Raw genomic sequence first — 72,089 nt, forward strand, 5'->3', positions numbered from 1 at the left:
GATGCAGGTGGAAGGTGATTGTAATAGGTTAGTGGGAAGGGTGGAACAGAGAGGTGGGAAAGAAGATGGAGAGGTAGGTCAGGTCAGGAGGGCAGTGCCAAGACATTCTGGGCCTCCTCCACTGCCTAAACTGGAGAAAGAGCACCTCGTCTCAAGACCAAATCAAATGTATGTCTCACACACTAGGCCATCAGAAGCCAAGAAACCAGAGAACTGCACAAAATCATGGGACATTTTATTCAATAAAAACAAACCTTGGTTTTTGGTTCTGTAATTACATTTACCTTTATTTCCTTCACGCAATGGTACTGAGAGCATCAGCTATGAAAGTGATTTCCACAAGTCCCTGAATCTTTGTTAGTTATAGCTAAAAATTTATATTTCACAGAGTTTCATTAAACTACAGATAAATACTAAAATTGGATTAACTATGTTTCATACTTGTACAGAATTCTTTCCAGTCCAGAACATGAACATTGAAGCTTTAATTATTTATTTTAAATAGCTCCTAATGATAGGTTTCTCTCAATGTTTTTCACTGTTGACAATCATCCATTAAACATAAAGGATGGAAAGTTAAAATTCCTCTTCGGCCCTAATTTTACGCATTTGCTGCAGACACTTCATTTTCTCTATAGTTGCAGCCAAAGAGTGTTCACCATGTACCTTGCTGTCTCTTGTTTGGACAGTCACCGAACGATTTACTTTTTCCTTTTCCCCGACCACTACAGGCAGAGAGATTTTACAAAAAATTACTCAATTTCCAGTCTAGGTCACTGATGATGCAACAAAATTTCTGCAGCAAACATTTAAACAAATCAAGACAGAGTGTAGGTTCCAGTGTTCAAGGGTGATTGCATTGCCATTTCTTGCAGTAAGTAAAAGCTTTAACATAATTACTCTAGTTGATTTCATCTTCACACACACACTTGTGTAGGTCACAACTTCAAAAACCTCTACTGAATTCTACCCAATTTTATCTCCATTGTACAGGTATCCCTGATTTAACACTGCCCCATTCCATGAAAAGACTTTTGAACGTTTTTTTTATAAGCAGCCTATTTCACTGTTAGATTGGTATTTCTGGTTTTACATAGTGTATTCCTCATATCAGCAGCCCTGATCATAGCTCGCTGGTAATCTAGTATGACGTGATCATTGGATTCAGACAAGTGGGTGAATGGAAAAGGTGGATTTCAGCTTGTGTCATTCCTGCTGGCGCCACATAGGAAGTACAACTATCAATTCAATGATTATCCGAGAAAACAATTGCTCAGATATCATACAAAGGAATCAACAGAAATATCCCAACAACCTCATATGTACACTGGTCATTTTTAATATGAAGTGCAATTAAACAACCAGTTATATGACAGAGGGAACATCATGCACTTAATTATGGAAATGAAGTTATACCAACATGGATATAATTTATATTAGCGTAGATTGACTAGCATTGATTCAGTGCGAACATATGAGTGCTGTGGTATTGTTTACAAATTATGGGATCGTAGTTGGAAACACTTACATGGTATATCCAATACCATTTTCAAACAAGTTTACTTATGCAGTATTTTTCTTACATTCAGTGGTTTACTTTACTTTGCAAGATGAACTATTATTTAAGTAATTGCTTTTTATCCTTATTGTACCTAATATGGTTGGCTAACTTGGTGCCACTGTTTAAGAAAGGTAGTAAGGAAATGCCAGACAACTAGAGACCGGTGAGCCTGACATCGGGAGTAGACAAGTTTTGGAGGACATTGTGAAGGACGGGATTTACATGTATTTGGAAAGGCAAGGACTGATTGGGGATAGTCAACTTGGCTTTGTGCATGGCAAATCATAACTCACTAATTTGAGTTTTTTGAAGAGGTAATAAAGAGGACTGATGAGGGCAGAACTGTGGATGTGAGCTATATGGCCTTCAGTAAGGTATTTGATAAGGTTCCTCATGGTAAACTGCTTAGCAAGGTTAGTTCTCATGGAGTATAGAGCAGAACAACCATTTAGATATAGTACTGGCTTGAAGGCAGAAGACAGAGGGTGGTGGTGGAGGGTTACTTTTCAGACTGGAGGCCAATGACCAGTGATATGCCACAAGGATTGGTGCTGGGTCCATTGCTTTTCGTCATTTATTTGGATGTGAATACAGGAGGTATAGTTAGTAAGTTTGCAGATGACACCAAAATTGGAGGTGTAGTGGACAGCGAAAAAGGTTACTTCAGTACAATGGGATCTTGATCAGATGGTCCAACGGGCTGAGGAGGGTCAAATGGAGTTTAATTTAGATAAATGTGAGATGCTGCATTTTGGAAAGGCAAATCAGAGAATGATTCAAACACTTAATGGTAAGGTTCTGAGGAATGTTGCTGAACAAAGAGATCTTGGAGTGCAGGTTCATAGTTCCTTGAAAGTGGAGTCGCAGGTCGATAGGATAAAGGCGGCAGCATTTGGTATGCTCTCCTTTAATGGTCAGAGCATTGAGTGTCGGAATTAGGAGATCATGTCATGGTTGTACAGGACATTGGTTAGACTACTTTTGGAATGTTGTGTGCAATTCTGGTCTCCCTCTGATTGGAAGGATATCATGAAACTTGAAAGGGTTCAGAAAAGGTTTACAAGGATGTTGCAAGGGTTGGAGGACATGAGCTATAGGGAGAGCCTGAATAGACTGGGGCTGTTTTCCCTGGAGCGTTGGAGGCTGAGGGGTGACCTTATAGAGGAACCTTGATTATCCAAATGAGATGGGCAGGCAGTATTTTGTTTGGAGAATTGATTATTTGGTTAATTGATTCAATGCCTCTCCTCAGGAGTTTTCTGAAGTTTCCTGCTCGTTTCTGAGCAGACGCACACTTGTGTGTGTAAGGGACCTGCAGCATTGCAGAAACCTCCCACACCTCACCTACACCCCCCCCCCCCTCCCCCCCGAATCAGTTCAATGTGATTGACACAGCGAGCACTTGGTAAGTCTGTTCCCCGTTCAGACTAGGCAGTAGCACACTGTGCACGAGCCCCCATCCAACAACCACCCCCCACCCCCGACACGAACAGCAAAATCGCTGCTGCCTTTGGGAGGGGCGAGTCTCAAAATAGCATGCACACACACAACATTTTACTGCAGCTTTTTGATAAGTTCCATCTTTGTGTAGAACTCCAGGGAAAGTGTGGGGAAAGAGAGAGGGGGCGATAGGTCATTTGGAGACGCTGCCTGGGCTCCCATCCATGTCCAGGACAGTTCTCGGCAGCATTTCAATAAGCCGAATTCACTTTTAATCATTGTAAACAGAAGACATGATCAGTGTTGGTAACACCTCTTTGATGTAATGTTTCTATTGGAATTTTGAGATCTTATTTGGATAATCCGAAATTCAGATAACTGATATTTGGATAATTGAAGTTCCTCTGTGAAGGTTTATAAAATCATAAGGGGCATCAATAGGATAAATAGACAATGTCTTTTCCCTGGGGTGGAGCGAGTCCAGAACTAGAGGGCATAGGTTTAGGGGGTGAGAGGGGAAAGATTTAAAAGGGACCGAAGGGGCAACTTTTTCATGCAGAGGGTGGTGCGTGTACAGAATCAGCTGCCAGAGAAAGTGGTTGAAGCTGGTACAATTACAACATTAAAAAGGCATATGGACGGGCATATGAATAGGAAGGGCTTAAAGGGATATGGGCCAAATGCGGGCAAATGGGACTAGATTGGATTAGGATATCTGGTCAGCATGGACGAGTTGAACCGAAGGGTCTGTTTCTGTGCTGTACATCTCTGTGACTCTATATAAAAAAAAATTTCACAGTATCTTAAAGATATATGCGATAATATATAAATCATTCATACATCAAGTCATCTCATTTCGGAATGCACTGTGCTGCACCTCTCTAGTAAAGTAACTCAACTTGTACATTAGCTTTTTTGGACAAGATAATATCCAAAGGAATACAACATTAGCATTAACAGATTCCGATGAGAACCCATGATTCTCTGAAGACCATTCCAGTTAAAGTAACAATTCTGAAGAAACAAAACACTAAATAAGGGGGTACCTTTTGTTACTTTTGATTCAGTTGTGTTGTTGCAGATGGGGCAATGCTATCCTCTAGTAGCAGAAGCTTTAGAGCTGAGACACCTCCCTCCTTCCATCCCAAAATTTGCATATTGGGTACACCCTCAGCTGTTAGCCCCAACACTTAATTTTGGGAGATACACCTGTCCATCTGTCATAGAGTCATATTCTTCAGTCCATGCCAACCAAGTTTCCCAAATTAAAATTAGTCCCACTTGCCTGGTTTTAGCCAAAAATCCTCTAGACCTTTCCTATTCATGTACAGGTCCAAACATCTTTTAAATGATATAACTGTACCTGCACTGTCATTCACCTGACAGTTCATTCCACATACGAACTATCCTCTGTGTGAAAATGTCAACCCCTCAGGTCACTTTTGAATCTTTCTCCACTCACCTTAAAAATATGCCACCTAGTTTCGAGCTCCCCCACCCCCAGGAAAGGACCATTGCTATTCGCCTTATCTATGCCCCTGATGATTTAAAAATTCTCAATAAAATGTGACAGTGCTATCACTTTAATAGTTTATTTTGTCCGTTTTTTTTGAAGAGAGCTTATAAGGCAAAGATGCCAAGCTGGCTAGTTAAGACCACTTGGGTATACAGCTTGGAGTTCTTTTCTCTTTGAAAACACCCTAATGGGTGTGGCCAGCTCTCTCAGATTAGAATTTCTGGGTTTTGGTGTTTCAGTAACATCAGAACCTATTGGGGTCTCAACAGAGTTGAAAGTTTCAAGGAATGTCTCCTGACTGCTGTTCTCTCTGAATCTGCTCTTGATCACTTTTCCTCCTGGATGGGAAGACTGCATGCACGAATTTATGTCTGAAACTTGCCTGTTTGCCAAGGGACATGTTTATAGGATGTTACTATATTCTAACAGTTAATGAATAATTATTTCTGTATCTATTATTCTGTTAAGTTTCCAAAAGAGTTAAGTTATTTTAAGTTCCTTTTTGTTTAGTTGCATTTTAACCAGAGAAGTCTGACCAATTGCACTGCATCTAGAACACACACATTACATTACAGTCATACAGCTGTACAGCATGGAAACAGACCCCTAAGTCCAACTTGTTCAGGCTGATCAGGTATCCTAAATTAATCTTGACCCATTTGCTAGCATTTGGCTCATACCCTCCCCCCCAAACCTTTCCTAACCATTTACCCATCCAGAAAACTTTTAACTGTTGTAATTGTACCAGCCTCCACCACTTCCTCTGGCAGCTCTTTCTATGCATGCACCACCCTCTTGTGAAGAAGTTGCCCTGAGGTCCCTTTTAAATATTTCCCCCTTACCTTAAATCAATGGCCTCTAGTCTGGCACTCCCCATCCCCAGAGAAAAGATCTTGGTTATTCACTCTATCCACGATCCTCATTATTTTATCAACCTTTATAAGGTTATCCAAGAAATGAGATAGCTGCACCTCTGGCAATGATCTTTGCATCCTCACTCTCCACGGGAGTAGTAGCAGATGATTGGAAGGTGGCGAACTTTGTTCCTGTGTTCAAGAAAGGGAATGGGGAAATCACTGGTAAGTACAGACCAGTCAGTCTTATGTCTGTGGTTAGCAAGGTACTGGAAAGGATTCTGAAAGATAGGATTTATGACCATTTGCAAAAGCATAGTTGGATTAAAGATAGTCAACATGGCTTTGAGAGGGGCAGGTCATGTTTCACAAGCCTAATTGAGTTTCTTTGAGGATGTGACGAGACAAGTTGACAAAGGGTCAAGCAGGGGATGTGGTGTATATAGATTTCAGTATAAGGCATTAGATATGGATCCCATGGTAGGCTCATTCAGAAAAGTAAGAGGTATGGGATACAGAGAAATCTGGCTCTCTGGACACAGAATTGGCTAGATAAAAAAAAGACAGTGAGTGGTAGTGGATGGAAAGTATTTCACCTGGAGGTTGGTGATCAGTGGGGTCCCACAAGGATCTGTTCTTGGGTCTCTGCTCTTTGTAGATTTTATAAATGACTTTGATGAAGAAGTGGAAGGGTAGGTTAGTAAGTTTGCCGATGACACAAAGGTCGGTCGTGTTGTCGATTGTGTCAAGGGCTATTGCAGACTACAAGAAGACATCAGGAGAAAATGAGGACTGCAGATCAGAGTCAAAGTGTGTGTTGCTGGAAAAGCACAGCAGGTCAGGCAGCATCCGAGGAGCAAGAGAATCGGTGTTTTGAACATAAGCTCTTCATCAGGAAATCCTGATGACCAGCTGTGCTTTTCCAGCACCACACTCTTCGACTACAAGACATTGACAGGATGCAGAGCTGGGCTGAGAAGTGGCAGACAGAGTTCAACCTGGCTAAATGCAAGTGATTCATTTTGGAAGGTCGAATTTGTGGAGGAATAGCGGTCCATGAACATAGATCCCTCAAAGTTGCCCCCCCCCCAAGTTGATAAGGTTGTTAAGAAGAATATGATGCTTTCATTAACAGGGCAATTTTAGTTTAAGAGGTTTTGCTGCAGCTCCATAAAACCCTGGTTAGACCACATTTGGAGTACTGTGTCCAGTTCTGGTTGCCTTATTATAGGAAGAATGTAGATGTTTTAGAGAAGCTGCAGAGGAGATTTATCAGGATGCTGCATGGATTGGACACAAAAAAACTGATGCTGTAATACAAAATAGGCAGGCAGGAGGCTGGAAGAACACAGCAAGCCATGTAACAAGAAGGGTTAAACCCAAAATGTTGACCTCCACCTCCTGATGCTTCCTGTCGAGCCTGGATTGGAGAATAAGCCTTATGAGAGGTAGAGTTAGCCAGGGCTTTTCACACTGGAGAGAGGGAGGAAGAGAGGTGACTTGATCGAGGTTACAAGGAAATGAGAGGCATAGATAGAGTCAATAGCTAGAGGCTTTTCTCAGGGCTAAAATGACTGTCATAATTTTAAGGTGATTGGAGGAAGGTAAGAAGGGAGATGTCAGAGGTCGGTTCTTTACACAGAGTGGTGGGTGCCAGCTGTGGTAGTAGAGACAGAGACATAAGGACATTTAAGCGACTGCTGGATAAGCACATGGATCGCAGTAAATTGAGGGGTGCGTAGGTTAGGCTGATCTTACATAAAGACAAATGCTTGGCACACCATCGTGGGCCGAAAGGCCTGTACTGTTTATGTTCTATAAGGTCACCCCTCGTCTCCTACGCTCCAGGGAAAATAGTCCCATCCTATTCAGCATCTTCCCATAGCTCAAACCCTCCAACCCTGGCAACATGCTCGTATATCTTTTCTGAACCTTTTCAGGTTTCTCAACATCCTTCCTCTAGCAGGGAGACCAGAATTGAATGCAATATTCCAAAAGTGGCCTAACCAAGGTCCTGTACAGCCTCAACATTACCTCCCAACTCCAAATTAAGAAAACGTTTGGGTAAAGGCTACCTTCTTAAAATATTTTGAGGGGGTCTCGTCCGGTCCATAACAAAAGTCACCCCTCAAGCTCCAGTGAAAAAAAGGCCCAGCCTTTCTTTCTAACTCAAACCCTCCAGGCCCGGCAACATCCTGGAAAACATTTTTCTGAACCCTCTCCAAAACTGTATTCAAAAACTGAATTTGATAACATCCTTGCAAAACAGGATGACCAGAACTGTACACAGTACTCCAAAACTGATCCACCAACGTCCTGTACAACCTCAACATGACGTTCCAACTCCTATACTCAATAGTTTGAGCAACGAAGACAAACGTGCAAAATACCTTAACCACCCTGTCTACCTGTGATGCAAATTTCAAAGAACTATGTATTTGAACCTTGATACTACCCAGGGCCTTAACAATAACTGCGCACGTCCTGCCCTTGTTCACTTTACCAAAATGCAATACCTCACATTTATCCAAATTAAACTTCATCTGCTACTCCTCAGCCCATCGGCCCAATTAATCAAGATCCTTTTGTAATCTTAGATAACCTTCACTGTCCATTTCACCAATTTTGGTGTCATCCACAAACTTACTAACCATGCCTCCTAAATTCCCATATATATAAATAACAAATAACAATGGACCCAACAGCAATCCCTGTGGAACACTGCTGGTCACAAACCTTCTGTCCCAAAAACAACCCTCCATCACCACCACCCTCTGAACCTTACCATCCAATCAAATCCAATTAACAAGCTTTCTCTGAATCCCATGTGATCTAACTCCAAGCACAGTTAAAAAATGAAACTTACTGTAAAGGAGGCTCTCAACCTCAATCATTCCATTCCACATTCCCAACATTACAATGCATCATACCAACTTTGTGGTACAATGGTTGACACACTGGGACACCATATGATTTACACATTTTGAATAGGGAACCTGAAGAGAATATCTCCACATCCCACAGCGAGTATGAACCAAATAGATACATTCACTGATTGTGAAAGGGACCTTTTAGGATTTGGACCCAACATGTTCAAGACCATGCAGAGGGAGGGGGGGGGGGGGGGGGGGGGCGGAGAGAGATGTAGAAACTGGGAAAATTGGATCTTCAGAGTAAAGTGGGAGCATCAGATTTTATTTACCCAGAATGAAATTATACTGAGCAAGCTGAGAATTTTGAATCTTCTTATTCAACAATACATCAGGATCCAGATCCACATCGGCCATGAAACCTCTTTCAACAAACTCTTGACAAACCTAAAAGAAGAATGGTTAAGATTGCTTTACATAAAGATATGCGAAGACAAAGATATATCAAGTGCTACAATCAGCTCTGCTCACCCTCTGACCATACTCCTCACAGCCTGGTCCATCAGGTATTATCATAATCTGACGTGGAGACAGCCAGAATGGCCTACATTAAAACAAGAAAAAACAGTCAAAAGATTTCAACAATTAACAACTTTATCTTTCCAACTTTTGGAATTTGCCCTTTACAGGATATTATCTCAGTTTCCTATTGTTAAAATGAAATGCACAAGGCTATGCTATGGTGATTCTTGGATCATTTGTTTACTTATGGTCTTTCCCTTTCTTAGCCAGGGAACATTTAATCTTAGGACTGTCATTCTCTCCCTGACAGAGCCTAAAGCCTAAAGCTGCTTTCACCACCCCAGATTTAAATTGCTTTAATCAAACGTAACATGTAAGGGTATTCATGTAACCTATTCTGAAGTTTTCCTGACAGCAAGTCTGGTTGTTTGGATTACTGGTCTTTAAAGGAATTTTTGAAGAAGGTAAAAAGTGTTGACACATAAAAACAATGGCAGTAGCCTGTATGCTAACAATGGATAGACAGAGTGTCTCTGAAGTTGCAAAAATGTCATCTTGTAAACAGTTAGGCTTTAATCAGTCAACTTACTTCAGATAAAAGAGTTGTTGTTTCAAGGTTGGTTAATCTGTATTTCTAACTAGATACAATGTTTTTGTGGTTCACATTGTCATGCAGATTTTTTTTAAAAAACTTTCTTCAAGTCCAAGATATCCCTGAAACATTCAAAATTTTATCCAGGACATGGGAGAATGAAAGCAGATACAGATAGCAAGCCACTGGTTCACTGCACTAAAAGGTAGGTGGGAGCTTGTGCTTACGTCAAGAAGCTGGAAATGTGTTGCTGGAAAAGCGCAGCAGGTCAGGCAGCATCCAGGGAACAGGAGAATCGACGTTTCGGGCATAAGCCCTTCTTCAGGAAACGTCGATTCTCCTGTTCCCTGGATGCTGCCTGACCTGCTGCGCTTTTCCAGCAACACATTTCCAGCTCTGATCTCCAGCATCTGCAGACCTCACTTTCTCCTTACGTCAAGAAGACCAAATTCATGGGGAATTAAAATGAGGCTGGAGGATTCACCTTGCCTGTGCAAGAAGAACCTCTAGCAAAAATGCAGACTCTGATAAAACAAAATAAAACTTAGCACACTAAGAGCTAAGAATCATCTTGGTCAGGTCCCAGAGGATCAAACACCTACTAAAACAAATGGGCAAAAACTTAGCAGATGGGGTAAAATGCGGGAAAACGTGAAGTTGTCATGCAAGTACATCAAGTAATCAGGAAGGCAATTGGAATGTCAACCTTTATTGCAACAATTGGGAAAGTCTTGCTACAACTGTACAGAACCTTTTTGAAATCACATTTGACTGTACAACATCAGCCTCCTCCTTTAAGAAGAAATGTACAAGCATTGAAAGCAGTTCAGATTTTTTTTATTCATTCACAGGATGTGGACCTTCCTGGCTAAACCAGCATTTATTGCCCACCCCTAATTGCCCAGAGGGCAGTTAAGAGTCAACCACATTGTTTTGGGCTTGGAGTCATGTGTAGGCCAGGTAAGGTTAACAGATTTCCTTCCCTAAAGGACATAAGTGAAGCAAATGGGTTTTTCCTGACAATCAATAATGGCTTCATGGTCATCATTAGACTCTTAATACTAGATTCATTATTGAATTCAAATTCCACCATCTGCCATGGCAGGATTTGAACCAGGTCCCCAAAACATTCGCCAAGTTTCTGGATTAAAATTCTAATGATAATACTGCTAGGCCATTGCCTTCCCATAAGACTCAGCAGTTTTGGATATATATTCATTGGAATATAGAAGTTTGAGAAGCGATCTCATTGAAATATTTAACATTCTGAAAGAGTTTGGAAGGGCAGGATGCTTCCCATGATGTGTTACAGAGAAAAATAACAACTCTCCCACTTATGACGAGGATGAGAAGTCATTTCTAACTTCTCCTCTCATTAGGCCATTAGTCTTGGCAAATTTCTGCCAGAGAGAGCAGAAGAGGGTGGATCATACAGTCTATTTAAGGCAGATTCAGATTTTTGGTCAACAGGGAGGAAAATTGAGTTCTGGCCCCAATCAGATCAGTCCTGAACTTGTAAAATGGTGATCAGACTTAATTTGTGGATAGTTCAACTGAAGTAATCAGAATGTCAAAACCGCAGAACAATGGCATGTCTTATTGCCAGATTGGAAAGAACAGACAGTCCCATTGGAGTGAGGTGAGGGGAGAAAGGACATGGTGGCAGACAATGTAACAAGCAGACCTCAAAGGGAAGGAATAGGTTCACAATTTGAAAGCGTTGAACTCAATATTGAGCCCAGAAGGTTGTAAAGTGCCTAGTTTGAAGATAAGCTGTTGCTCCTCCAGTTTTCGCTATGATCTGCTGGAACATTGCAGCATGCCGAGGACAGACAAGTGGGCATGCGAGTAGAATGCTGTGTTAAAATAATTAGCTATGGGAAGGTCAGGGTCATGCTTGAGCACAGACTGGAGATGTTCTGCAAAGCGATCACCCAGTCTGCATTTGGTTTCCCCAATGTAGAGTCACCCACGTTGGGTGCAGTGAATACAATATACAAGATTGGAGGTGGTACAGGTGAAATGCCGCTTCACCTGCAAATCCCACATTCCAATTCTTAGCCTGTAGTCCTGAAAGTTCCTGCACTCTAAATATATATGAATAAATCTAGTTTAATGCAGTGAGGTTTCTATGTCTACCATCCTTTCAGGCATTTCTAACAGATACCATTTCATTTATAAGTGGCTTTATTAAAGGTTAATAATGTTTGAACATTCAGACAATAAAGCACTTTGATGCCTCTTCCAATTTCCTTCCAGGAAACAGATATGCACAATAAGTTTATGAAATATGTTTTAAATAGCTTTGGGAACAGGTATAAAGTATAACCATATGCAGCTGAAGTGCCAGATGGATGGTGATAATCTAATATCTTGCACCTTTCCTCCAGCATCTACATTCTGCAAACTGCAAAGAACAGCTTAGATGGAAAAGTCCTGCAGTTAATTTATAAATCTCAACAGTGAGTGCAGTCATGGAACTAAGCAGGTCCTTAGTGTGGTTGACAAGATGGGATAAGGAGAGAAAAAACGAGAGTGCCTTGGAGGAAAAACATTTTAGGAGGCAGTCAGAGTTCAGACGGGTAAATTAGAAAGGCCAACAATTAAACAAATGTCACTTTTTCCCAGTGGTGGTCTGCAACGAACACTGGTTGAGAAATAAATCATTAAAAGCTCTGGTCTAATCCTGACTGACCATTTGGTGACATTTTAAATGTTTGCAATGACATTAATAATTTCGTAATAGTATGTTTACTCATATGTTGCCTACTTTCACCCAGCAGCATTGTTGCACTCAGAATAAAACAGCTGATGATTTCAGCAGCTTAGCCACTTCTACAAGTGATAAAGTTGGATAGGATCCAAAGAGTATTTACAAGACCTCAGATATCTGACTCTCAGCTCTGGGATCCAGTCCAGCTCAGACAGATGGGACTGAAGTGTTCTTGTCTGGAAATGTTCTGTGAAATGAGAGGCAATCAAGTATAAGAATGTACAGACTAAGATTAGAAAAGCTTCATGTTCAATATGAACAGGGTGAGTGGATGGATCCTGAGAATGGGCAACATTTACAAGCGGGTCACAGGGCAGTATCAACCGGCCTTTGAAATCTGAATCAGGAATCCAATTCAATTCACGTTAAGTGACTCATTCCAGCTCTATCCAGTCCCATGCACATGACTGCCTCGAGTGGATACTTAGAATGGAGATATATACCATAAAGAGGCAGCCCTGCAGCTTCACAAGGGCTGCACTTGAGGAATTCACTCACAATGAATGGAGCTGATTCCGTAATAACACTCAAACTCTGAAACCAAAGAGGATGAGAACAGCACAATTTCCAAGTGAGACATTCACTCTGTAGCATCAGATATTTGAAACGTTACCATTTCCCAGCATAGTCTTCAGCAAGAATTGCAACCATGCGTTCCAGTGATCCCAGCACAGCACGATGAATGATAACTGGGCGGCTTTCATTTGTTCCATCTTTACTATAGAAAACAGGAAAGTGAACCAGCAACAGCATGACAAAATTAATGGCTTTTTCCACAATTTCAGGCAACCCCTCCTCAATCTCTTTATTGTCAAGCTTCTCTGAAGTCACTGATCTTACTGTGATACTGGTCAATAGGAGTCGCTATTAACTAAAAGCTCAATCAAGTCACTATTATTCATACAAACTCGAGCTACTTACATATCACTCCAAGCTGGCAACAACAGAGTAGCAGCATTCAGGCCTGGGTCATGAGCATGGATCTCATCCATTTCTTCTTTTCTTCCCCTCTTTGTTTCACCTTTGCTGTCTTATTCTATTCTGTTCTGGAAGCACTGGTCCTCTAAGAGTTTTAGGAGTATCAGTGGCAGTCCCCTTCACAGTGGACAGCAGCAGTTCCTTCCCAGAGTGTCAGAAGCCTGGGGGGGCGGAGGTGGTGGCTCCTCACCAGAGGAGTTGGCAGTCAGGGGAATAATTCCTTCTCGGAGCACAGCAGCCAGGGGGATGCGGTTCTTTCCCAAAGCGTCATCAGCCGGGCGGGAGTGCAGTTCCTCACTGGAGCGTCAGCAGGAGCATAGTTCAGTACCCAACTGCTTCGGTGGCAGCTGCGTTGCTGAGATTTGCCCAGCGCAGACATTTGGCAACAGTACAGTGGAGGTAAGGTAGCGTTAAAGAATGGAGACACCATTCCAGCAGCTGTGATGCAGATCCATACCATGGCTGGTCCTGGCTACCTGACAGCAGAGGTCGTGGTGTTCTCGCTGCACTGGCACGCAGGTTCTTGTGGCACCTGAGCCCTCCTAGACTGAAGGATGGACTTTGTGGCTTTGCTTTGCTGGTGGAGGACTCATGGTAGAGGCAGGGAAGTGATCTAGACATTGTTTCCTTTTGGCTGTTTCTTTAATTTCTGCTTCTGTTTTCAATTCTGTCTTCAATATTCTACAATGATGCCAGAGAATGGCGACTATGTATACTTTTCATTGTACTCCTGTATTCCTGTACTCAAGTACATATGACAATAAAATCTAAATCTCTAGGTACAGCATCTCATCAAATCTGATCCAACTCTAACATGTGACTTCTTATAAAAGTTGTTAAATTGATTTGTAGCAAGAGCTAACTGATCTCCTCCATGCCCAATAAAAGCCAAGGAGAGTTCCAACAGCCTAACTATTGTCCAACTTACAATCAGCATACCTAGCAAAGAGAAGAATTTGAATTGTCCAGTCTGTAAAGCTTGATCTTATATTATGTAATTACCTACAGAGTAACTGTTGCACCAGTTAACCCTACAGTGTGCAGACATTACAGATGGGAAATCAAAGACAAAATTCTGAGAAGTCACAATATCAAAGCTGTACTCACCTAACATACGCTAGGTTAAACTGAATGGGCAGCTGGAAATCCAGCTGAATTGTGGCACATTGATGGTATCGGCCTAGAGCATCCTTTATCTCAATGTCGATCTGCGGTGAATCAGAGAATTAGAAAATACATGGAAGGCTTGAGGGGATAAAAACATACTGCGTTAATACGCTATACTAACCTTTGGTCCATAAAATGCTCCATCTCCAGCACTCAGTCGCCACTGCTCATCAAATGCATTCAAACAGCACTCCAACTGCTAAACCACAAGAAATAAAAACATGAAACTCAGTATTAATTTACAGCTTATTTTACTGATACATTTGTTTAAAACTGGTCTTTCACAGAGTTCATCTCACTGGAGATCAGAAATTCATGTAGGACAATGTACATTGTCCTGATGTCAGCATCAATTTTGCTGGGACCATGAGTTAAAAACAGAATAAGTTGTCTCTACAATGTCACTCCCAAGGTGGATAGCAAGAGTGCAGAAAGGAGAGTTCATATTTATTGTGCTGCAAGAAACAGCTTCCTTTTCAATTGGGGACATGATAGCTTAGAAATGTGGAATTGGTTTTATCAAGACAGTTTTGGTTTGAAAGGCTCTCTATAAAAACTAAACACAGTCTCCTTGTTGCAAGACTGAGAAAAATAGTGATTTCATCCACATGCAGTTGATGTCAAGCCAACTCACCATCTGCACCAATTATTCTTTCCATGATTAGCCAATAGTCCAGCAACCACTTGCCTTTTCTGCCTGATTCCACAAATGCAGATCGCCCAGAAACTTTTCTGGTCGTGTGGAAAGAATGTACTGGAAACTGAAGCCAAACACTCCATACACTGAGCGGACAAAGTCCAGACATTCACTTATCTCCTCATCAATCTATAAAAGGAGAAGGAAGATAAGAATAGACACCAAATCCAAACCAATAAAGTAAAACAGAAACAGGGAGTATTGGATAAGTCAACTGCTTTTAATGGCCATTGTTTTTATTTTTCTGTATTTCCAACTGTGGACTGAAATGGGAAAAGAACTGCTTGAAAAACAAAGCAAGCAATCTGACACTCATTGTAAATACATAACCGCTGGCTCTAGCAAAGAAAGATGGTTTGCAGATGAACTGGAGCCAAAGGCGGCATACAATTGTTGATTCAGCCAGTAACAAACAGTTGTTTAATCTGCGGATCAGTGATCAGTTATCAATGAAAAAGGTCATCTTCCTAACATACCAACTGTGAGATTGGGGGAGATCTCATGTAGCTGAACTGTTTAGGGCTGTGAACAAGATAGCGAAAAGTCTTCCGATCTCCATTGGCTCAGGAGTTCTCTCTATTCTCTATAGTCAAAATGTCTTTAAGCTTGAAGAAAACCAGTTACATTATCTTCAGTTTCTGTAAGCTTTTACTTTTAACTAATACATCAAAACTTCAAAAAGTCAGCACATTCAAGTATTGTCCCCGACAATGATAGTCATCCCTTAAGGAGAATAATTTCAGATCAAAAAATAGATATTATAAAAGCATAAGATATTGGAGCAGAATTAGGCCATTCGACCCATTAAGTCTGTTCTGACACTTGAGCATGGTTGATGTGTTTCTCAACTGCATCTCATGCCTCCTTCCTGTAACTCTTGAGCTCCTTACCAATCAAAAACCTACCTATCTCTATCTTAAATACACTCAACAATTTGGCCTACACAGCCCTCTGCAGAAATGAGTTAACAGATTAACTACCCTCTGTCTGATGAAATTCCTAATCTATAGAAATTCACCAAAGACCCTTAGACAGCACCTTCTAAATCCATTATCACTTCCAACTAGAAGGACAAGAGCAGCAGATGTATGGGAACACTACCACTATCAAGTTCCTTCCAAGCCACTCACCATCCTGACTTGGAAACATATCACCGTTCCTTCTAGGTCGCTGGGTCAAAATCCTGGAATTCCCCCTCTAATGGCATTTTAGATCAACCCACAGCAAATGGACTGCAGCGGTTCAAGGCAGCAGCTCACCACCACCTTCTCAAGGACAACTACGGATGGACAATAAATGCTGGCCAGCTAACAACACCCATATCACACAAATGAATAAAGAAAAAAAAAATCTCAGTTCTAAAGTCACACCCTTCACTCGGAGGCTGTGCCCTCCAGTCCTGGTCAATCATACTAGTGAAAACGTCTTTTCCACATTGAAACTTAGAGAATACTGAGGGGCCTGGATAGAATCTAGTCCTTAATGATGGACTCTAAAATCTTACTAATGACCAAGGCCAGGCTAACTGGCTTACAGTTTCCTGTCTTCTACCTCCCTTCCTTCTGTTACCACACGGCAGTGAATCCTTCTGTTAAATTAAATCAAACACCCGAGAAAGCTCACCTCGCCTCGTAATCTGTTAAAGCATGAGTGACAGAGTACTCCCAAATTCCACTATTTAAAGAGAATACCAATTTATTCTCTAAAAGTGAGCATTAAACAACAACTGTTAACAACACTAAATTTGCTTTATCTTAACTGCTTATTATCTGCCTCCAATGCTATACTGTTCCAATAAAACTCTTATTAAAATTACATCAACTTAATTTCAAAACCATACAGCAGCTGTTCTCTTTGAAGTCTTTCTTCCTTCGGTTGAAGATCTCTCTGGATCTTCTGCTTTCGGTTACTGCGAATATGTTTCATTTGAAAAGATCCCTTTGATAGGGAGGGTTTTGATGACAGTTACTCTGTTGATGGCAGTTACTCTGTCTGACTTTAAAAATGCCTGCCTTTTTCTACCCCCAATATCGGATCACCTCATTGGTTCGAGATTAGCAAAACAATAATTTCAAGCTCAACTGGCTTTTGGTATCCTGAGGCATAATTAAAAACTGATTGGTTAAATTCAAATTGTTGTCAAAACAGCAACCAACTCAGGTATCCATTTCACAGCCAAATGTTACATATTTTCAATTTTCCAGTACACTCCGAGACTGCTAGCTAGTCATATAACAGGTGCTTGTACAATCTCAGTGAAAAACAGCATTTACTCTCTCATAAAGAACAAAGGAAATTTACAGCCCAGGAACAGGACCTTCGGCCCCGAAAGCTTGAGCCAACCCAAATCCACTGTCTAAACCTATCCTAAGCATCTGCATTCTTCTGCTCCCCACTCACTCATGCATCTGTCCAGATGCACCTGAAATGAATTATCATGCCTGTCTCTACTACTTCTGCTGGCAACGTGTTCCAGGCACCTACCACCCTCTGTGTAAATTACTGGCTGCATGTTTCCCCTTAAACTTTTCTCCTCTCACCTTGAATGCATGACCTCTCATTGAGTCTCTCACCTTGGGAAAAAGTTTATCTCTATCCAACCTGTCCACAAACAGTCCTAACCTACTCAACCTCTCTTCATAGCTAGCACCTTTCATACCAGGCAACATCCTCGAACATTCTCTGCATCCTCTCCAAAGCGTCCACATCCTTTTAGTAATGTGGCGACCAGAACTGCACACAGTATTCTAAATGTGGCCAAAACAAAGTCTTGAACAATTTTAACATGACCTGCCAGCTCTTGTACTCCATAACCCGTCTAATGAAGGCAAGCATACCATATGCCTTCTTGACCATTCTATCCACCTGTGCAGCAACCTTCAGGGTACAATGGACGTGAACTCCCAGATCTCTCTGCTCATCAACTTTTCCCAAGGCTTTTTCACTTACTGTATAGTTCGCTCTAGAATTTGACTTCCCAAAACGCATCACCTCACATTTGCCTGGATTGAACTTTATTTGCCACTTCTCTGCCCAACTCTCCAGTCTATCTATATCCTCCTGTATTTTTTGACAGTCCTCTATGCTTTCTGTTACTCCACCAATCTTAATGTCAAACGCAAGCTTACTGATCAGACCACCAATGCCCTCTTTCAGATCATTTATGTATATCACAAACAACAGTGGCTCCAGCACTAATCCCTGTGGAACACCACTGGTCACCTTTCTCCACTTCAAGAAACTCACTTCAACTACTACTGTGTCTCTTTATCCACCTAGTTAGAACACCTTGTACAGCATGTGACGTCACTTTTTCCATTAGTTTACCATGGGGAACCTTATCAATCGCCTTACTAAAGTCCATTTATATGACATCTACATCCTTTCCTTCAACATCAACTTGGTCACTTCCTCAAAGAACTCTAGTAAGTTGGTAAGGCACAATCTCCCCCACACAAAACAATGTTGCCTATCACTGATAAGCCTATTCTATTCCAATTATGAATAGATCCTATCCTATTTGTGGGCGGCACGGTGGCACAGTGGTTAGCACTGCTGCCTCACAGCGCCTGAGACCCGGGTTCAATTCCCGCCTCAGGCGACTGACTGTGTGGAGTTTGCACATTCTCCCCGTGTCTGCGTGGGTTTCCTCCGGGTGCTCCGGTTTCCTCCCACAGTCCAAAGATGTGCAGGTCAGGTGAATTGACCATGCTAAATTGCCCGTAGTGTTAGGTATGGGGTAAATGTAGGGGTATGGGTGGGTTGCGCTTCGGCGGGGCGGTGTGGACTTGTTGGGCCGAAGGGCCTGTTTCCACACTAAGTAATCTAATCTAGTCAGTACCTTCTCCAGCAACGTTCCCACAACAGATGTCAGACTCACTGGTCTATAGTTATCTGGAATATCCCTACTACCCCCGACAGGGGAACAATATTAGCAACTCTCCAGTCCTCTGGCACTTCACCTGTGTTTAAGGATGCTACCAAGATATCTGATCAGGGCCTCAACTATTTCCTCTCTTGCTTCCCCCAGCAACATGGGATCGATCCCATCCTCTCTCCTTATGTCAACATGGTCCAGAATAAACAAACTTCTATTTCTAATCTCAACATTTATCATGTCCCTCTCCTCAGTGATGCAAAGTAATCATTCAGAATCTCACTTATTTTCTCAAGTTCAACACACAACCTTCCTTCCCTATCCTTTAGTGGACCAACTTTTTCTCTAGTTACCCTCTTGCTTCTTATATATGAATAAAAGACCTTGGGATTCTCCTTAATTTTGCTCACTAAAGTTATTTCATGACCCCTTTTAACCCACTTGATTCCTAGTTTAAGATTGGCCCTACTCTCCTGATATTCCTCCAAAGCTTGTTCTGTTCTTAGCTGCCTGGACCTTATGTGCACTTCCCTTTTCCTCTTGGCTAGTCGCACAATTTCTCCTGTCATCCATGGTTCACAAAACTTGCCTTTCCTTTCTCTTGTTTTCAAAGGAACATGCCTATCCTGCACTATCTTTAACCTATCTTTGAAAGCCTCCCACATATCAAATGTGGACTTCCCTTCGAATAGCTACCCCCAATCCACATTTCCCAGCTGCTGCCGAATTTAGATATAATTGGCCTTGGCCCAGTTTAGTACTTTTCCCTTAGGACCACTCTTGTCTTTGTCTATGAGTATTCTAAAACTTACAGAATTGTGGTTACTATTCCCAAAGAAATCCCCCATTGCAACTTCTACCACCTGGCTGGCTTATTCCCCAACACCAGGTCCAATATGACCCCTTCCCTAGTTGGACTTTGACATACTGCTCTATAAAACTTTCTTGGATGCTCCTTACAAAGTCTGCCCCATCCAGACCTCTGACACTAAGTGCATCCCACTCATTGTTGTGAAAATTAAAATCTCCCATCTTCACCACCCTGTTGCCTCTACATCTTTCCATAATCTGTTTACCTATTTGTTCTTCTATCTCATGCTCACTGTTAGGAGGCCTGTCGTACAGCCCCAACAATGTAACTGCACCCTTCTTATTTCTCAACTCTACACATAATGCCTCACTGCTCAAGCCCTCCATAGTGTCCTCCTTTAGCACAGCTATGAAATCATCCCTGACCAGCAATGTAACTCCTCCACCCCTCCCCCCCACATCCTGCCTGAAGCATCTATATCCTGGAACATTTAGTTGCCAGTCATGCCCTTCCTTCAACCAAGTCTCTGTGATCGCGATAACGTCATATTCCCATGCACCAATCCAAACCCTAAGTTCGTCTGCCTTATCCACTATATTCCTTGCATTAAAGCATATGCACTTCAGACCACCAGTTCCTTGGCGTCCATCTACTCTCTGCCTACTTTCTCCTTGATAATGCTAACTTCATGATCCTGTTCCTTACAGTCTCTAGTTTCCACCTCACTGTCTACTAGCCTTCTTTTCTGATTCCCAGCCCTGTGCCACATTAGTTTAAACCGTCCCCAACAGCAGTAGCAAAAATTCCCCCAAGGACATTAGTCCCAGTCTGGTTCAGGCATAGACCATCTAATTTGTACTGGTCCCACCTTCCCCAGAACCGGTCCCAATGTTTCACAAATCTGAACCCCTCCCTCCTACAGCATCCCTCAAGCCACGTGTTCATCCTGCCTATTCTTTCATTTCTACCCTGGCTAGCACGTGACACTGATAGCAATCTGAGATCACTACCTTTGAGGTCCTCCTCTTTATTTCTCTCCTAGCTTCCTGAATTCTGCTTTCAGGACCTCATCTCTTTTTTTACTTATATCATTGGTGCCTTATATGCACCATGACAACTGGCTGTTCACCCTCCCCTTTCAGAATGCTCTGCAATCGATCGGTTACATCCCCGAACAGAGCACCTGGGAGGTACAGTACAAGCCTTCAGCTTCAAAACATTTCTTAAATCAAGAATGATAAATTATCCATTTTCCAGTCTTTTGTGATCCTCCCTGACTCCAGTGATTACTGAATGAACACCACCAATGCCTCTACAATCTCCTCAGCTACCTCCTTCAGAACACTGGGGTGTAGCCCATTCGGTCTGGGTGATATAGCCATCTTCAGATCTTTCAGCTTCCCCAACACCTTCTTCTTACTGACGGTCACTACACTCACCTCTATGCAGCCTGTCTTGAAGTTCCAGTATGCTGCTGATATTTTCCACTGTGAAAACTGATGCAAAGTACCTATTCTGTTCCCCACTACTATTTCTCCAGCCTCATTTTCCAGCAATCCATCAATGAGCATTCTTGCCTCTCTCTTACCTTTTAGATAAAGAAAACTCCTGCAATCTCCTTTTATACTACTAGCTACGTTGCCCTCCTATTTCATCTTCTCTCCTCCTTGATGCTCTTTTAATTGTCCTCTGTTGGTTTTCTGGCTTCCCATTAGTTTTCATCACACCCCGATCTCCCTTGTCAGTCATGATTGACTCATGCTCCCTTTAGTATGTTTCTTCTTCATTGGGATGAATTCTGCCATGCCCCAGAAACCCTTGCCATTACTACTCCACCATCTTCCCTACTGGGTTCCCTTTCCAATCAACTCAGGCCATGTCCTCGTTCATCTCTTTGTAGTTACCTTTACTCAATTGTAATACCATTACATCAAATGCAAACTTTTCCCTCTCAAACTGCAGGGTGAATTCCATCATATTATAGTCACTGCCCTCTGGGTTTCCTTCACCTTAAACACCTAATCAGGTCTGCCTCATTACGTCACCAAATCCAGAATTGTCTCTCTCTCTCACAAGCTGCTCCCAAAAACCATCTCATAGACATTCCACAAATTCCTTTTCTGGAGATCTGCTACTAATCTGATTTTCCCAGTCTACCTCCGTATCAAAGTCCCCATGGTGATTATAATAGTGCCTTTCTTACACACCTTTTCAACTCCTGATTTATTTCATCTCCTGGGGAGGTGATGGCCCAGTGGTATTATAGTGCTAGTGTTGATTCAGAGACCCAGAGAATGTTCAGGGGATCTGGGCTTGAATCCCACCATTAGATTCAATAGAAAACCTGGATTTAAGGGTCAAATGATGGCCAAGAAACAATTGTCAGTTGTCAACAAAACCGATATGGTTCGCTAAGATTCTTTAGGGAAGGAAACTGCTGTCCTTATCTGGTCTGGCTTACATGTGACTCCAGACCTCTAGTAATGTGGTTATTCTTAACTGTCCTGTGTTATTATAGATGGGCAATAAATGCTGGCCTACTCAGTAATACCCACTTAAAATGAATGATAAAAGAAAATTCTTCCCTACATACTGACTACTGCTAAGAGGCCTGTACACAATTCCGATCAGAGGTTTTTCCCTTTATGGCTCTATCTATGTTATATATATGTATATTATATATATGTATATTATATAGAGTCGGAAGGCATAAATCTCACTTCTTGCTATTGATTTAATTCCATTTCTTACTGGAAAGGTAACCCTGCCCATCTGCCCGTCCTTTCAGTAGGACGTGTCCTTGGATACCCAGCTGTGATCCTTGCAGCCATGTCTGTGATACCCACAACATTGTACCTGCCAATTTTTAAACTGCGATACAAGTTCATTTGTCTTGTTTCATATACTCCATGCATTCAACACCCTCAGTCCAGAGGCTCACTGCCCTCTCCTTCTCATACTTGTCCCTTTACCTGCTTTGGTTGAAGTTAGATTCCTGACACTTTCACTACCCTCTGTCCTATTACTTATTCAAATTCAACTAAAGTTCAACTGTTACTCAAGTTATAAGGGGCCATATCTTATTCAGATTAAAAAGGGGAATGAGATTAGAATGTAACATTTCACTCACCTGCTCTACCATACAGAAGATGTGAGCATCATCCTGTTCGAACCGGCGTACTCTGCTTAATCCTGTTAAGGTGCCTGAAAACTCATTCCGATGAAGAACCCCAAAGTCAGCTAATCGCAAAGGGAGCTCACGCCAAGATCGTGGACGATGGTCAAACATCAAACTGAAACAAACAGTATTTTAAGCATTCTGGCACTACCGGTCTGATACGTCACTTCTCATGGGAACCAAATCTCCCATTATGTCTGAAACGGATCTATCCAAATTCACAGAGAAGATTCAGTATTGGTGTTATTGGGCTCAGTCCCCAGTATCCCACTGGTATTATGGAGCTGTTGGTATAAATTGGATATATGATGCAGAAACAGGCCTAGCTCAATCACCAATCTTAGTGAATTTGCTTTAATCAAGCCTCCTTCATCTTTCCTCATCCAAATCTACAATATGCAACTATTTTCTTCGCCCCCATGTTTGTCCTGCTTCCCCTAAAATACATAAATTATACACTCAACCACTCCCTGTGATACCTGTAAATTCTTACCACTCTTTCTGAATTCTATATTAGATTTCTTAATGACAGTCTTAGATTGACGACCTTTATTATGTGTTTCCACATAAGAGAAAACTGTCTTTTTCAAACCTCTCATAACGTTAATTGCTTCCATTTGGTTTTTGTTCAGCCTTTTTTTTTAAAAACAGAAACCCATCTGATCTCATTTTCCTGATGTCGACCCACACGTTTATTATCAACCTTATGAATGGTCTCTGTTCCTTTTCTCGTGCCTTCTTTTGCATAATGTGCCAACCACTCCGCACTCAGGACTTTTACATGATCTAGCCAGGAATTGATGCAGGTTGGGGAGACAATGGCACAGTGGTATTATCACTGGACTATTAATCCAGAAACTCAGCTAATGTTCTCAGGATCTGGGTTCAAATCCCACCACAGCAGATGGTGGAATTGAAATTAAGAATCTATGATGACCATGAAATCATAGTCAGTTGCTGGAAAAACTCATCTGGTTCTTTAATGAAATCTGCAATCTGGCCTACATGCGAATCCAGAGTCACAGCAGTGTGGTTGATTCTCAAATGTCCTCCTTAATGATATAGCAAGTCACACAGCTGTATTAATCACAAAATCTCAAAGAAATGAAACTGGACATACCACCTGACATCAACATAGGCAGCAGAAAAGACAACAGCACAAACAGCGCTGCTGACTCTGCAAAATCCTCCTTACTAACATCGGGGGTGGGGGGGGGGGGGGGGGGGGGCGCGGGCGAGCGCCAAAATTGAGAGTTGTCTCACAGACTAGTCAAGCAACATTAATCAAATCTGAAGAAAGCATCTTCCAAACCCATGACCACTTCCATCTAGTAGTACAAGGGCAATAGATACATGGGAATACCACCAACTGCAAGTTTCCCTCCAAGCCACTCACCATCCTGACTTGGAAAATATTGCCATTTTTCAGTGTCTCTGGATAAAAATCCTGGAATTCCCTCCCTAATGGCAATGTGGGTCAACCCACAGTGTGTGGACTGAAGCAGTTCAAGCAGTAGCTCACCACCAGCTTCTCATGGGCAACTAGGGACAGGTAATAAATGCTAGCCGGTCAGCAATGCCCACATCCCACAAAAGAGTATGCAATTTCCAAATAATAAGGGTTTGTTAAATGGGCGTAACCTATAGTACAACCTTTAATATTTGTACGGAGGTCTCTTTTACCCTCTCTACTCCACCTACATTTACATCTTATCAGTGACCTCCACATTCTTTCTACTAAAATGCACTTGCTCACATTTAGTGTTGAACCTTTTTTGGCAATTATTAGCCTGTTCTGTTATAGAGGGTGTGTTCTTGTATTGCAGTATCTGACCATATGTCCACTCATCACAATTTAGAAATTGTACTTTTGATTCCAAACCTAAATTGGGAATGTATACTATGAACAGCTATCCTTGAGAAACACCATTGCTCACTGCTGGTCACTCAATATCAATCTTTTACTCCCAATTCTTGAGGTTTCTCTTGAAGCCAGTACTTCTTGTCCCCAGACTCCACTTCTCTAACCTGATTCATTAGGGTGCTATGGGTTACCCTATTGAAGGCCTTTTTAAAAATCTAGATAACTACTATGTCTACTCTGTTCAATCCTTAAATGTAAGAAAGTCTAACAAGATTTTCCCTTTCCAAATCCACACAGAGTATTCATTTTTATATATTATTTTTCTAACTAATCTCCCATTCTCTCCTTTTGTAAAGTTTCTGACCTGTTGGCCATTACTGATCTTAAGCTGTCCAGTCTAATAGTATTTCTTGAATGTGCTCTGCTTTTGGTATGCTTTCCTTTATTGGTCAGAGTACTGAGTACAGGAGTTGGGAGGTCATGTTGCGGCTGTACAGGACATTGGTTAGGCCACTGCTGGAATATTGCGTGCAATTCTGGTCTTCTTCCTATCGGAAAGATGTTGTGAAACTTGAAAGGGTTCAGAAAAGATTTACAAGGATGTTCCCAGGGTTGGAGGATTTGAGCTATAGGGAGAGACTGAACAGGCTGGGGCTGTTTTCCCTGGAGCATCGGAGGCTGAGGGGTGACCTTATAGAGGTTTACAGAATTATGAGGGGCATGGATAGGATAAATAGACAAAGTCTTTTCCCTGGGGTGGGGGAGTCCAGAACTAGAGGGCATAGGTTTACGGTGAGAGGGGAAAGATATAAAAGAGACCTAAGGGGCAACTTTTTCACACAGAGGATGGTATGTGTATGGAATGAGCTGCCAAAGGAAGTGGTGGAGGCTGGTACAATTGCAACATTTAAGAGGCATTTGGATGGGTATATGAATAGGAAGGGTTTGGAAGGATATGGGCCGGGTGCTGGCAGGTGGGACTAGATTGGGTTGGGAAATGTGGTCGGTATGGACAGGTTGGACCGAAGAGTCTGTTTCCATGCTGTACATCTCTATGACTCTATAATTACATTTGTATTCTGAAAACCCTGTGGCAGGCACTATACTTTTTTCTAAGAGAATATTAAAGAGACATTATTAATTTCAATAACTTTTATAGATTACTTTTAAAATAAAAAGATGAAATCTCTCTGGACCAGCCCCTTCGAATTTGTTTAGTTTATCGAAATTATCCTCATTTTCTCAGTTTAATTTTAAATGATGTGGAGGTGCCAGTGTTGGACTGGGGTGGACCAAGTCAGAGGTCACACCTGACGAAGGAACAGTGCTCTGAAAGCTTGTGATTTCAAATAAACCAATTGTACTATAATCCAACATTGTGTTACTTCTAATTTTAAATGCACATCTAATTGCTTAATCCATCACTTATTATGTCTACTTGTTAATTCTCCCTGATTAATTCCAAAGTGAAATCTTAATTTAAATTCCCAACATTTCTACAGTATTGCCTATGGTATTACTTGGCAAAAGTGAGGACTGCAGATGCTGAAAACCAGAGTTTAGATCAGAGTGGTGCTGAAAAAGCACAGCAGATCAGGCAGCATCAGAGGAGCAGTAAAATCAACGTTTCAGGCAAAAGCCCTGAAGATTTTCCTGCTCCTCGGATGCTGCCTGACCTGCTGTGCTTTTCCAGCACCACTCTGATCTAAACTATGGTATTATGTTGTCTGTCCCTTAGTATTGTTATGTCCATCACAGCTTTCTTCACTTTAATGATTTGGCTATAAAGTATTTGACTACTTAGCTGAATGTTCCCTGATAATTTAGATTAGATTAGATTACTTACAGTGTGGAAACAGGCCCTTCGGCCCAACAAGTCCACACCGCCCCGCCGAAGCGCAACCCCCCATACTCCTACATTTACCCCTTACCTAACAATGGCCAATTCACCTGACCTGCACATCTTTGGACTGTGGGAGGAAACCGGAGCACCCGGAGGAAACCCACGCAGACACGGGGAGAACGTGCAAACTCCACACAGTCAGTCGCCTGAGGCGGGAATTGAACCCGGGTCTCTGGCGCTGTGAGGCAGCAGTGCTAACCACTGTGCCACCGTGCCGCCCACAAAGTTTCAACTTCTTTATTTACTTTTCTTTTAACACGTTTCCTAACTTCTTTGAATTCCCCCTTATATATTCCTGTCTATGAACTTGACATGTTTCATTCATAAATTGTTCCATTATTCCTTTATTCCATCATGCAGTCTCGTTTGTGTTTAGCTTGTTCTTTACTTTCACAAGTATATATTGTTCCCTAAATTGTTGACCAAAGTTTTAGATGTTTTTCATTTGTTTGCCAATATTGCTTCTTTTTGCCAATATTGATCTTCAGCTCCATTGTTAGCCTCTTGAAATTACTTTTTATCCAATCTCTCAACCTATGTTTTCATCATAATCTTGTATATTGTCGTGATCATTAATATTTTATTATGGCCACAATTTTCTAGATATTCTCCTCCTTTTACACATCTATTCTGATGCAGGTGGTGTCAGCTGGACAGCTGGTTTGTAATGTACAGTGATGCTAACTGCACGGGTTTAAATGCTGTACAAGATAAGGTTATGAAGCGCTCACCTTGCCTGAAAGGTAGTGATCCTCAGACTAAACTATTACCAGTTATCTCTGCCAAATGAGCAGCCCTCTGGTCTGGTAAGACCATGGCAACTTTACATACTCTGGCTCATTTTGCAATTCTACATCACATTTTCCCTAATGGGGCCTTTACCTATTGATTACAAATGTACCCCATACACACAATAGGGATCTTATTCACTTCTCCTCTTTCCGTAACTTCTCTGCCGAATTAATATGAGAATTGAAATTTCCCTTAACCGTTTGCCATGATTATAAATAATTCATTGAATTATCTATATTTCTTCCTCCACTTCTGTTCCCCTATTAATGGTCTGTGGGGTATTCATGTGGTGTGTCCTTTTCACTCTATCCAAATAGATTCCATTTTGAGCTTACTGAGACATGTCTCTATTTTATTGCCATGTGTGACAATGCTGTCACTTTAAGAGATTATTTTGTTCTGGTTTTCTTTTGAAGAGAGGTTGTAAGGCAGAGATTCCAAACTAACTGAGGACAACTTGAGTAAATAGCTTGGGAGGCCCTTTTTTAAAAAAAACAGCCTGAATGGGTGTGGCCAGCTCTCAGATCCAGATTTCTGGGTTTTGGTTTGTTTCAGTAACATCAGAAGATATTGGGATCTCAAAAGAATTGGAAGCTTCAGTGACTGCCTCTTGGCTTCTACTCACTGAGTCATCTCTTGACAATTTTTCTCTCCTCGATTGGAGAGCTGTGTGCGAGAATCTGTGTCTGAACTTTCCTTTTTGCTAAGGTGTGTGTTTATGGAATGTTACTATATTGGAACAGTTAATTAATAATAATTATAGAGTCATAGAGGTCTTCAGCATACAAAGAGGCCCTTCAACCCAACTTGCCCATGCCACCCAGTTTTCACAATTGAAACTATTCCCACTTGCCTGGGTTTGGTCCATACCCTGCCATCCCTATCCCATCCATGTACTTGTCTAAATGTTTCTTAAATGACAAAATTGCACTTGCCTCCACTATCTCTGGCACTCCATTCCAGATACTCACCACCATCTGTGTGAAAAAAAATGCCTCTCTGGACCCTTCTGTATCTCTTCCCTCTCACCTTAAACCCACGTCCTCTAATTTTACACTCCTCTATCAATGGGAGAATCTGCCACCTATCTTTCTTACCTATACCTCTCATGATTTTATAAACCTATGTAAGGTCACCTCTCAGTCTCCAAGGTTCCAGTAAAAACATTCCCAGCCCATCCAAGCTCTTCTTATAATTCAAATCTTCCAGCCCAGGTAGTATCCTAGTAATACCTTTCCTAGTTTAACAATATCCTTTCTACAGTAAACCAACCAGAACTGCATGTAGTACTCCAAATGTTGCCTCACCAACATCTTCTACTTTCTTATAGCATCTGTACCCCAGAACATTGAGTTGCCAGTCCTGTCTCTCCCTCAGCCAGGTTTTTCTCCTAGTTATAATATCCCAATCCCATGTGCCCAGAGTTCATTTGCCTTACCTGTCAGGCCTCTTGCATTGGAAATAAGTATAGTTTAACCCAGACTTCCCACTGTGCTCTTGCCTGCCCTGAGATTACCAACACTGCCTTTACTGTTTAACTTGCTCTCATTAACCTCTATATTGTCCTCAATCTTCTCTTTTGTCTCCCCATTGCTTTGGATCCCAACCCCCCTCCCAGACTAGTTTAAAACCTCCCATGTGGCTCTTGCAAATCACTCTGCCAGGATATTGGTCCTCCTCCAGTTCAGGTGTAAACTGTTCCTCTTGCACAAGTCATGCCTGCCCCAGATAAAATCCCAATTATCCAAGAGTCTGAATCCATGCCCCCTGCAGCAGCTCTCAAGCCACGCATTCATCTGCCAAACCTTCCTCTCACTAACACATGGCACTGGAAGCAGTCCAGAAATTATGCCCTTGAGATCCTGCATTTTAAACTTCTATCTAGCTCCCTATAACTACTCTTCAGGTAGGAAAAGGGATGAGGTCCTATGTACAATGAACTCTGGCTGCTCACTGCACGCGCCGCCCTCCCCTCCACTTTAAGAAGTTCATGCAATCGCTCAGTTATTGTATCCATTGTTAAGTTTCCAATCTGTTAAGCTATTCTAAATTCCTCTTTCTCTGATTGTATTTTAAATACAGCATTTAAATAAAATGTGTTTTTAACTTCAAGTAGTTTGACCAGTTGTACTGCACCTGAGACTTTACATTTGCCTTTAAAATAAGAAAAAGTTAGGGTCTAGACTTCCTTAGAACATTCTTGAGGGGGTCTGATCTGATTCATAACAAACTGGGGGGGTTCTTGTTGGGCCGAAATCTATAATTCAAAATTGAGTTTAGGATTGTTGAACTCGAAGGCTGCGAGTGGCAATTGTTGGGGTCTTTTATTCCTGGTATTGAATTCAGTTGGTTTAAACAGGGTGCACCTTGTGCAGGAATAGCTCTTTTGGCCACTAAGTTTTCTCGGGTGGAAGAAGTGATTGCAAAAGTTTTACAAAAAGTGAGCAAGGCAAAGCTGTTGGAATTGGCAGACCAGGTGGAGTTGGGGTTGATTTTGTTATGCAAAAATGGGAGATAATTCTATTTTGCTCAAAAAGCACACAATCTGCAAGTCAATTTATGTAACATTTTCTAAATTCCTATTTTGGAAATAGAACCTGTCTGACTCAACAGACTCTGAATTCACATCTTTAATGCATTGTCTGAGCTGAGATGCCACTTTTTAAAAAATAAAACCCTAAGTTATCTCGAGAATGCGACCAGAAAGGAATTCTGGGATTTACATATAAATGAACTGAAACCCATTCTAAAAGATGAAGGACTTAACAGCAATCTATGTTTGTTCAACATAACGCTTCAGTTGCATGATATGTGATCGTTTGCTATACATTCTGTGCCCTATGATCCTGCTCCAAAGCTATATGATGAAGGAACAGTGCTCTGAAAGCTAGTACTAATAGACTAAGACTAAGGGTTTTAAAAATGAAGACACCTTTGGATTTTGAAGTTTTTTTTAAGGGGATGGGAAGTGTTACAATGCTGTCACTTTAAGAGATTATTTTGTCATTTTCTGGGAAAGAGGTTGGAAGGCAGAGATTCCAAACTGGCTACTGAGGACAACTTGAAAGCTTGGGAAGCCCTGGGTTTTTTTTTAAAATAGCCTGAAAGGGTGTGGCCAACTCTCTCCGATCTAGATTTCTAGATTTTGGTTTTTTTCAATAACATCAGAAGATATTGGGGCCTTAAAAGAGTTGGAAGCTTCAGTGAATGTCTCTTGGCTGCTAGTCTCTCTAAATCTTCTCAATGATTTGTTTCCTTCTGTATTGGAGAACTGTATGTGAGAATCTATGTCTGAATTTTCCTTTTTGCCAAGGAGTGTGTTGAAAGGATGTTACTATATTGGAGCATTTAGTGAGGAATAGTTACTGTATCTATTATTCTGTCAAGTTTCCAATCTGTGAAGTTATTCTGAATTGCTCTTTCTCTGGTTGTATTTTAATGAGTGTTTACATTAATGGTATTTTGCTTCCCGTCGAGTAGTTTGGCCAGTTGCACTGCATCGGAGACACTTTATACTTGCCTTTAAAATTAGAAAAAGTTAGGATCTAACCCTAACCTTCTTAAAATATTTTTGAGGGGTCAGATATGTCATCCTTTAGACTCCAATATTGCAGCAGGACTGAGCATGGGCGTTGTCCACTTACACCTGCTTTCTTTTTTATTTAGATTAGATTACATTACATTACAGTGTGGAAACAGGCCCTTCAGCCCAACAAGTCCACACCGACCTGCCGAAGCGTAACCCACCCATACCCCTACATTACTTTTTGCTTTCACTCTTTATCTTTCTTGTTTTCTTTAAAAAGTAGAGAGCGATGGGTGGAGGAGGCGGCATCCAGTGGCAGCAGTAGTGACAGCAATGTCAGGATGAGTTCCAACTCCACACCTGCCAAGGGTATCCTGGCAGCAAGCAACAGGTCCCAAGCTAACTCCCCCAGCACCGACTCACAGGCCGAGGCGAAGTCCCACGTCAGTAGCTAGACTAGCTTCCAGAACTGAAAGTGCTGGTGGTGGACTCCAACGACTGATGACTGGCAGCAGCATCTGGAGGAGCATCAGATGGGACACAGGAGATAGAGAACCCCCACAACCCCAGGCCGATGGTTCCAACTCAGAAGTTGCAACTGCGGCATAGGCGGAGGCCCACAACAGAGACCCCAGAGATCATTACATAGACTGCTCCAAAGACTGTCAAGCAGCGATGAGATGAGCAGTGGAGGAGGAACAAGATAAGGAGAGAAAGTAAAATTTTGCCACATGTTCAACATTTCAAGATGGCGCTAAAATGTGGCGACACTGTGTATAACACATGAAGTCACTTTTCACAATATTTTAAATTCATGTGACGATAAATCTAACCTAAATCTTGATGTATCGCTCCTCGTCCTTTGCAGTCAGCACCCAACTTCAACAGATAAACATAGATCCACAATGTCTGTTTGACTCCCAAGGGGATTAGAATACCAAACACTGCCTCACCATGACTCATGTTCATTATAACTGACCTCTGAACATCTCTTCCAAAAAAACATACAATTTTGAAATACTCTAATAGAAGCCCAAGTGTTTAACACATACCAATGACCTGGGCAATTCATGGGCTTCAGCGCAAATATCTCTTTCTCCACCTGAAAGCTAAACATTTTCTCATGGTAGTGCTGCCAGTGGCCAGATATTTCCCACAGGCAACTGCTGTAGATATTTGGAGATATCACTTCAGTGAATCCATGTCTATGATACTCCTCCTGTAACAGATACAGATAACAGTCAAGAACAAACTTGCATTTATTTGCACCATCTATGACATCAAGCATCCTTTATGCATGACAACTATGGAGAACTTTTGAAAGCATCATGGTTCCAAAGGTTGCAAACTACAATCCAGTAAAACCCCACAAAATAGCCATGCGATTGAAGACCACAATCTGTTACTGTCACACCATTAGAAAAATAAATATATTCAAGGGAAAAATGGAAAATATCTACGTATGACATGAGCATCACTCAAGATCAATATTCATTAACCATTCTTAATCACCCTCAGGAAGACAGCAGTGTGCCAATCTTGAACCACTTATGATCATCTCACTTAAGTATTCGTATTGTTAGGGAGGAAGTTCCAGGAATTTAACCCAGTGACAGTGAATGAAGATGATAATTCCTAGTCAGCATGGTGTGGAGTTTGGAAGATGTGAGATTTTCATGTGATGGTGTTCTCACGTATCTATTGCCCTTGTCTTTCCACATGGTAGAAGTCATTTATCGTCTTCTAAATGTACCATGCTCTCTCTCTCTCATCCTACTGGAGGGGGAAAGGCAAGGTTGCAATTTAATAAATCATCCAAAGATCAGCACCTATGACTGCATAACACTCCCTAAGAATTGAAATTGGCATTTTGTGCTCAACTCCTGAAGTGGAGTTGGAACCCATGACATTCTGATTCAGAAAGTACTATCCACAGAGACAAGCTGACATGAGACAGCCCATGCTCTTGTTCAAACGGTAGTTTTGCCACCATTTGCTTCATGTTCTCCCCATCCCCATCCCCACTTATACCACAAGGAAAGCATTGCTCCTCATGGAAGACCAGGTAGTACAAGTCCATATGTTATTTCATTGTGAAGTACCACAGCTGGAGCATATCCTGTTCACAAATAAACTAGGTCAGTGGAAATACCCAGGAATTGTATTCGCTGATCATTTTTCTTCCTTAAATCCATTAGCACAGAGGCTTTACGTTTCTGAGCAGATACCAGAGGATGATGATCTTTATACTTGGGCATGTGTTACGACAAAAGGTAAACAGCTCTGCTAATTTAAACCCAGCACACAGAGAAGCTCATTTTACACCGTAATTTGCTGTCAAATCTTCTCTTTGTATCTTCCTCTGCAGATTTTCCTCTGACGTCTTTTCTTCAGTATTCTGTTTCACAGGTCTTTCATTTGAACAGATACCTTTCGGAGAGTTATTCGGCTGCATTTATACTTGTTGGTTTTCTTGGCCGTTCTCTCTCCAGTTCAAAATGTCCGGTTTTATACATCAAAATATCGGATCATTTCATTGGTTTAATGTCATCCCAAACAGTAAAATTCAAATTCAATTGGATTGTGGTACCTGGGGCATAATTTAAACTGATTGGCCAAATTTGAATTTGTTTTTGTTCCATGGCAACACAACTCCAGCTATTTGTTTCGACCAAGCATTACATTTTTACCTTGTCCAGCACTCTGTGCTTTCAGTCATCCTTAAAATTCACACCACACCAGGTTATAGTCCAACAGATTTAACTGGAAGCACTAGCTTTCAGAGCGCTGCTCCTTCATCAGGTGGTTGTGGAGTACACAATTGTAAGACACAGAATTTACAGCAAAAGTTTACAGTGTGATGTAACTGAAATTATACATTGAAAAACACCTTGATTGTTTGTTAAGTCTCTCATCTGTCAGAAGGACCATGATAGTTTCACTTCTTTTATATGTAAATCACTAAACTTTTTTTAAAAAGTCACAACCGTCTCCAACACATTGTCTGTGACATATACATTAAAATGTTCCAAGGCCAGTACCAAACTTAATAGCTCCCTTTCGATCATGGAGTATTTCTTCTGGTGGATGTTGAGTTTCTTCAAAAAGTAACCAACTGGCAGTTCAATCCCATTATCATCTTCCTGTAACAGTACAGCTCCAACCATGTCACTGGCATCGATGGCAACTTTGAAAGGTTTCGAACGGTTTGGTGTAGCTAAAATAGGTGAGGTGGTTAACATGGGTATTATGCCTCCTGGCATTGTTCTGTCCCCTGAAACTTTGCATTCTTCTTCAGCAAGTCAGTTAACAGTGCCACTACACTGCTTAAGTTCGGAACAACTTCCAAAAGAATCCGCTTGGTCCCAAGAATCAAAGCACCTCTTTCTTCGAAGTTGGTCATGGAAATTCCTCAATGGCCTTCGTCTTTGCGTTCTGTGGGAGCAACCTTCCAAGGCTGATGTTACGTCCCAAGAACGTCACCTCTGTTTTCGTGAACTCAGTTTTGTTTAAGTTTATTACCAGTTTTGCTTCTCATACTCATTCAAAGAGTTCTGCCAACTGTACCATGTGATCTTTCCAGGACATACTAAAGATCACTACATCGTCCAAATAGACTGCACAATTTGGTAACCCAGCCACAACTCTGTTCATGAGTCTTTGGAATGTGGCAGGTGCATTCTTCGTTCCAAAGGACATCACTCAGATTTGATGTAGCCCATTTGGGGTTACAAACACAGAAATTTCTTTCTCCGTCTCTACTAAAGATACCTGCCAGTTACCAAGCATCAAGTCCAACTTGATAATGTAACTGGCTTGTCCAACTTTCGCGATACAGTCCTCCAATCTCAATACTGGATATGAGCCTGATTTTGTAACAATGTTGACCTTCCGATAATCCATGCAAAATTGTTGAGTCCAGTCTAGTTTGGAAACTAAGACAATCAACAAACTCTACTCGCTCTGGCTCAGTTCAATGATATCCACATACAGCATAGCATCACCTCCTTCTGGACCTGTCTGGCTTTGAAAGGATTAAGCCGATAGGGGTGTTGTTTTATCGGAGCAGTATTCCCTACGGCTACTTCATATACAATAGCATTAGTCCTCCCCATCTGATTCCTACATATGTCCTCACACTGCAGTAACAAACCTTTCAATTGTGTTCTGTACTCCTGAGACAGACAGTTTATAAACTATCCCATTCCTCAAGGACTTCATTTTTTAACATACTTTGGTGCGTATCAAAATTCACAACATCTGGATTTGATTCCTCACTCTGCTGGGCAGTAACTAACACCTCTGGATCAATGGTGCTGGAAGAGCACAGCAATTCAGGCAGCATCCGAGGACAGGCAAAATCGACGTTTCGGGCAAAAGCCCTTCATCAGGAATAAAGGCAGAGAGCCTGAAGCGTGGAGAGTGGGGGTGGGGAGAAAGTAGCATAGAGTACAATAGGTGAGTGGGGGAGGAGATGAAGGTGATAGGTCAGGGAGGAGAGGGTGGAGTGGATAGGTGGAAAAGGAGCTAGGCAGGTCGGACAAGTCCGGACAGGTCAAGGGGACAGTGCGGGCTGGAAGTTTGAAACTAGGATGAGGTGGGGGAAGGGGAAATGAGGAAGCTGTTGAAGTCCACATTGATGCCCTGGGATTGAAGTGTTCCGAGGCGGAAGATGAGGCGTTCTTCCTCCAGGCGTCTGGTGGTGAGTGAGCGGCGGTGAAGGAGGCCTAGGACCTCCATGTCCTCAGCAGAGTGGGAGGGGGAGTTGAAATGTTGGGCCACGGGGCGGTTTGGTTGATTGGTGCGGGTGTCTCGGAGGTGTTCCCTAAAGCGCTCTGCTAGGAGGCGCCCAGTCTCCCCAATGTAGAGGAGACCGCATCGGGAGCAACGGATACAATAAATGATATTAGTGGATGTGCAGGTAAAACTTTGATGGATGTGGAAGGCTCCTTTAGGGCCTTGGATAGAGGTGAGGGAGGAGGTGTGGGCACAGGTTTTACAGTTCCTGCGGTGGCAGGGGAAAGTGCCAGGATGGGAGGGTGGGTCGTAGGGGGGGCGTGGACCTGACCCGGTAGTCACGGAGGGAACGGTCTTTGTGGAAGGTGGAAAGGGGTGGGGAGGGAAATATATCCCTGGTGATGGGGTCTTTTTGGAGGTGGCGAAAATGTTGGTGGATGATTTGGTTTATGCAGAGGTTTGTAGGGTGGAAGGTGAGCACCAGGGGCATTCTGTCCTTGTTACGGTTGGAGGGGTGGGGTCTGAGGGCGGAGGTGCGGGATGTGGACGAGATGCGTTGGAGGGCATCTTTAACCACATGGGAAGGGAAATTGCGGTCTCTAAAGAAGGAGGCCATCTGGTGTGTTCTATGGTGGAACTGGTCCTCCTGGGAGCAGATACGGCGGAGGCGGAGGAATTGGGAATACGGGATGGCATTTTTGCAAGAGATAGGGTGGGAAGAGGTGTAATCCAGGTAGCTGTGGGAGTCGGTGGGTTTGTAAAAAATGTCAGTGTCAAGTCAGTCGTCACTAATGGAGATGGAGAGGTCCAGGAAGGGAAGGGAGGTGTCAGAGATGGTCCAGGTAAATTTAAGGTCAGGGTGGAATGTGTTGGTGAAGTTGATGAATTGCTCAACCTCCTCACGGGAGCACGAGGTGGCACCAATGCAGTCATCAATGTAGCGGAGGAAGAGGTGGGGAGTGGTGCCGGTGTAATTACGGAAGATCAACTGTTCTACGTAGCCAACAAAGAGACAGGCATAGCTGGCCATACGTGTGCCCATGGCTACCTCTTTGGTCTGGAGGAAGTGGGAGGATTCAAAGGAGAAATTGTTAAGGGTGAGGACCAGTTCGGCGAAACGAATGAGAGTGTCGGTGGAAGGGTACTGTTGGGGATGTCTGGAGAGGAAAAAACGGAGGGCTTGGAGGCCCTGGTCATGGCGGATGGAGGTGTAGAGGGATTGGATATCCATGGTGAAGATGAGGCGTTGGGGACCGGGGAAACGGAAGTCTTGGAGGAGGTGGAGGGCTTGGGTGGTGTCTCGAACGTATGTGGGAAGTTCCTGGACTAGGGGGGATAGGACAGTGTCGAGGTAAGTAGAGATGAGTTCAGTGGGGCAGGAGCATGCTGAGACAATGGGTCGGCCAGGGTGGTCAGGCTTGTGGATCTTGGGAAGGAGGTAGAACCGGGCAGTGCAGGGTTCCTGGACTATGAGGTTGGAAGCTGTGGGTGGGAGGTCTCCTGAGGTGATGAGGTTCTGTATGGTCTGGGAGATGATGGTTTGGTGATGGGGGGTGGGGTCATGGTCGAGGGGGCAGTAGGAAGAGGTGTCCTAGAGTTGGCGTTTGGCTTCAGCGGTGTAGAGGTCAGTGCGCCAGACTACCACTGCGCCCCCTTTATCCGCTGGCTTAATGGTGAGGTTGGGATTAGAGCAGAGGGATTGGATGGCTGCGCGTTGTGAGGGTGAGAGGTTGGAGTGAGGGAGGGGGGGTCGACAGGTTGAGGCGGTTAATGTCCCGGCGGCAGTTGGAAATGAAGAGGTTGAGGGCAGGTAATAGGCCAGCGCGGGGTGTCCAGGTGGATGCAGTGTGTTGGAGGTGGGCGAAGGGGTCCTCGGATGGTGGGCGGGAGTCCTGATTGTGAAAATAAGCTCGGAGGCAGAGGCGACGGAAGAAGTGTTCGATGTCACGGCGTGTATTAAATTCATTGATGCGTGGACGGAGGGGGATGAAGGTGAGTCCTTTGCTGAGGACTGATCATTCGTCCTCAGTGAGTGGGAGGTCTGGAGGGATGGTGAAAACTCGGCAGGGCTGGGAGCTGGGAACTGGTGTGGGTGTGGAGCTGGGAGTGGGGTCGGAGCCATTACCTGGAGTGGGTGTGATGGTGGGGGGAATGGGGGTGGAGGCATGAGCAGGGGTAGTGTTCCCCTCGGGGTTCTGGGGGGTGGGGATAGTGACAGTGGGGTCTGTGGGGGGCATGTCAGCAGAATGCAGGAGAGTGGCGTTGGTGGGGTCGGAAGTGGTGGCAGACACAGGTGGCGGAAGTCACTGAGCGTGTGGCATCGGAGATGATGTGAGGGCCAGAAGTGGTTGTGGGAGTGGCCATGATGGGGGCAGAAGTGACATCATCAATCAGCGTGGGGGTGGTAGCTGCATCAGCCGCATGGCTAATGGCGTTTCCGAAGCCAGGGGAATCTTCTGGAATGTTTGAGGAGCGCTGGTTATGGAGGTGGGTGGATAAAAGTTTGTTGTACTTACAGTTTTTGACGTTTGAGATGGAATTGAAATACTGTTTGTTGAGAGTATGAATTCTCCTGAGGATGTAGTACAGAGTGGGTCCTTTGCAATTCTGAGAGAGTGTGGCCCTCAGCTGAGGCAAGGCAGACTGTAGAAAGGTTAGGTGCTGGCGCATTGCTGCAAGCGTGGAGCGGAGGATCTTGAAGGAGAACTGTTGCTGGTGTTTTTGAATCTGTAGTCTGTACTGTTTGTCCTGTTCGGGTCCGAACTCTGCTAGTTTAAAGGTGGTCCGGAGTCCGTGTGGGATGAGTTGGTTATGGAGGCAGGTACTGAGGAAGCAAATGTGGCTGTGGTAGCGAGTTTGTTTCACGACCTGGTTGAAGAGCTTCAGGGCAGAGGAAATGACCTGGGAGTTGCAGTGGGAGAGGGACTCCCTGAGATTCTTGTAGAGAGAGGAGGAAAACTTCTTCAAGGCAGGCATCCTTGCAAGAGGATTCGCAGTAGGGTTAAAATCAATGAGGTAAAAACAATGACTGCAGATGCTGGAAACCAGACTCTTGCAAGGGTCCGCATAAACCAAATCATCCGCCGACATTTCCGCCACCTCCAAACAGACCCCACCACCAGGGATATATTTCCCTCCCCACCCCTTTCCGCCTTCCGCAAAGACCGTTCCCTCCGTGACTACCTGGTCAGGTCCACGCCCCCCTACGACTCACCCACCCATCCTGGCACTTTCTCCTGCCACCGCAGGAACTTTAAAACCTGTGCCCACACCTCCTCCCTCACCTCTATCCAAGGCCCTAAAGGAGCATTCCACATCCATCAAAGTTTTACCTGCACATCCACTAATATCATTTATTGTATCCGTTGCTCCCGATGCGATCTCCTCTACATTGGGGAGACTGGGCGCCTCCTAGCAGAGCGCTTTAGGGAACATCTCCGAGACACCCGCACCAATCAACCAAACCGCCCCATGGCCCAACATTTCAACTCCCCCCTCCCACTCTGCCGAGGACATGGAGGTCCTGGGCCTCCTTCACCGCTGCTCACTCACCACCAGACGCCTGGAGGAAGAACGCCTCATCTTCCGCCTCAGAACACTTCAACCCCAGGGCATCAATGTGGACTTCAACAGTTTCCTCATTTCCCCTTCCCCCACCTCACCCTAGTTCTAAACTTCCAGCTCAGCACTGTCCCCTTGACTTGTCCGGACTTGTCCTACCTGCCTATCTCCTTTTCCACCTATCCACTCCACCCTCTCCTCCCTGACCTATCACCTTCATCCCCTCCCCCACTCACCTATTGTACTCTATGCTACTTTCTCCCCACCCCCACCCTCCTCTAGCTTATCTCTCCATGCTTCAGGCTCTCTGCCTTTATTCCTGATGAAGGGCTTTTGCCCGAAACGTCGATTTTGCTCCTCGTCAGATGCTGCCTGAATTGCTGTGCTCTTCCAGCGCCACTGATCCAGAGTCTGGTTTCCAGCATCTGCAGTCATTGTTTTTACCATATCCTATTGGTTGACAAGTACTGGTTCCTACTTTTAGTTCTCGGGAGGGGATCTACACAATCAATTATAACACGTGAAAGGTTCTTTGAATGCGGGAACTGGCAACAAAGGTACTGGTTTTATTACCGTCTGTGAGGAGAAAGTGAGGTCTGCAGATGCTGGAGATCAGAGCTGGAAATGTGTTGCTGGAAAAGCGCAGCAGGTCAGGCAGCATCCAGGGAACAGGAGAATCGATGTTTCGGGCATAAGCCCTTCTTCAGGAATGGGGAAAGTTTGTCCAGCAGGCTAAGATAAAAGGTAGGGAGGAGGGACTTGGGAGAGGGGCGTCGGAAATGTGATAGGTGGAAAGAGGTCAAGGTGAGGGTGATAGGTCAGACTGGGGTGGGGGCGGAGAGGTCGGGAAGAAGATCTCAGGTTAGGAAGGCGGAGCTGAATTTGATGGATTTGACTGAGACAGGGTGGGGGGAGGGGAAATGAGGAAACTGGTGAAATCCGAGTTCATCCCTTGTGGTTGGAGGGTTCCTAGCCGGAAGATGAGGCGTTCTTCCTCCAACCGTCGTTTTGTTGTGGTCTGACGATGGAGGAGTCCAAAGACCTGCATATCCTTGGTGGAGTGGGAGGGGGAATTGAAATGTTGAGCTACAGGGTGGTTGGGTTAGTTGGTCCGGGTGTCCCAGAGGTGTTCTCTGAAACGCTCCGCAAGTAGCCGGCCTGTCTCCCCAATATAGAGGAGGCCACATCGGGTGCAGAGGATGCAATAGATGATATGTGTGGAGGTGCAGGTGAATCTGTGGCGGATATGGAAGTTTCCTTTGGGGCCTTGGAGGGAGGTGAGGGGGGAGGTGTGGGCGCAAGTCTTGCACCTCCTGTGGTTGCAGGGAAAGGTGCCGGGAGTGGAGGTTGGGTTGGTGGGGGGAGTGGATCTGACGAGGGAGTCACGGAGGGAGTGGTCTTTACGGAATGCTGATAGGGGAGGGGAGGGAAATATATCCTTGGTGGTGGGGTCCGTTTGGAGGTAGCGGAAATGACGGCGGATGATGCGCTGTACATGGAGATTGGTGGGGTGGTAGGTGAGGACCAGTGGGGTTCTGTCCTGGTGGCGGTTGGAGGGGCGGGGTTCAAGGGCGGAGGAGCGGGAAGTGGAAGAGATGCGGTGGAGGGCATCGTCGACCACGTCGGGGGGGAAATTGCGGTCCTTGAAGAAGGAGGCCATCTGGGTTGTGCGTTTTTGGAACTGGTCCTCCTGGGAGCAGATGCGGCGGAGTCGAAGGAATTGGGAGAATGGGATGGCAGGATGGGAGGAGGTGTAGTCCAGGTAGCTGTGGGAGTCGGTCGGTTTGTAGTAGATGTCCGTGTTGATTCAGTCGCCTGAGATGGAAATAGAAAGGTCGAGGAAGGGGAGGGAGGAATCTGAGACTGTCCAGGTGAATTTGAGGTCGGGGTGGAAGGTGTTGGTGAAGTGGATGAACTGTTCAACTTCCTCGTGGGAGCACGAGGCGGCGCCAATACAGTCATCGATGTAGCGGAGGAAAAGGTGGGGGGTGGGGCCAGTGTAGTTGCGGAAGATGGATTGTTCCACATATCCTACGAAGAGGCAGGCATAGCTGGGGCCCATGCGGGTGCCCATGGCTACTCCTTTCGTTTGGAGGAAGTGGGAGGATTGGAAGGAGAAGTTGTTCAGGGTGAGGACCAGTTCAGTCAGTCGAAGGAGGGTGTCAGTGGAAGGGTACTGGTCGGTACGGCGGGAAAGAAAGAAGCGGAGGGCTTTGAGTCCTTCGTGATGGGGGATGGAGGTGTACAGGGACTGGATGTCCATGGTGAAAATAAGGCGTTGGGGACCGGGGAAGCGAAAATCATGGAGCAGGTGGAGGGCATGGGTGGTGTCCCGAACGTAGGTGGGGAGTTCTTGGACTAAGGGGGACAGGACCGTGTCGAGGTATGCAGAGATGAGTTCGGTGGGGCAGGAGCAGGCGGAGACAATGGGTCAGCCGGGGCAGTCAGGTTTGTGGATTTTGGGCAGGAGGTAGAAGCGGGAGGTGCGGGGTTGTGGGACTATGAGGTTGGAGGCGGTGGATGGGAGATCACCCGAGGTGATGAGGTTATGGACAGTCTGGGAGATGATGGTTTGGTGGTGGGGGGTGGGGTCCTGGTCAAGGGGGCAGTAGGAGGAGGTATCTGCGAGCTGGCGTTTGGCCTCAGCGGTGTAGAGGTCGGTGCGCCAAACTACTACCGCGCCTCCCTTGTCTGCTGGTTTGATAGTGAGGTTGAGGTTGCAACGGAGTGAGTGGAGGGCTGCGTGTTCCGAGGGTGAGAGGTTGGAGTGGGTGAGTGGGGTGGGGCAGTTCAGGTGGCACCCCTCCCCCCAGTGGGAAACTTTTCCCACAGTGCCTTTCTTTAACGACCAGCACTGTGACTTTATGTGTCCCACTTTATCACAATGAAAACACCGGAGGCCTTTCAACTCCTTTCCACCCTCCTGAGCTTCTTTGTTATCTTGTGGTGTAGGATTCTCCTTTCTCCCAACTTCTATATCTCACAGGACGGAATTCTGGCCAGAAGCTTGTCTTATGCACCAGTACTTATTCATCTGGATGTCAAGTTTGCTTGCTGAGCTGGAAGGTTAATTTGCAGACATTTCACTACCATACAGGGTAACATCATCAGTGAGCCTCCAGTAAAGCACTGGTGGCATAGCCCGCTTCTTATTTATGTGTTTGTGTTTAAGTTTCTTTGAGTTGTTGATGTCATTTCCTGTGATGTCACTTGCTGTTCTTTTCACAGGGGGTGGCAAATGGGATCCAAGCTAATAAAAAACAAAGAAAATTTACAGCCCAGGAACAGGCCCTTCAGCCCTCCAAGCCTGAGCCGATCCAAATGTACTGTCTAAACCTGTCGCCCAATTCCTAAGCATCTGTATCCCTCTGCTCCCCACCTACTCATGCATCTGTCCGATGCATCTTAAATGAATCTACCGTGCCTGCCTCTACTATCTCTGCTGGCAACGCATTCCAGGCACCTACCACCTTCTGTATAAAGTACTTGCCGGGTGTATCCCCCTTAAACTTTTCACCTCTCACCTTGAAAGCGCAACCACTCATTATTGAATGCTTCACCCTGGGAAAAAGCTAACCTATCTAACCTGTCTATACCCTTCATGATTTTGTACACCTCAATCAGGTCCCCCTCAATCTCCTTTTTTCTGATGTAACCAATCCTAACCTTCTCAACTTCTCTTCATAGCTTGCACCTTCCATACCAGGCAACATCCTCGTATACCTTCTCTGCACCCTCTCCAAAGCGTCCACATTCTTTTGGTAATGTGGCGACCAGAACTGTACACAGTATTCTAAATGCCACCAACCATGTCTTGTACAATTTTAACATGACTTGCCAGCTCTTACACTCAATACCCTGTCCAATGAATGCAAGCATACTATATGCCTTCTTGACCACTCTATCCACCTGCGCAGCAACCTTCAGGGTACAATGGACCTGAACTCCCAGATCTCTCTGCTCAGCAACTTTTCCATTTACTGTATAGTTCACTCTAGAATTAGATTTCCCAGAATTCATCACCTTACATTTGCCTGGATTGAACGCCATCTACCATTTCTCCACCCAACTCTTCAGTCTATCTATATTCTCCTGTATTCTTTGACAGTCCTCTATGCTTTCTGCTACTCCACCAATCTTCGTGTCATCTGCAAACTTACTGATCAGATCACCAATGCCCTCCTCTAGATCATTCATGTATATATCACAAACAACAGTTGCTCCAGCACTGATCCCTGTGGAACACCAATGGTCACCTTCCTCCATTTCGAGAAACTTGGTTCAATACTACTCTTTGTCTCCTGTTGTTCAACCAGTCCTTTATCCACCTAACTAAAACACCCTGCACAGCACATGATTTCACTTTCTCCATTAGTTTACCATGGGGAAACCTTATCAAACACCTCACTAAAGTCCATTCGTATGACATCTACATTCCTTCTTTCATCTATCAACTTGGTCGCTTCCTCAAACAACTCTATTAAGTTGGTACGGCATGATCTCCTCTGCACAAGACCACGTTGCCCATCACTGATAAGCCCATTCTTTTCCAAATATAAATAGATTTTATTCCTCAGTACCTTCTCCAGCAACTTTCCCAGCACTGATGTCAACCTCACTGGTCCGCAGTTACTTGGAACATCCCTGCTACCCTTCTTGTACAGGGGGACATGAGCAACTCTCCAGTTCTCCTGCACCTTACCTGTGGTTAAGGATGGTACAAAGATATCTGTCAATCTGCATGTTGATAGAATTCCGGTTGGTGTGCCATGCTTCGGGGAATTCTTGTGCGTGTCTGTTTGGTTTGTCCTAGGATGGGTGTGTTGTCCCAGTTGAAGTGGTTTCCTTCCTTATCTGTATGTAAAAATATTAGTGAAAGTGGGTCATGTCTTTTTGTGGCTAGTTGATGTTCATGTATCCTGGTGGCTAGTTTTTTTGCCTGTTTGTCCAATGTAGTCGTTGTTACAATTCTTGCACAGTATTTTGTAAATGACATTAGTTTTGCTTGTTGTCTGAATTGGGTCTTTCAAGTTCATTAGCTGCTGTTTTAGTGTGTTGGTGGGTTTGTGGGCTACCATGGTGCCAAGAGGTCTGAGTAGTCTGGCAGTCATTTCCGAGACATCTTTGATGTAGGGGAGAGTGGCTAGGGTTTCTGGAACTGGAACTCTATCACCAAACACATTGACTTGGATCCCATTTACCACCCCTTGAGAAAAAGAACAGGAAATGACATCACCACAGGAAATTACATCACCAAGCCAAGGAAACCTAAACACAAATAAAAAGCCGGCCATAACACCAGTGCTTCACCGGAGACTCACTTATGATGTTACCTTGTATGGTGATGAAACATCTGAAAATGACCCTTCCAGCTCAGCAAGCAAACTTACATCCAGAACTTCATCCTGAGCTACAGATCTTCTCAAAACTCGCGAATGTATTCCTCTGCTAGTTCTGCTGCCCTTTTCACTTTCTGAACTTTCTGTTCCTCCACATGAATTCTTATCATCTCTGGAAGTGAGTTTTTAAACTCCTCCAGCAGAATAATCTCTCTTAGAGCCTTATCGGTCTTATCTACCTTTAAGGCCCTCACCCATCTATCAAAATGACTATGTTTAATTCTTTCAAACTCAACATAAATCTGACCTGATTCCCTCTTTATGTTTCTGAACCGCTGTATATATGCTTCTGGTACCAATTCATAAGAACTTAAAATAGCCTGTTTGACCTCTTCATAATCTCTTGACTGCTCATCTGACAGCACAGCAAGTATTCCACTAGCTCTGCATACCAGTTTAGCCTGAACTAGCATTACCCATAAATCCTCAGACCACTCCATCTGCCTAGCCAATTTTTCAAATGAAATAAAGGCTGCTTCAACATCTTTCTCATCAAAATTTGGCACAGTCTTGACATATTTGTATCTATAACTGCCTTCTCTTTTAATCTCCATCCTGTTAACTTGACTTTGCTGACTAAGTCGCAACTTCTCAAGTTCAAATTTTCTTTTTGTCTCTCTCTTTCTTCTCTCCCTCTTTGCTCAGCTAAGAACCTTCTCTCTCTCTCTATCTTCTAACTCCATTTTCCTCAATTGTGATTTAACTTTTTCTAACTCGACAGGTGTGTCAGAGAAACAGACAATTCCAAGTGTTTGAGTAAATCCCTTACAATTTCAGTTTTACTTTTGTCCTTGGTTAAACTCAATTCTAGTCTCTTTGCTAATTTTAAAAGTAGGGTCTTTTCTTTCTAAACTTCCTTGGCAAATTTGGGAATAATCTTCAAACCCCATAACCCCTTGAGCAAATTTTAAGAGCCATTTCTCTCACTTTTAATTTAACCAACCACAAGTAACCAAAATTAAACAAATTGTCTCACCTACGTTATATTTAAAGATCAAGGACACTAACCAGCAAGTGTTTAAATCTACCCCAAATCTATTCAAATCTCAGACTGGATCTGTCTAAACGGTTCAAATCACAGACTAAAGCCCCCAACTTGTTACGACATGGGGTAAACCCTCTGTTAATTTAAACCCGTCACACAGAGAAGCTCACCTTGCACCGTAACCTGTTACATTCCGAGAGGCAAAGAACTGTCCCAGAGGTCACTATTTGAAGTAAAAATTAACAATTTTATTCTTTAAGTTCAAAAGAGAATATGAAGCAACTATTTACAACTCCTTTTACCTCCCACTCTACAATAATGGTCCAATAAAAACCCCGCATAAGATTTTTTTAAAATATTCAAACTTCAAAACCAGCCAGCTGTTGAATCTTTTCTTTGTATTTTCCTCTGTCATCTTTTCTTCAGTATTCTGCTTCACAGGTCTTTCCTATGAACCTTTCAGAAAGCTATTTGACTAGCATCTATACTTGTTGGTTTTCTTGGCAGTTCTCTCCTCTAACTGTTCAAAATGACTGGTTTTATACACCAAAACATCAGATCATTTCATTGGTTTGATGTCATCCCAAACTGTAAAATTCAAATTCGACTAGATTTTGGTACCTGGGCATAATTTCAACTGACTGGCCAAATTTGAATTTGCTCTCATTCCATGGCAACACAACTCCAGCTATTTGTTTTGATCAAGTGTTACATTTTTACCTTGTTCAGAACTCTGTGCTTTCAGTCAGTCCTTGGTAGCTTCCTCTCTCTTTCTTAAAGGTACAATACACCTTCATAACACGTTACCCCACTGTGTTGAGAGTGTAGTGCTGGAAAAGCACAGCAAGTCAGGCAGCATCCAATGGGCAGGAGAATCAACCAGGGAAAAGACCATGTCTATTTACCCTATCCATGCCCCTCATTATTTTATAAACCTCTATGAGGTCACCCCTCAGCTTCCAATGCTCCAGGGAAACAGCCCCAGCTTGTTCAGCCTATCTCGACAACTCAAATCCTCCAACCCCGGCAACATTCTTGTAAATCCTTTCTGAACCCTTTCAAGTTTCACAACATCCTTCCAATATGAAGGAGACTAGAATTGCACGCAATATTCTAACAGTGGCCTAACCAATGTCCTGTACAGCTGCAACATGAACTCCCAACTCCTGTACTCAGTTCTCTGACCAATAAAGGAAGGCATACCAAACGCCTTCTTCACTATCCTATCTACTGGTGACTCCACTTTCAAGGAACTGTGAACCCTGCTTTTCAAGGTCTCTTTGTTCAGCTATATATATGAAAAAAAGCATTCAATTAATACATGAATATGACCAATACCTGTATAAATGCTTTCAGCGTGTTGTAAATAAAAGCCCCTCTTGGCAGAAAGAAACAGCTCCCAGGACTGAGCTCATGGAAGTAAAACAATTCTTGCTCCTGTAAAGCACATGGAAGTACAATTAGGGTGATAAGTAATGCACAATCCAGGCAAAAACTGGTCAAAGACTCCGGTCTACATTAGGACAACAGAAACACAAAGAAACTTGTTACTTTCTTTTCCCTCCACAGTCGATGTCTATTTTCGGCAACTCATGACAGTTTACTCATACCTAAGCTTGTCTTATTGTATGCACGGTTACAACTACGGCAGCTACATTGCTAGTCCGCTCAGAGTGAGAATAGGAGACCGCCAGTATGCAAAGTAGGGGTAAATTTAAATAGGAGGAGAAAGTGAGGTCTGCAGATGCTGGAGATCAGAGCTGAAAATGTGTTGCTGGAAAAGCGCAGCAGGTCAGGCAGCATCCAAGGAACAGGAGAATCGACGTTTCGGGCATAAGCCTGAAGAAGGGCTTATGCCCGAAACGTCGATTCTCCTGTTCCTTGGATGCTACCTGACCTGCTGCGCTTTTCCAGCAACACATTTTCAGCTCTAAATTTAAATATGGGAACACTCAAAAAACAGTGCTTTTATAAGGGGGGTGGGGAAGAATTTGACTAATTGGTATTAACCTTCAACAAGTTTATTGAATAGAACCTTTTCAATAACATCAATTTCAGAGATCTTTGTAAAACGAGAAAAGGATTAAAATCAGTTTAATGATTTCATAAATGTTCAATAGCCCTTGGTCTTCAATGAGTGAAACTGCCCCAATCTGACAGAGTAGTCTGTTTATGAATGATTGCAAATAGACCGTACCTTCAGCTTATTGACCTTCCAGAATTGACCTGAAATTATCAGGATTGTTTATAACCTAGAAAAGAAAATTGTGGGAATTGAAGCATCGTCTCCCCTATTTTCTGAGGGAAGTTTTGTTTATTTATATTAAACTTTGCAAACTAATATTAAGTTGAAGATCAACAAGGCCCCAGGCCTGATGACATGCCAGAGGGTCTTAAAAAGAGGCTGCAGGGCAAGTGGGTGCTTTGGGTACAGTCTTCCAAAATTCCATAGATTTTGGAAACGTAACACAAGTTTATTCCAAATGTAACACCTCTATTCAAGAAAAGCAAGATGAAAAGACAGAAAGCAGGAGATTATGGGTTAGCCTATTTAACATCTGTCATTTGGAAGATGTTTGGACTCATCATCGAAGCAGTAGCAGTAAAATGCTCAGGAAATCGTAAAACAATTAGAGAAAATTAACCTGGTTTTGTGAAAGGGAAATAGTGATTGACAAATTGATTTGAGGATATAAGCTGGGTAGGTAAAAGGAAACCAATAGATGCGGGTATTTAGATTTCCAAAAGGCATTTGATAAGGTTCCACCTAAAAGGTAAGAACTACTCATTGTGTTGAGGTGACATATCACAGAGCACGAAAATAGACCCTTTGGTCATCCATGCCAAACAAGTTTCCCAAACTAAACCAGTCCCACTTGCCTGCATTTATGTATCCTTCTAAACATTTCCTCTTCATGTACATGTCTAGAAGTCTGTTAAATATTGTAACTGTACCTGCACCTACGACTTCCTCTGGTAGTTCATTCCACACACGAACCACACTGAAAAAGTTGATCAGGTTCCTTTTAAATTTTTCTTCTCTCACCTTAAAAACATGCCCTCCAGTTTCGAACCTATCCACCTTAGGGAAAAGTCCTTTGCTATTCACCTTATCTATGCCCCTCATGATTTTATAAACCTCTGAGGTCATCCCCTCAACTTCCTACCCTCCAGGCAAAAAAGTCTCAGCTTATCCAGACTCTCAAATTCAGAATCATACAGCATGGAAGCAGAGTCAAAGAGTCTGGTTCTGGAAAGGCACAGCCAGTCAGGCAGCACTGAGGAGCAAGAAAATTGACATTATAAGCATAAGCTCTCTGACCTGCTGTGCTTTTCCAGCATCACACTCTTCGACTCTGATCTCCTGTATTTGCAGTCCTCAATTTCTCCTAGCATAGAAGCAGACTCTTGGGTCCAATTAGTCCATGTTCACAAATATTCCCACTTGCCTGCATTTGCCCTATATCCCTCTAAACCTTTCCTGTTCATGTACTTATTCCACACACGAACCACTCTCTATAAAAATGTTTCCCGGCATGTCCTTTTTAAAACATTCTCCTCTCACCTTAAAAGTATGCCCTCTAGTTTTGAACTCCTCTATCTTAGGGAAGAGACTCTTGCTATTTACCTTATCTATGCCCCTCATGATTTTATAAATTCTTATAAGGTCACTCCTCACCCTCCCAAGCTCTGCTGGGAGGAGCTATCCAGCCTCTCCATATACCCCAGCAACATCCTGGTAAATATTTTCTGAAGCCTCTCCAATTTAATAATATCCTTCCTATAACTGGGTGACCAGAACTGTACACAGTACTCCAGAAGAGGCCTTACCATCATCCTGTACAACCTCAACATGACAACCCAACTCCTATACTCAGAGTTCTGACCAATGAAGGAAAATGTGCTAATCACTTTCTTCATGCAAAGAATTATGTACCGGAGCCCTTAGGTCTGTCTGTTTGACAACACAACTCAGGGTCGTATCATTATTGTATAAACCCTGACCTTGTTTGTATTAACAAAATGTAATACTTCACAGTTATCTAAATTAAACTCCAAAGCCCACTGACCCATTTGATCAAGGACTATTTGTAATCTCAGATAATAATCTTTACTGTCCATTATACCATCAATTTTCATGTCATCTGCAAATTTACTAACTAATCCCCTATACTCTCACCCAAATCATTTGTATAAATAATAAACAAAAGTGGACCCAGCACTTATCACTGTGGAACATTGCTGGTCACAGGCCTCTAGTCTGAAAAACAACTCTCACCACCACTCTCTGTCTCCTGCTGTTAAGCCAATTTTGTATCCAGTTGACAAGCTCTCTCTGAATCCCGTGTGATCTAATTTTACTAATTAGTCTACCATACAGAATCTTATCAAAGGCTTTAAAGTCCATGTAAACAATGTCTACTGCTTTGCCCTCATCAAGTGCTTTGGTTACTTCCTGAAAAACTCAATCAAGTTTGTGAGACACGATTTCCTATGCACAAAGCCATGCTGACTATCCCTAATTTGTCCCTTGCCTCTCCAAACGCATCTAAATCCTAACTCTCCTAATCCCCTCCATCTTGTCCATAACTAATGTCAGACTCACTGGTCTATAGTTCCCAGGCTCCTCCTTACAGCCTTTCTTAAAGGCACAACATTTGCCACTTCCAGTCATCTGGCACCTCATCCATGGCTCTAGGTGATACAAGTATCTCTGCTAGGGCCCCCACAAGTTCTACCCTAAACTTTCCACAATGCCCTGGGATATACCTGATCAGATCCCAGAGATTTATCCACCTTTCTGTTTTAAGATCTCCAGCACGTCTTCTTCTGTAAATGTGAACTGTTTCAAAGACATCAATACTTATTGCTCTGAGTTGCCTTGCCTCCATGTCTTTCTCCACAGTAAAAGCTGACACAAAATAGTCACTTAGTATCTCTCTCATCTCCTGTGGTTCCACACAAATGACTTTGTTGATCTTTTAACAGGTCCTACTCTCTCTCTAGTTGCTCTATTGTCCTGAACGTACTTGTAGAATCCCTTTGGATTCTCCCTAACCCTATTTACCCTCCTAACCTCCCTCTTAAGTATACTTCTACTCCCTTTATAACCCTTTATGCATTCACTCGATTCCTTCTTTTACTTGACCAAAACCTCGATTTCTCTAGTCTTCCAGCACTCCCTTCACTTACCAGCCTTGTCCTTAACACTAACAGAAACATACTGTCGCTAGACTCTCGTTATCGCATTTTTGAAGGCTTCCCAATTTTCATCCATCGCTTTACTGGTGAACTTCCACCGCCCCCAATCAACTTTTGAAGGTTTTGTCCAATACCATCAAAATTGACCTTCCTCCAATTTAGAAATTTAATGCGTAGATCCGGTCTATCCTTTTCCATCATGATTTTGAAATTAATAGAATTATGATCACTGGCCCCAAAGTTCTCCTGTGGAAGATTAGAATGCTTTAGAAGCCAGCATGAAGGATAGAATAGATGGAGAATTAAATTTTTCATTGTAAGTAACTAACATGCTTTTAGTCAAAAGCAGAAAGCTATAGTTTACACAAATAGAACTGCGTTAGTATTTACAGAGGAACCTCGACTATCCAAACAAGATTGGTGGGCACTATTTTGATCCGATAATTGATTATTCAGATAATCGATTTTAGCATAAACAGGGGAAGCCATACAGATCTAACGCTGTGCTCTACTGAAGAATTTGTTTAAATCTATAATTTTATGGGGTCTGCCATTTAAACAAACTAATCTTTGCAGTCTGCAAATTGCAGGTTAAAATGAGAAGTAGTAAACCCTTAACATGAAATCCCAGCATTAAACAAGGTCCCAAACAGCTTCTATGATTGCATGACCATTTACAGTATCAGTTTCCAGGAACTCAGTCTCATGATTGAAAGATGGAAGCCCCACTGCGCACATGTGTTTACATTCTCGGCCTTTAATTTTAAATCAATGGCCCAGTAAAGTGCCTGGAATACTGTAAAACATTTACTTTTGCAGAGTGCTGTGTAACAACCCTAACTAAAAAATATCCAGTCGCTGATGCTTGAGCTGTTTGCGTTTCTTTGTTTTTGCCAGTGTTTTCACATGTTCTTCAGTAAAGGCAAATTAAATACACTTACCTCTTTGATGCAACCTTTTTGTGGGACTTTGAAATTTTCTTAGGATAATCCGATATTCAGATAATCGATATTCATAAAATTGAGGTTCTCTGTATTTCCTATGTTATCGCAACTTTGTACTACTGCTTTTCTGAATAAATGTAGAGATTTTCCTATGTTTGTTATAAAAAAGCTGTATTTTGAATCACTTGTTGGAGTTGTTACCTATTATGTGAATGGGCACTTTCTCCCCTTGTATGTATGCAGGAAAAATAAAGATTTGGACAAATGTCTGAGCCTTGTTTCAGATCAATAAAAGACGTCAACACTCCCCCCACCGACACGCCTCAGTAACCTGCTCTGCCTTATTTCCCAAGAGAAGGTCAAATTTTACTCCTTTTCTAGTAGGTGCATCTACATACTGAATCAGAAAATTTTGTAGTACACACTTAAATTCCTTTCCATCCAAGCCCTTAATGCTATGGCAGTCCCAGTCTATGTTTGGAAAGTTAACATACCCTACCATTACCACCCTATTATTTTAATAGATAACTGAGCTCTCCTGACAAATTTGCTTTGTAATTTCCTGCTATTAGGGGGTCTAAAGTACAATCCCAATAAGGTGATCATCCTTTCTTATTTCACAGTTCCACCCAAACAACTTCTCTGGACTACTCCCAGGAATACCCTCTCTTAGTAAAACCATTATGTCATCCCAAATCAAAAACATCACTCCCCTCCTCTCGTCTTCCTTTCTATCCTTCCTATATTGTCTATACCCTGAAACATTAATCTGTCAGTCCTGTCCATCCCTGAGCCACGTCTCTGTAATTGCTATGACATCACAGTGCCATGTTCCCAACCATGTCCTGAGTTCATCTGCCTTCCCTGTTCGGCATCTTGCATTGAAATATTTGCAGTTTAATGTATCAGTCATACGTCATGCTCTGCTTTGTTCCACCTGCCCTGACTGTTTGACTCAATCCTTTTCCCACTTCTATCAGTCTCAGACTGATCTCTTTCCTTAACACCGCCCTGCCAGTATATTAGTCCCTTCCAGTTCAGGTGCAATCCGTCCTTCTTGTTCAGGTCACTTTTACACCAGATGAGATGTTAATGATCCAAAAATGTGAATCCTTCTCCCCTACACCAGCAACTCAGCTACATATTCATCTGCTCTATCCTCCTATTCCTACTGTCACTAGCTTGTGACAGCAGGTGTAATCCAGATATTACTACCCTCGAGGACCTACTTTTAAAATTCCAATCTAATTCCCTTCACTCTCTCCACAGAACCTTGTCCTTTTCTCCTATGTCACTAGTTCCAATGTAAAAATCGACCTCCTACTGGTCCCTCTCCCCTTTGAGAATATGCTGCACCCTCTCAGAGATATCCTTGACCTTGGCACCAGAGAGGCACCATTCTGATGTCTCATTGTCAGCCACAGAAACTGCCTCTGACTAGAGCGTCCCCATCACAATCAATCACTTGGAACCCAGCATACTCATTACATTACAGCCACTCTAGTACCAGAAAAGTGGCTATTGGTGCTACATATCCTCTGCATTTTCCAAAACAGCATACTTATTTGAGATGGGGATAGCCACAGGTGATTCCTGCACGACCTGCCTCCCTCACCTACCTTTCCTGATGGTAACCCATCTACTGGACTGTATATGTAGTTGTTCTCCCTTTCTGAAACTGTCATCCATCACATCCCCAGGCTCCTGTAAATTCCTCATTGCCTCTAACAGCCGTTCCAACTGATCCCATAGGATTTGCAACCAAACACACTTCCTGCAGCCATAATCATCAGGAGCGGTGAAATTTATAAATGAACTGTCAGAGCAAGTAGTATATGCAGGTATTATAACAACATTTAAAAGACATTTGGATAAGTACATGAAAAGAAAACATTGAGGGGAATATGAGCCAAACACATACAAGCGAGACCGGTTTAGTTTGGGAAATTTGGCCAGCAGGGACAAAGTCGTAAAGTCATTCAACACAGAAACTAGGTCTTCAGCCCAACGTGTTCATGCCAGTCAGATTTCCTAAACTAAACTAGTCCCATTTACCTGTGTTTGGCCCATATCCCTCTAAACATTTCCTATCCATGTATCTGTCCAAATGTCTTAAAATTTGTAATTATACTTGCTTCTATCACTTTCTCTGGCAGATCACGGACACAAAGTTGGTGAGAGTTGTGGAGTTGTAAGTTGCAGTGGGACATTGACAGGATGCAGAGCTGGGCAGATGTCGTCCCATTTCCCCCCCCTCAGTCAAAGCAAAACATTCAGAGACACAGAGTAGTTTTACCTCCTCCATCTTTATTCTGGGCCCTGGAAGGAGAGAGAACGATCACCCATATGCACAGAGCAATGAGTTCACAGTGTTCTCTGGAACAGCAGTTTCTCAATGAATTTTACAGGGAGGAGCATCCAAATAAGGCAACATGTATATTGACTGGGTGCCCATTACAATCAGCAAGTGTCAATAATAATGATTAAGCCATCTGCTGTTACACAATTAATAATTGACTTCACATAATGAATACTTTACACCTCGTTAAACTGACCTCACATACTGAATGCTTGCAATATTGTTAAATGGCTCTACATAATGAATGCTTTTCAACCTTGTTAACCCATTACCCTTCCTGCAGAATCCCATTGTTAACTAAGTTCTTATCTGATCTGATTCATGCTCAGCTGAACCTCTTGTTTCACAAAACTCAGAACTTAACTATTTCCCTGCCTGTTTATACCCTATACACATTTTCACTGAGAAGTGACAGACAGAGTTCAACCTAGAAAAATGTGAAGTAATTCATTTTGGAAGGTCAAATTTGAACGCAGATTGTAGTCCTCTGCCTGGACTGGAGGGGCATGTCTCCTGAAGAAAGGTTGAGGGAATTAGGGCTTTTGTCATTGGAACGAAGAAGGATGAGAGGTGACTTGATAGAGGTGTATAAGATGTTGAGAAGTATAGATAGAGTGGATTGACAGACGTTTTCATGGCAGAAACGGCTATCACAAGGGGGCATAATTTTAAGGTGATTGGAGGAAGGTTTAGGGAAGATGTCAGAGGTCAGTTCTTTACACAGAGAGTGGTGGGTGCATGGAATGCAATGCCAGCAGAATCAGATATATTAGGAACATTGAAGCAACTCTTGGCTCGGCACATGGATGATAGTACAATGTAGGGTATGTAGGTTAGCAGGGGATGGGGACAATCAAAATGTGGAGATGGTTTAAGAAACAGATATTGCGTGTCCTTGATAGATATGTACCTGTCAAGCAGGGAGGAAGTGATAAGGTAAGGGAACTGTGGAAATTGCATCTCTTGTTAAGTGGAAGAAGGAGGCTTATGTCACTATGAGAGGAGATGGTTCAGATAAGGCTATAGAGAGTTACAGATTAGCTAGGAAGGACTTAAAGAGAGAGTTAAGAAGAGCAAGGAGAGGAAATGAGCAGTCTTTAGCAAGTAGAATAAAGGAGAACCCTAAAGCTTTCTACAGGTATTTGAGGAAAAAAAGGATGACTAGGGAAGGAATAGGGCCAGTCAAAGGCAGATGTGGGAAGTTGTGTGTGCACTCTGCGGAGATTGGAGAGGTGCTAAACGAATATTTCTCATCTGTTTTCACTCAGAAAAAGGAGAATATTTACAGGAGAAGAATGAGATACGAGATATTAGACTAAAAAGGATTGAGGTTAATAAGGAAGAGGTGTTATCAATTCTAGAAGGAGTGAACATCAACAAGTCTCCTGGGCCAAATGGGATTTATCCGAGGATTCTCTGGGAAGCTAGGGAGAAGATAGCAGAGCCTTTGGCTTTGATATTTGAGTCGTCATTGTCTAGGTTTAGTTCCAGAGGACTGGAGGATTGCAAATGTTGTGCCCTTGTTCAAGAAGGGCAGCAGAGATGACCCAGGTAATTATAGACCAGTGTCTTCTGTCTGTTGTAGGAAAGGTTTTGGAAAGGATTATAAGAGATAAGATTTATAATCATCTAGCAAGCAACAATTTGATTTCAGATAGTCAACATGGTTTTGTCAAGGGCAGGTCACATCTCACAAACCTCATTTGAGGTGACCAAGCATGTGGATGAGGCTAGGGCAGTTGATGTAGTATACATGGACTTCAGTAAAGCCTTTGATTAGATTCCACATGGTAGGATGTTGGAGAAAATGCAGAGGCATGGGATTGAGGGTGATATAGCAGTTTGGATTAGAAACTGGCTTTCTGTGAGAAGGCAGCGAGTGTCGTTTGATGGAAAATATTCAACTTGGAGTCCAGTTAGTTGTGCCACAAGGATCTGTTTTGGGACCACTGCTGTTTGTCATTGTTTTAAGTGACTTGGACGTACGCATAGGTGGATGGATTAGTAAATTTGCAAATGACACTAAAGTTGGTGGAGTAGTGGACAGTGTGGAAGAATGTTACAGGTTGCGGGGCACTTGGATAAACTGCAGAATTGGGCTGAGGGTGGCAAATGGAGTTCAATGCAGCTAAATGTGAGGTGGTTCACTTTGGTAAGAACAGGAACGCAGAGTACTGGGCCAATGGAAAAATTCTTGGTAGTGTGGACGTGCAGAGGAACTTCCGTTAGCCAAACAAGTCGGGCAGGCACTATTTCGTTTGGATAATTGATTATTCGGTTAATTGATTAAATGCCTTTCCTCTGGGGCTTGAGTTTTTAAAGTCTGCTCCTCGTTCAGAAGGCAGCAGCACGCCATCCACGGGCCCCCGCCCTGCCCTAAACGCCGTCCAACACCACCTCCCCCAACCACCCTAATACCACCCCCTCCTCCCATCCCCAAAACTGCCCCAACCCCATCTCATCCCACCCCCTTCCTGTGCCCAAGCCCATCCCCCCAACCCTGCACCCCTCCTGTCCCCAACACCGTCCAACCCCGGCCCCTGACTCCCCCCAAGCCCATCCAACCCCTCCCCAAAACTCTTCCAACCCCGCACCCCTCCCGCCCCCAAACCCCCCCCAACCCCGCCCCGACCCCCCCCCCCCCCCCCCCAAGCCCGTCCAACCCCGCTACCCCAAACCCTTCTAACCCTGCACTCTTCCCACCCCTTCCCATCCCCCAACGGCCCCCCCAATCCCGTCCAACCCCACCCCCCAAACTCTTCCAACCCTGCCCACCTCCCACACCCCAACCCTGTCTAATGCCACCCCCAAATCCCACCCAACACCACCCAACACCCTCCCCCCACACTCAGTGCCCCCAACGCTGTATAGGACAATGTTGGAGAAATTAACTGGGGAAGGGAGTTTAGGTACACCTCTCTGTAGACCTCCAGGGCAAGTGCGGGGACAGAGTGAGTACGGGAGGTCCATCATTTGGAGACGGCGCCTGTTTAATCATTTTGAACAAAAGACGCAATCAGTGTTGGAAACACATCTTTCATGTAACGTTTTTATCGGGACCTCAAGATCTCTGTCGGATAATTGATATTTGGTTAATCGAGGTTCCTCTGTGTTCAGTTAATCAATTCAATGCCTCTCCTCTGGGGCTCAGAGTTTTTCTTTAAGTCGGTTCCCCAGTCAGGAGACTGCACCACACTGCAGGTGAGCCCCCGCCCCTCACCCCAATCTAACACCCCCCCCACCCCATCCAACACCACCCCCCAACCCCGTCCCTGCCAGCTCCACTCCGGGCAGCCAGACTGTACATCAACAGTAAGACTGCTGCTGCCTTTGTGGGGTAAGTCTCTAAATAGAGTACACGCGCACGCACACACACACACAACTTTTTGACAAGTTTTACCTCTGCCCTGTACAGGACAATATTGGAGAGAATATCTGGGGAACGGGGGGTTTAGGGTTCACCACCGCATAGAACTGCAGGGACCGGGAGAGAGGGCGGGTGGTCACTCATTTAGAGATGGTGCCTGGGCTCCCATCGATGTCCAGGACTGTTCTTGGCAGCATGTCAGTGTGTCAGTGAACCGAGATCGTTTTTAATCACTGTAAACAAAAGACGTGATCAGGGCTGAAACAGCTCTTTGATGTAATGTTTCTACTGGGACCTCGAAATCTCCTTCGGATAATGTAATATTCTGATAATTGAGGTTCCTCTGTGCATAGATCCCTGAAAGTTGCCACCCAGGTTGATAGTGCTGTTAAGAATGTATACGGTGTGTTAGGTTTTATTGGTAGAGGGTTTGAATTCCAGAGCCGTAATGTCATGCTGCAACTATACAAAACGCTGGTGCGGCCACACTTGGAATATTGTATACAGTTCTGGTCGCTCCATTACAGGAAGGATGTGGAAGCATTGGAAAGGGTGCAGAGGAGATTTACCAGGATGTTGTCTGGTCTGAAAGGACGGTCTTATGAGGAAAGGCTGAGAGATTTGGGTCTGTTCTCATTAGAGAAAAGAAAGCTAAGAGGGGATTTGATAGAGACATACAAGACGATAAGGGAATTAGACAGTGAAAGTCTTTTTACGAGGATGATGATCTCAGCTTGTATGAGGGGGCATAACTACATATTAAGGGGTGATAGATTTTAGACAGATGTCAGAGGAAGGTTCTTCACTCAGAATGATAAGGGCAGGGAATGCCCTGCCTGCCAATGTAGTTAACTCAGCCGCATTAGGGAGATTTAAACAATCCTTGGATAAGCACATAGATGATTTTGGGATAGCGTAGGGTGAAGGGCTTAGATTAGTTCACAGGTCGGTGCAACATCGTGGGCCGAAGAGCTTGTTCTGCGCTGTATTCTATACCTTCTGGGAAAGGTGGAACCTGTACAAGGGCCTATACTGTTCTATTTTGTACATGCAACACTGTGAAAAACTTACCCCTCCTTACAGTGTGGAAACACGCCCTTCGGCCCAACAAGTCCACACTGTTGGCAAACATGGTGCCACTGTTTAAGAAGGGCGGTAAAGACAAGCCAGGGAACTATTGACCGGTGAGCCTGACCTCGGTGGTGGGCAAGTTGTTGGAGGGAATCCTGAAGGACAGGATGTACATGTATTTGGAAAGGCAAGGACTGATTAGGGATAGTCAACATGGCTTTGTGCGTGGGAAATCATGTCTCACAAACTTGATTTAGTTTTTTGAAGAAGTAACAAAGATGATTGATGAGGGCAGAGCAGTAGATGTGATCTATATGGAGTTCAGTAAGGTGTTCGACAAGGTTCCCCATGGGAGACTGATTAGCAAGGTTAGATCTCATGGAAGACAGGGAGAACTAGCCATTTGGATACAGAACTGGCTCAAAGGTAGAAGACAGCGGGTGGTAGTGGAGGGTTGTTTTTCAGACTGGAGGACTGTGACCAGTGAAATGCCACAAGGATCGGTGCTGGGCCCTCTACTTTTTGTCATTTACATAAATGATTTGGATACGAGCATAGGAGGGACAGTTAGTAAGTTTGCAGATGACACCAAAATTGGAGGTGTTGTGGACAGCGAAGAGGGTTACCTCAGATTACAACAGGATCTGGACCAGATGGGCCAATGGGCTGAGAAGTGGCAGATGGAGTTTAATTCAGATAAATGCGAGGTGCTGCATTTTGGGAAAGCAAATCTTAGCAGGACTTATACACTTAATGGTAAGATCCTAGGGAGTATTGCTGAACCAAGAGACCTTGGAGTGCAGCTTCATAGCTCCTTGAAAGTGGAGTCACAGGTAGATAGGATGGATTAGAAGGCGTATGGTATGCTTTCCTTTATTGGTCAGAGTATTGAGTACAGGAGTTGGGAGGTCATGTTGCAGCTGTGCAGGACACTGGTTAGGCCACTTTTGGAATACTGCGTGCAATTTTGGTCTCCTTCCTATCGGAAAGATGTGAAACTTGAAAGGGTTCAGAAAAGATGTACAAGGATGTTGCCAGGGTTGGAGGATCTGAGCTACAGGGAGAGGCTGAACAAGCTAGGGCTGTTTCCCTGGAGTGGAGGCTGAGGGGTGACCTTATAGAGCTTTACAAAATTCTGAGCGGAATGGATAGGATAAATAGACAAAGTCTTTTCCCTGGGGTCAGGGAGTCCAGAACTAGAGGAGCATAGGTTTAGGGTGAGAGGGTAAAGATCTAAGAGACCTAAGGCACAACTTTTTCACACAGAGGGTGGTACGTGTGTGAAATGAGCTGCAAGAGGATGTGGTGGAAGCTGGTAGAATTGTAACATCTAAGAGGCATTTGGATGGGTATATGAATAGGAAGGGTTTGAAGGGCTATAGGCCGGGTGCTGACAGGTGGGACTAGATTGGGTTGGGATATCTGGTCGGCATGGACAGGTTGGACCGACGGGTCCGTTTCCATGCTGTACATCCCTATGGCTCTATGGCCCTCTGAAGAGTATCCCATCCAGACCCTATCCCTAACTAATGTTGGGCCTATGAGTCTGTTTCCATGCTGTATAACCTATATCGTAGATTTCTGAGACAAGTTGCAAACGAGCAGAAAAACAGGACTTTGTGATCTGGAGAAACGAGAGGACAGCCCAATGAGTGGGTCACCGGTACCTGGGCTTCGGTCCATCTCTCTTGCGGCGTCTTGCCCAGCTCAGCCCGAAGGCTACGCTCCAGATGCAGCCGCCGGTATTTGAGCTTCTCGTTCTCCTCTCTGAGACACTGCAGTTCCGGACCGCCCAGAACCTCCTCACACTCCCGCTGCAACCGCTCCAAGGTGGCACTGAGTTGGTACAACTGCACCTCCTGCGCAGACAGGCGCAACTCAACTTCCCACACGGCTGCCATTGCACGACACAACACAACGCAACCGCAATGGACACTGACGGCTCGGCGCAATCGTACTAACCGCCACCGGCACGGCGCAACCGCAATGGCCACTGACGGCTCGGCGCAATCGTACTAACCGCCACCGGCACGGCGCAACCGCAATGGCCACTGACGGCTCGGCGCAATCGTACTAACCGCCACCGGCACGGCGCAACCGCACTAACCGCCGCCGGCCCAGCGCAATCGCTTTTGTAGTGTATAAGATCATGATCGCAGAATTTATGCCAAGTTTACAGTGTGATGCAACTGAAATTATATAATCAAAAGACCTGGACAATCCAATATATAATTTCAGTGAAATCATACTGAAAGTTTTTGCTGTATTTCTGTGGACCTTATTCTCCACAACCGCCTGATGAAGGAGCAGCGCTCTGAAAGCTAGTGCTTCCAAATAAACCTGATTTGGAGATGCCGGTGTTGGACTGGGGTGGACAAAGTTAAAAATCACACAACACCAGGTTATAGTCCAACAGGTTTAATTGGAAGCACACTAGCTTTCGGAGCGACGCTCCTGCATCAGGTGATAGTGGAGGGCTCGATCATAACACAGAATTTATAGCAAAAATTTACAGTGTGATGTAACTGAAATTATACATTGAAAAATTGATTGTCTGTTAAGCCTTTCATGTTAGAATACCATGATAGTTTCACTTCTTTCATGTGTAAATCACAAAACCCTTTTTTTTAAAGTTGCATTCTCGGGTTAGCTGTTAACAATGGTGATAGCTAGACAATATGTTGAAGGTGTTAGCCCCCTGTGTTCTCTGTCTATGACCTGATGTTTAGATTGATTCCAATCTAAAAAGTGAAATAACAGAGTTTTACATAAATTCATGCAGTTTTTGAGCTCAGAGTTCGACATGAATGTATGTGGTCTTTGAGCAAAGTGCAATGTAACTCTGAAAGTACCAAAAACATTCACCACACAAAATATATGTGTGCATGTGGGTCTTTGCCTGTCTGTGTGTGTGTCTGTCTGGGGTGGGGTTGTGAGTGTGAGAAAGTTGTGTATGTGTGTGTGTGTGCATGTTTGTAGTGAGTGCAGAGTGTCTTAAGTCTGTGAGGGGGTGCATGTGTGGGAGTCTGTGTGTCTATAAGGGTGTGTGTGGGTGTCTGTGTGTGCGTCTGTGTGTATCTGTGTCCGTGCGTATGTGAGAGTGTGTGTGTGCAGGAATATCTGTGTGTGTGTGTGTAGTGCAGTGGTGATCACCTGTAATGTGACATGAACCCAAGGTCCCGGTTGAGGCCCTCCTTATGGGTACCGAACTTAGCTATCAGCCTCTGCTCAGCCACTTTCCTCTGCTGCCTGTCCCAAAGTTCACCTTGGAGGATGGTCACCCGAAGGTCCGATGCTGAATGTTCTGGACCAGGTGTTGGTGATTTTTTAGTGATTTTAACCACAGTAAAGCGTAACTGGAAAGGACATTATCGACATCGCGCAGCCGCTGGTAAAGAGGACCTGCAATAATCCCCCCAACCAGAATAATCGCCGGGGGGAGGGGGCGATCGCAGAAAGAACCACTTGATGCTGGAAATCAGAAACAAAATCTGAAGTCGCTGGAGAACCTTAGCAGGGCTGACAGTATCTGTGGAGAGAAAGCAGAGTTAACCTTTCAGGTTTAGTGACCATTCTTCACAACAAAGGATCTTGCCTCTGGTCTCATGAGACTTTTCTGAATTTTATTTGCTTTAATCTCAAAATTTTTGAGATCCTATCAGCTTAAAAAAAACTTTATCGAAATATTCAACCCACTTTATGTCAGAGTGTATAGTCACAGTCAGGGGGTGGGGGGAAGAGTGTAGTAGTGAACCAGCGTTTGAGGTAGGTATTGTCTGGTCTTGTGTAAGAGTCTCAGCAACTCCACCTCCGACAGCTGGGTGGAGCTGCTATTCCACGTTTGGCTGGTTCCAGATGCACCCTGTACCCTGACCCCTTCATCCAAGTTCCCAAAGTATCCTTCCATATCTGACATTTCCTGCACATCATAACACCACATCTACTGTGTCCGTTGCTCGTGACATGATCTTCTGTACACTGGGGAGTCAGGACACCAATATGTGGAACGATTCAGGGAACACTTCTGGGACACACACACCAAACAACGCCACCGCCCTGTTGCCAAACACTTCAACTCCCCCTCCCACTCAGCCAACAACATGCAAATCCTGAGCCTCCACCACCAAATCCTAGCCACCCGACACCTGGAGGAAGAATGCCCCATCTTCCACCTTGGGACCCTCCAACTACATGGGATCGATGTGGATTTCACCAGTTTCCTCATCTCTCTTCCCCCACTTATCCCAGATCCAACCCTACAACTTGGCACTGCCCTCTTGAACTGTCCTACCTGTCCATCTCCCTTCCCACCTATCCACTCCAATCTCCGCTCCAACTACCTTCCTCCACAGCCCCAACCCTTCCCATTCATCTCTTATCCCCCTTCCCCACCCCTAGACACACACACACCACAACCCAATCCATATTCCTAATGAAGGGCTTATGCCCAAAACGTCAATTCTCCTGCTCCTCAGATACAGTCTGACCTGCTGTGCTTTTCCAGCACCACACTTTTTGTCTCCAGTTGCCTCGCTGATTTCGCTGATCAACCCACTGCAAAAGGCTCTAAAGAGAAGAAAAACAAAAGGAAAAAACTAAAGGAAAGGAGCAGAAGTAAAATTTAAAAAAGCATGCAAAAGTGGATGAGCCCACATGCAGCCTTGCTACTCCACACAAGTTCACATAGGAGAAGGAAACAGTATCCAGAACAAGAACTTCCAGTTTCCTGGCTATACCCTAATGGCAGACCAGAGACAGGGTGACCACTCTTTGCAGATAAGGCCATCACAATTGAGTTAAAGTTTGCTGAATGGAGGCTCAATATTGTGTCAGGGAAGGGGCAACACCATGTTTTCAATACCCTGGGCAAAGTGCAATTTCTCCATGTGCATGAATGTTTTTATGGGACAAAAAAAACTGCAGATGCTGGAATCCAAAGTGGGCAAGCCGGAGGCTGGAAGAACACAGCAAGCCAGCCAGCATCAGGAGATGGAGAATAGGCGTTTTCTGTAGTGGAATTTGGACAGTCCAGAGAAGACTCACTAGGTTGAGCCTGGATATGAAGGGACTGTCTTATCAGGAGCAATTGAGTGGGTTGGTCTGTACTCGGAATATAGAAGAATGAGATGCAACCTTATTGATAAAGATCAGATTCTTAGGGAACTTGACCGGGTAGTTTCAGAAAGGTTGTTTCCCCCTTGTGTAAACATCTAGGTCCAGAGAGCATAATCTCAGCATATGGGTCGCACATTCAATACAAAGATGAGGAGGAATTTCTTTTTTGAGGGTAGTGAATCCATGGAATTCTTTATCACAGAGGGCTATCAAGGCTGCATTGTTAAGTAAATTGAAGGCTGAATTAAACAGATTTTTAATCAGAAAGAGGTTAATGGGCAAGATGGAAAGGACAGGAAAGTGGAGTTGAGGATTATCAGACCAGGCAATAGACAATAGACAATAGACAATAGGTGCAGGAGTAGGCCATTCAGCCCTTCGAGCCTGCACCGCCATTCAATATAATCATGGCTGATCATTCCTAATCAGTATCCTGTTCCTGCCTTATCTCCATAACCCTTGATTCCACTATCTTTGAGAGCTCTATCCAACTCCTTCTTAAATGAATCCAGAGAGTGGGCCTCCACTGCCCTCTGGGGCAGAGCATTCCACACAGCCACCACTCTCTGGGTGAAGAAGTTTCTCCTGAGCTCTGTCCTAAATGGTCTACCCTGTATTTTTAAGCTGTGTCCTCTGGTTCGGCACTCACCCATCTGTGGAAATATGTTTCCTACTGCCAGAGTGTCCAATCCTTTAATAATCTTATACGTCTCAATCAGATCCCCTCTCAATCTTCGAAACTCAAGGGTATACAAGTCCAGTCGCTACAGTCTTTCAGTGTAAGGTAATCCTGCCATTCCAGGAATTGACCTTGTGAACCTACGCTGCACTCCCTCAATAGCCAGAATGTCTTTTCTCAAATTTGGAGACCAGAACTGCACACAGTACTCCAGGTGTGGTCTCACCAGGGCCCTGTACAGCTGCAGAAGCACCTCTTTGCTTCTATACTCAATTCCTCTTGTTATGAAGGCCAGCATGCTATTAGCCTTCTTCACTACCTGCTGTACCTGCATGCTTGCCTTCATTGACTGGTGTACAAGAACACCCAGATCTCTCTGTACTGCCCCTTTACATAAATTGATTCCATTGAGGTAGTAGTCTGCCTTCCTGTTCTTGCTACCAAAGTGGATAACCATACATTTATCCACATTAAACTGCATCTGGCATGCATCTGCCCACTCACCTAACTTGTCCAGGTCACCCTGTAATCTCCTAACATCCTCATCACTTTTCACCCTGCCACCCAGCTTTGTATCATCAGCAAATTTGCTAATGTTATTGCTGATACCATCTTCTATATCATTAACATACATTGTAAAAAGCTGTGGTCCCAGCACGGATCCCTGCCTGCCATTCTGAAATGGAGCCGTTTATCACTACCCTTTGTTTCCTATTAGCCAACTAATTTTCAATCCAATCTAGTATTTTGCCCCCAATACCATGCACCCTAATTTTACTCACTAACCTCCTGTGTGGGACTTTATCAAAAGCTTTCTGAAAGCCCAGGTACACTACATCTACTGGATTTCCCTCGTCCAACTTCATAGTTACATCCTCAAAAAATTCAAGAAGATTAGTCAAGCATGATTTCCCCTTCATAAATCCATGCTGACTCTGTCCTATCCTGTTACTACTATCCAGATGTGCAGTAATTTCATCCTTTATAATAGACTCCAGCATCTTTCCCACCACTGAGGTCAGACTAACTGGTCTATAATTACCTGCTTTCTCTCGCCCACCTTTCTTAAAAAGTGGTATAACATTAGCCACCCTCCAATCCTCAGGAACCGACCCCGAATCTATTGAACTCTGGAAAATAATCACCAACGCATCCACGATTTCCCGATCCACCTCCTTCAGTACCCTGGGATGCAGACCATCAGGCCCCGGAGACTTATCAACCTTCAGACCTAACAGCCTTTCCAACACCAAATCCTGGCAAATATAAATTCCCTTAAGTTCAGGTCCTTCAGCCACTGATACCTCAGGGGGATTGCTTGTGTCTTCCCAAGTGAACACAGATCTGAAGTACCCATTTAATTCCTCTGCCATTTCTTTGTCCCCGTAATATATTCCCCTGTTTCTGTCTTCAAGGGCCCAATTTTTGTCCTAACCATTTTTTTGCCTTGCACATACCTAAAAAAGCTTTTACTATCCTCCTTAATATTCTTGGCCAGTTTACCTTCGTACCTCATTTTTCCTCTGCGTATTTCCTTCTTAGTAATCCTCTGTTGCTCTTTAAAAGCTTCCCAGTCCTCAGTTTTCCCACTTATCTTAGCTATGTTATACTTTTTCTCTTTTAACTTTATATGTTTCTTTACTTCCCTCGTCTGCTACGGCCGCCTATGCCTCCTCCTGGGATCTTTCTTCCTTTTAGGAATGAACTGATCCTGCAACTTCTGCATTATACACAGAAATATCCGCCATTGTTCCTCCACGGTCATCCCTGCTAAGGTATTGCGCCATTGAACTTTGGCCAGCTCCTCCCTCATAGCTCCATAATTCCCTTTATTCAACAGAAGTACTGTCACTTCCGACTGTACCCTCTCCCTCTCAAATTGCAGATTGAAGCTTATTGTATTATGGTCACTACTTCCCAATGGCTCCTTCATTTCGAGGTCTCTGACCAATTCTGGTTCGTTACACAATACCAGATCCAGAATTGCCTTCTCCCTGGTCAGCTCCAGCACCAGCTGCTCTAAGAATCCATCTCTGAGGCACTCCACAAAGTCTCTTTCTTGTGGCCCAATACCATCCTGATTCTCCCAGTCTACCTGCATGTTAAAATCCCCCATAACAACTGTTGTAACATCTTTGCGACAGGCCAATTTCAGCTCCTGATTTAACTTACATCCGACATCCAGACTACTGTTTGGGGGCCTGTAGATGACTCCCAAGAGGGTCTTTTTACCCCTGGTATTTCGAAGCTCTATCCACACTGACTCTACATCTCCTGACTCTAGGTCCCCCTGCGCAAGGGACTTAATATCGTCCCTTACCAACAAGGCCACCCCACCCCCTCTGCCCGTCAGTCTGTCCTTACAATAACACGTGTATCCTTGAATATTCATTTCCCAGGCCCTGTCCACTTAAAGCCACGTCTCAGTTATCCCCACAATATTGTATCTGCCAATTTCCAAAAGAGCCTCAAGCTCATCCATCTTATGTCTAATGCTTTGTGCATTCATGTACAGTATTTTTAATTTGTTACTGCTCTCACCCTTCCCATCAACCCTTATTTCAGGCATGATCTTATTGAAGAAAGAGATCCAAAGAACTGTGGTTGCTGAAAATCTAAAACAAAAACAGAATTTGCTGGGAAAACACGGTAGGCCTGGCAGCATCTATGGAGAGAAAGCAGAGTTAATATTGTGGGTCCAGTGATGCTTCAGAAATGATTGTAACTAGGAAGAAATTGGTATATTTGCTGAAGATAGAGTGGGAGGTGGTTGGGTGGGGGGGTGCTGCTGATGAGTAAACAATAGTTGGTTATGAGGGTAGCCTTGGTGATGACACAGCTTGGTGTGTAGAGGTCAGGGTAAGGACATGGGAGAAGGTTCTCATGGCGCTAAATTATTGAACTCTGATTTAAAGTTAGCAGCTGATCTAGCATCAGCTGCTGTTTGTGGAAGAGAATTCCAATCACTTCCACCCTTTGCGTGTAGAAGTGCTTCCTCACATCTCTTCCGAATGGTCTAGCTCTAACCAGTGAAAATTCTTTATCCATCTTGTCTTTCCCTGTTAATATCTTGAAGACTTCAAACAGATCACCCTTTAACCTTCTAAATTCTAGAGAAAACCGGCCTAATATGTATAAAACTTTTTTTTATTCATTCCCATGATGAGGACCTGATGACTAGGCTAGCATTTATTGCCCATCTCTAGTTGCCCAGTGGGCAATTAAAAGTGAATGACATTGCTGTGGGTTTGGAGTCATATGTAGGTCTGACCAAGTAAGGATGACAGTTTCCTTCCTTAAAGGACATTATTGAACCAGATACGTTATTCCTCATAATCTCTCCTCAAACTTCTGAAATCTATGTATTATTCTTGTAAACCTATCTTGTGCTTCTTCTAAGGCCAATATATCCTTCCTAAGGTACGGTGCCCGGATCTGCTCATAGTACTTCAAGTGGGGTCTAACCAGGGTTTTGTAAAACTGCATCATAAATTCTGGCCTCCTTGCACTCCAGTCATCTCGATGTAAAGCCAATATTCCACTTACTTTTCTGATTTAAAATAAAAGTCTGTTTGTGGCATTTTAAAGATCTATCACGTGAACCCCAAGTCTCTTTGGTAATCCACTGAATTTAACTTTATACTGTACTGATTGTAAAGAGGTCAACCAGGTGGACCTCATAGAATAGGAGTTCCCTGATTGAGTCTATTAATCTGATCCAATCAGGGAGGCCTGGCTGACAGATATAATCAGGCGTGTCAGAGGTTCTGCTCACTCTGACAGCTGGCTCTGGGGGAGCTGGATCAGTTTCAAGGACTCTCCGCATGTAAATAAAGGAGGACTTAGTGATGGGATACTGGCCTCTGTGGAGTTTATTTCAAAACAATCTGGATGGTACCCTGATGTATTCCTTTTCAGTCCAAAATGGATAACCTCACACTTGTTTACATTGAAATCCATCTGCCACAGTTTTATCAACCTAGTCTATCAATATTACTTTGTAATCTTATGCAAGCGTCTATGTTGGCTACAATGCTACGAACTTTATTTCATCAGCAAATTTTGCTAGAGAGCTTTCTATATTATTAATAAATAATGTGAATAATTGAGGCCATAGCACAGTTTCTTGTGGGACACCACTATCATGTCCTGCCAATCTGAGAACTCACCCATTATCCTTACTTTCTACCACCTGCCATTTGATTAGTTTCCCAGCTATGTCAGTAATTTGCCAACCATTCATGAACAGACTATTATGTGAGATTTTATCAAATGCTTCTGGAAGTCCAGCCATCCCACTATCTTAGTGCCTCTTCGAAAAATTAAAAGAGATTTGTCAGACATGACCTATCCATGCTGGCTCTACTTGAGATGTTCAGTTACCCCATCCTCAGTGTATAGACGTTAATAATTTCCCCATCACATATGTTAGGCTTACTGGTCTGTAATTCCCTGGTTTTCCTCTTTCGCCCTTCTGAAAACTTGAAGTGACATGTAATTTTCCAATCCAGAAGGATGATTCTAGTATGGAGGAAACTTTGAAAGACTATAGTTAGGTCATCTACAATGCACTCTTGTACTTCTTTTAACACCCATTTTGTACCTAGGTACTTTGTACTTAAAATAGCACCATTTGAGGTGACAGTGTATACTTTTCGCTGTACTCTTGTACCCCATACTTGAGTACATGTACAACAAAACCTAAATCTAAATCTCAGCTCAAAACTGTAAAGATTTGTCACTCCTTAATTCCATTAATTTCTTCATCAACATCCTTGACATTCAACATTGTTCAGTCCCTATCTCCAATTCATTAGTAATTTTCTCACGACTTCAGACAAGCTATTGTCCCTTTCTACTGTAATACATAGGCAAAGTAATTCTTCAACATGTCTGCCATTTCCCCATAGCTATTGACAATATCCCCACTTTCAGTCTTTAGTGGGCCAATATTGCTCCTGACCACCTGCTTTCTCCTTATGTAACTATAAAATTTCTTATTATTGATTTTGATATCCTTTGCACATTTCCTTTAATAATCTCTTTTAGTAGTTCTTATAAGCTGATTTGCAGTCCTTTGTTGGTCATTGTATCTTTCCCATTCATAGAGTCAATGAGTTATACTGCATGGAAACAGACCCATGGGTTGAACTCATCCATGACAGCAGATATTCAACTGCTATGATCTTGTCCAATTTCACAGCATTTGGCCAATATCCCTCGAAACCCTTTCTATTCATATATCCATCCAGATGCCTTTCAAATGTTCTAATTGTACCAGACTCAACCACTTCCTCTGACAGCTCATTCCATACACACACCTCATCTCATGCTTTTTAAAATTTTAGTCAGCCCTTTCTTTTACTTTTATGCTGTCCATTTTATTTTCAGTTGCCCTTGGCAGTTTTTCTTTTCTGTGAAGTGTTTTGTTTTTCCTTCTCAGAAGTATAAACGGGTTCTGAACATCTTCTACTAGTCTTCAGGTATTTGACCCATTAGCAAGTTTCCCATCTTACAGTCTCTGTCTCATCTCATTAAATTCAGCCTTACCTAAATCTAAACGTCTAGTAGCTGATCCGTGCTTTTCACTTTTAAATGTTACATTGAATTCAATCATGTTATAATCACTGTATCATAAATGTCACACATTTAGATTACTAATTAAATCTGGCTCATTATTCATTACTAAATACAATTGTGCTTATCTAGTTGTTGCATCCAGGGTATGTTGTTATTGGAAACTGTCTTGGACACACTTCAGAAATTCACTATCTTTCTGACAGATGGTTGTCTGCCTCTTCAAATCTATATTTAAGATAAAATTCCCCAATAATATCAGAAGTCAGATGACACCAGGTTGTAGTCCAACAGGTTTATTTGAAACTCACAAGCTTTTGGAGTGTTGCCCCTTCGTCAGGTAAGGTCCCCCAATAACACAATGGCTTTGCCTTATTTCTGTATTTTTGCAATCTTGCACCTCAGCAATGTTACCAAGGGTTCTAATACACAATACCTCTTACAGTTTTAGATCCATTATTGTTCCACAATTCCACCTATACGAGCTCCACTGGATATTTTCCACTCATTAAATCCTCCTTCTCCACTGAAATAATTTGTTTCTAATCAGCTTCTAACCACTCTCTCCAGCATTATAACCTGGCATATTTAGTTCCCAATCCCACCAACCCCGCAGTCATGTCTCAGTAATAGCTATTATAGTTTGAACTTGTGTCTGCAGTTCATTTAGTTTGTTTCCTGCACTCTAGGCATTTGTATATAGAACTCTTATTTTGGCCATACACTGTAACCTGTCCCACAGCATTGATGCTTTATTCAAACATTTATTATTTCTTTTTTTCTGGTTTAATCAATACACTTCTAATAGTTTTGCCATTACCTCCTGTACCTAAAGAAGGATTCCTGATTGCCTCTTTACTCTTTGTCCTGTTACTTGTTCTTGAAACAGTATTGCCTTCACTTGAGCCCTCTTCCCCATTTATTCATTTAAACTCTTTATGATCACCCCATATAGCCTTTCCAGTAAGACATTGGTTATCAATTTAAGTGGGATTCTTTGCTTTAAAATTTTTTAAATTTCAAAATATACTTTATTCATAAAAAGATTCTATCTATACACGTATACACATTCACAAATTCAACTCAGTTCTGTACAGTAGTCTAGCAAAGAAACAAACATTGGACACCGTGGGCGGCACGGTGGCACAGTGGTTAGCACTGCTGCCTCACAGTGCCAGAGACCGGGGTTCAATTCCCGCCTCGGGCGACTGACTGTGTGGAGTTTGCACGTTCTCCCCGTGACTGCGTGGGTTTCCTCCGGGTGCTCCAGTTTCCTCCCACAGTCTAAAAATGTGCAGGTCAGGTGAATTGGCCATGCTAAATTGCCCATAGTGTTAGGTGCAGGGGTAAATGTAGGGGAATGGGTCTGGGTGGGTTGTGCTTCGGCAGGTCGGTGTGGACTTGTTGGGCCGAAGGGCCTGTTTCCACACTGTAAGTAATCTAAGTAATCTAATCAGAAGGATCTGCGGATGCTGTAAATCAGAGGCAAAAACAGAAATTGCTGGAAAAGCTCAACAGGTCTGGCAGCATCTGTGGAGAGAAATCAAAGTAACATTTTGGGTCCAGTGACCCTTCCTCAAAACTGTTCTGAGGAAGGGTCACTTGACCTGAAACATTAACCCTGATTTCTCTCCACAGATGCTGCCAGACCTGCTGAGCTTTTCCAGCAATTTGTGTTTTTGCCTCTGATTTACAGCATCCGCAGATCCTTTTGTTTTATTAAGTTGTTTAATTGTCCACCACCATTCACAACTAGATATAGTAGAATTGCAAGGCTTAGAGCTGATCTGTTAATTATGGGATTGCTCAACTCCACTCCATTGCTTGCTGCTTCTGCTGTTAGCCCTGAGTTGTAGAAACACCAGGTTGACACCTCACTTTTAGATATGTCTGCTGTTGCTCCTGGCATCCCTATTTCACTCTTCATTAAATCAGGCTGGATCCTGTGGCTTGATGGTCATGATAGATTAGATGATGTGCTGGGCCATAAGATTGCAGATTGGATCTTTTCATACTCTTCCAAAACCCATAAATAACCAACAACCAATGATCAAGATTGACAAGTTTAAAGTTACTTAAAGAGGCATTGTTATTGAAAATAAATATTAGAGGATGATAGAATCCCTACAGCAGCCATTCAAGTCCATGCTGACTCTCAGAAGAGCATTCACC

The 72,089-nt window shown here is 43.5% G+C and overlaps 1 protein-coding gene and 1 long non-coding RNA gene across 6 annotated transcripts; one reads left to right on the forward strand and one right to left on the reverse strand.

The window, feature by feature from the left end:
- Positions 1-214: 214 nt before the first annotated feature.
- Positions 215-60,454, reverse strand: LOC122542508 (threonine--tRNA ligase 1, cytoplasmic-like). Of its 5 annotated transcripts, none has more exons than XM_087982084.1 (12): positions 60,214-60,454; positions 46,942-47,040; positions 31,974-32,140; positions 22,789-22,951; positions 14,962-15,099; positions 14,395-14,472; positions 14,214-14,314; positions 12,742-12,846; positions 8,773-8,845; positions 8,574-8,688; positions 5,489-5,563; positions 215-725 (listed from the first exon to the last, which is right to left on the reverse strand). In XM_087982084.1, exons 1-12 carry the CDS (start codon positions 60,445-60,447, stop codon positions 577-579), a joined length of 1,497 nt encoding a protein of 498 aa, XP_087838210.1. In that variant the 5' UTR covers positions 60,448-60,454; the 3' UTR covers positions 215-576. The 5 variants fall into 5 exon arrangements, 4 of the variants coding, with proteins under 4 accessions (XP_087838210.1, XP_043536244.2, XP_087838212.1 ...); XR_015754126.1 differs by having other exon boundaries at positions 590-725; positions 5,360-5,563; XM_043680309.2 differs by lacking the exon at positions 5,489-5,563.
- LOC148137539 (uncharacterized) lies at positions 9,321-13,128 on the forward strand. Its single transcript, XR_015754127.1, has 3 exons — positions 9,321-9,560; positions 10,207-10,315; positions 12,139-13,128. It is a non-coding gene; the product is annotated as an uncharacterized LOC148137539 (long non-coding RNA).
- Positions 60,455-72,089: the final 11,635 nt, after the last annotated feature.

Source organism: Chiloscyllium plagiosum, unplaced genomic scaffold (assembly GCF_037043375.1).
Source record: "Chiloscyllium plagiosum isolate Xiang-an unplaced genomic scaffold, Cpla_swu_hap1 HiC_scaffold_42, whole genome shotgun sequence".
Taxonomy (NCBI): Eukaryota; Metazoa; Chordata; class Chondrichthyes; order Orectolobiformes; family Hemiscylliidae; genus Chiloscyllium; species Chiloscyllium plagiosum.

What these genes read in the sequence shown, in the direction of transcription:
- LOC122542508 (XM_087982084.1), bottom strand. Translation starts at nt 60,447, where the DNA reads ATGGCAGCCGTGTGGGAAGTTGAGTTGCGCCTGTCTGCGCAGGAGGTG. An exon ending in GTGAGGAGTATGGTCAGAGG is followed by an intron (nt 8,689 to 8,772) that starts GTGAGCAGAGCT and finishes TTCTTCTTTTAG; the next exon opens with GTTTGTCAAGAGTTTGTTGA. An exon ending in TGCAAAGATCATTGCCAGAG is followed by an intron (nt 726 to 5,488) that starts GTGCAGCTATCT and finishes CTCTGCCTGTAG; the next exon opens with TGGTCGGGGAAAAGGAAAAA.